Source organism: Coptis chinensis, chromosome 3, assembly GCF_015680905.1.
Source record: "Coptis chinensis isolate HL-2020 chromosome 3, ASM1568090v1, whole genome shotgun sequence".
NCBI lineage: Eukaryota > Viridiplantae > Streptophyta > Magnoliopsida > Ranunculales > Ranunculaceae > Coptis > Coptis chinensis.
In genome coordinates, this window is record NC_141458.1 from 118,432,071 (window position 1) to 118,493,018 (window position 60,948).

The following is a 60,948-nucleotide window of genomic DNA, read 5'->3' on the forward strand; positions in this document are numbered from 1 at the left end:
AATGCAGAAACTATGTCATTAGTAATGAACTTGCATGTGCTTGCAAAGGGCGATCCAAATTATGAATTTGTGGAGACGCTTCGTGAGTTCTTGCTACTTGACCAAAGCTAAGGTAATGCGGTCTCATAGTGATTCTGTACTACTTTGTCAATTTATGTAGTATGCAGCTAGTTGAATGCATTCATGTTTATATTTGTATTCACTAGAATTTCCTTCGTCTTGTAATATCATTGAGATTTTGTAACTTGAATGTGATTATGAAAGTTAAATTACTGTTTCCAATGTGGACGTGTGTTATTCGTCTTCTACTAATTATGCTTTTGTTGAGACAGTTCTTATATCAGTGTTCTTATTTCTCTTTCTTTTATGCTTTCTAATGATGTAATTTTCATTTTGTAGTCTCTTCTAAAATGTAAGGTCAGTTCTCAACCCGGCCTTGTTTTAAAACACACACACACATCCACCCCCGCTCTCAAAGTTGCCACTATAGTTATTGAAACCATCCCACCGCTATTCAGTTTTATAGTTTGTAAGTTGTAACCCAAAGTAATCTTTTTATATGGAAGATAGTTATTTATCGGAATAGAAATTTATATAAAAGCTTGTTTGATTTTGTTTTGGCAATGTTTGTTTTTGTAAGAAAAGAGTTTATTTGTTTTTCTTTTATTCCCCAAATATCTTAAGTTGAGATTTGAGAAGCATATCTGTCTCATCCATCAAGATTGATAAAAGAGGTAGTGGCTCCTCATTCAGGTATCGTAATCTGTACCAAAACAAACTACCCTCAAACTTTTTTCAATTACCTTGATTATTTTAGCTGTATGTCCTCTCATTTACAGATGAAAAAGCTAAAGTTGATCAAATAGTAGAAGCCACTCTTTCCGGAAATGTGCAAAAAGTCAAAAGTAAGCTTGTGTGAATTAGTATTTTAATGAAGGGATGTTAAGGCTCACGACAAAGTGTTTTATGGTCTTTCTGCGTTTTTGTTTTTTTTTTTTTTTTTTTTTTTTGGTAAGCCTGTTTTAAATGAGATCAATAACTCTTTGATGTTGGCGGGGTTCGAGCCCTAGACCTCTGGTATCATCACCCAAAGGTTTCTACGCTTTTATGTTCATCAGAATTAGGTAAGGAGTTGGACGATGGGAAAGGAATAGCAGAAACACTTGCAGATGTTAAAGATTCATGGGTCAAAGACTTGTTTTTCTTGTTGTTGCAAAAGGAAGAACCAATGTTGGCAAGTACTTGCGCGAGGAGTTGAAACTTAAGACTATTGAGAAGGACAATGAAAGTAATTTTCAATTTTGGAAATTGTAAAACAAACTACTTTCCAGTTATAATATGGAAGCACTTTGAGCTTAGAGCGTCATCAAAACATTTCTAAAACTCATTTCTAATGTGACAGATAGAAATATTTTCGGCAAAAACAGTCTCCAACAGGTTTGTATAATTGTGTCTGTATCGCAGCAATTACTAGAATCAAAACAAAATACGTGAGAACTATAGAAATGGATCAGACTGGATAAGTTTAGCCGTCCCATTTTTAGGAATGAGACAAAAAAGGAAATTATTTTATGTTTTTTTAAAAGGAAACAAAAATGGGACGGGCACAAGTTCTCCCGTCCAGAAAAAAAAAGTTAAAAATTTAGAAAAATGGTACTTTTTGGTTTCTATTTTTACTGATGTGTCGAAATGAAAATGGATATATTGCATTGATAATGCTCTTAGTGAGAACTGACCTGCAAACTATTATGGTCCGGCAATAGAGATAGTGGTTCAATTTTAATGTTTACTACCTCATACTGTAGGTTCACAATGTTGGTTGATATCTAATACCAAAACTGTCCTTGATTCTTAAGGGTTTAGGCAGCTATAATTGTAAATGATATTTTATTTTTGAGCTCTGCTAAAGAAATACAGTCTGGCCACAGTATTCTCTTTTCGATTGAGTAGTTCCTTCCCTCACTTGTATTGTGTCCTTACCCTTTTTAGCATCTTGCTAATGGAGTACGATTGGGGATTGATTTCCTTACCTTTTATATTTTGCATTGACATTAAGAATAAGAGTACGTGGTCATTGTGAAAGAGTGGATTTTTATTGAAGTGTACAGATTTGATTTGTTTTTGTTTTTGTTTTCGTTTTCGTTTTAAAAGTTTCATCTTCCATTGGTATTTGATATTCATTGTGCTTATTTTGTTCACTGTGATATGACATTGTCTATGTGGTGGAATGTAGGCCCTAGTAGTGCTGGACAAGTCTGATGCAGTTGTATTCTCAAACAGGAGTCATTGTTTTGCATGTACTGGAGATGGTGAAAGTGCTTGGTCTGATGCTAAAAGCTTGCATAAGGTTGAGGCCTAACTGGCCGGAGCCGCACTACAGAGCAGGGATTGCATTGAGTCTTCTTGTTCTGAGTATTTGATTCTGTATTTCCCGTTACTGCAGAAGTTCGACGTTGCAGCAGATGCATTCTTAATGGGTTTGAAGCTAAATCCTGAAAACAAAGAGCTCCAAGATGCTTTCGGGTTTAGTTTCCTGACTTCCTCTATTGAATTTCTTTCCTCTTTATCGTTTGCCGGAAGCTTATATGACACTTCCCTGTTCAGTCACAAAATGAAAGTTCATCGTAGGTAGTCTGGAAGAATGATAATTATCGCAATGGAGGGGTTCTTTTTTGTGGTAGCAGGATATTATATGAATTTTGGCTAGTAACTTCTACTTGAAGTGTTCTACTGTATTCACAGTTTTGTGAGAGTTAGCAATTGTAGTCTTGGTTTCAGTGCCTTAGGTATGGTGGCTCCAACATGGTGTGTTCTCTTGAATGCATATTGTGCCCTGGGTGCAGTACTTCTTCAGTTCTTCCATATAACTGGATTTTTGCAGTGTTTGGTACTTTGGTCTTGAATCTGAACAGTTATTTTAGTATCATTTTCTCACAGTAGTTATGTTAACGCTAATTGGTGCTTAAGGCCTCGTGGTTTTTTTGTGTATTTGGATGGTGAGGTGCAAATGTCATTTACTGACCTGCCTGCTTTTGTGCCTTCAACTGGTTTTCTCTTATATGAGGCAACTTCCAAGGGTTTTGTTGGTCGACAGCATGCAGAGGCAGTAGAACTTGGTGCAACCAAAAATTGTAGTTATATGGTACCTACATGTTATGTCTTAAAGTCCATTCCCGAAACCTGTACGCAATGGTGTAACACTTGGATCCACTGACCAGTTTCAATACCACTTCTCTTTAGGGCCTGCTTGATAAAAAATTCCCACTTGCTGGGTGAATACTACTGGCATTGCTAGGGAAATTTGGAGAGAGAAAATATCGGATGTTTTCTCTGGCAAAATTTATCCAAGGGGAAGGTGGATAAGTTTTTCCCGTTGGAAGTGAGAAAATCAGGCGCGTGAGGGAAAATCAGGCAAATGTCAAAAAAGTTTGACAGGTCCTAAATTGCTACCAAGGAGCGGCAAATACCCTTTTAACAGTTTTAAGTGGGAAGTTGCAGCAAATCTCACTAACTCCAGTTAAATATCTAGTTTGGAAGTTGCAGCAAAGTTTGGAAGTTGTGTTTGCATCAACCTTAATAGAGATTTTGGTTGCGATTTGTCACGAAGGCCTAAACGCATCATACTTAATTTGTGAATAAACTAAGTAGCAAACTTCGGTCAATTTGGTGGTAAGACCAAGCACAAGCAATATATAATTATACATTACACAGACTCAAACTCTCAATTTGAGTTACTCCGGAGGAAACTCTCAATTCGAGTTACTCTGGATGTTCGGATCTCGTCGATCTCAACATATAATTGATACTGCATATAATGGAAAGGTGAAAAGCATGGCAGACACTATATGCTACATTGCCACTAGCCCACTGCCCCACTACAAACATTCCAACATTATCTGCCTATGGTTCACATCATCGAACAGTAGTACAAGAGCCTCATATTAATTCTTAAAAGCCCCATTAGCTAAGACGATTGAGTCACAAAAAAAAATGCTTTGACGATTGAGTCACCGTGATTTTTATTAATATTTATAATTTTATTGTATATAAATTGAACATTAAAAAATAAATTAAATGTATCAACATTAATAAAATCAAAACTATTAAAAATAAATAGTCACAAAATTAAATTTAATATTTCCTACTCAAACTTTAAAGACATGTCATAAGTCTTAATAAAACAAAAAAATAACAAAATTGAGTATTATTTTGATTTATTTTTTTAGGTCAAAATCCGCGTCCTGGCCATATTGACCGCGTCCAATTTAGTTGACTGCGTATTGACCATGTTGACCGCATCCGACGCGCGTCCATGCCCATCCATGTCCACACGGACACCACCTATTTGTAGGTGCGTCCATGCTTTAGAGAGAGGGAGAGATTGAGAGTGCATGTTAAGGGAGAGGGAGAGGGATGAAGAGAAAAAATGAGGAATGAGGATAGACAGACTAAAACCAACCAAATGACTTTGAGTCCTGTTACTGCCCGACCCCCGATTTGTGTTGGGCAGACCCTGAGTTGGGCCGAGTTGAGCTGGAGTTTGCCCATTGTGTTGGGCACAACCTGAAACTGACAATCACCCTTCGTCTCCAATAAACTCAAAACTCAAGAACACCTAAGCTTAAACGACCCGGCTAGGTCATTTGTTGTGCACACTAAACGGTCTGGTCACACCGTCTGAATTGAGTCCAAAATGATGTGTCCATGTCGTTTGGGATTTGGACTTAGAAAAAAACTAACCGGTGTGGTCACACCGTTTGGACTAAGTCCTAAACGACTTAGCCACACCGGTCAAGAGGCCAAAAAACAGAACTTCATATTTTTTCAAAGTTCAAGTCCCAAACGATATGCCAAGTCTCAAACGGTGTGCCCAAGTCGTTTGAGACTTAGTCCAAATAGTGTGACCACATCGGTAAGTTTTTTTCTAAGTCCAAATCTCAAACGACATGTACATATCGTTTTGGAATCAGTCCAGATGGTGTAACCAGACTGTTTGGTGTGCACAACAAACGACCTAGCCGGGTCGTTTAAGCCTAGGGTGTTCAAATTACTTTTGGAGCCAATGACACATTTATAATAATTGTTTTTGTTTTTAGGGTCTGCCGAATACAATATAGAGTCCAACAGTAACGAATACCATGACTTTTTTTTGTCATAAGAGCATTTGCAATGCAGGTGATAGAGAGGGGGTAGTGATAATTATCACCTACTTGGGTCCAAAACTGGCAGGCAATGCAGGGGGTGATAATGAAGGTGATAATTATCCAAGTTCAAAACGAGGTGAAACCAACCACCGAAGAAATTTGTTAACCGGACGGGATGTTGGATTCCGTCTGGATTACAAAACTCACCAGACGGAATCCAACATCCCGTCCGGAGTCCTAACGGCTACCAACGGTCAAAAAGTCAGAACGGTCAAAAAACGGTCAAAATAAAAAACTTTGGTATATATACAACATTTGTTTCATTTCAACTCACACTTCCAACAATCATATATCATATTTCTTCTTCTTTAAAATTCAGTTCTTAAAAAAACCAAATATCAAATGGCATCAACTCAAGCATCTCAAGCAAGTGGTAGCACTCAAGCAAAAGCGAGAGCTCACTTTAGCATGTCCGATGATCAAGCTCTATGTCTTGCTTGGATAAAAATTAGTGAAGACTCTATTGTTGGTGCTTTCCAAAATGCAAAAGGATTTTGGAATCGTAACAAACGAAGTTCAATCAAGCAATGGGTCGGATAGGTCTCCCGATTCAATTAGCGGAAGGTGGAAATATATTTCAAAAAATGATGAACAAATTTGTTGCAATTGTGAATGCGTGGAGGCTCGACATGCAAGTGGTACAACAATACAAAGCCGGGTAATTACAACGTTGTCAATTTGGAATTTATTGATTATCTTAGTCTTAGTCTAATTATTTCCGCCTTCGCCTAATTATCTTAGTGTATTTATTATTTCCATTTTAGTCTTAGTCTAATTATTATCTTAGTCTAATTATTATTGCAGTTTAATTATCTTAGTCCTAGTGATTATTTTAGTCTAATTACCACCATTTTTTTTTTTTTAGTTGTCCGAGGCAAGGATGACGCATACCAACTACAAGAAAAATCGGCTTTTTCACTTGATCATTGTTACGTTATACTCAAGGATAATCCAAAGTGGAGTAACGTTTTTGAGGCAAGGTCAAGCCGCCCACAAAGGGAAAAGGTCGAAAAATGATGGTGAAGATTCAACTTCTAATTCACCAAGTGTTGGTGGAGTTGAATTGGAGGGTTCTCAAGAAATAGAGCGCCCAAAAGAAATGGAGCGCCCCTCTTGGATCGAAGAAAGCCAAGTCCAAAAGGAACCAAGAAAAATCATTTGGTATGTTGGAGGGTTACTTTTACGTTTAGAGGATACATTTGCACAGGATGCAAATGAAACACAAAAAAATGCTTAGAACTTAGGGAAAGGGAACTTGCATATGGTCAAAGAACCTGGATGGCAAGAGAAGAAAAAAAATCGGATTCAAGCAGAAAAAAAAATCAGGTTCAATTGGAAAAAAATCGGCTTCAAAAGATGCAATATGAAGCTAAGATTTTAGCGACCGATACAAGTGTCCTCCATCCCGATACCGCTTTTATAATCGAGCAACAACAAGCTGAAATACGTGCTGAATGGGGAAGGGCTAGAGGTGGTTCTAGCTCTAACTAAGCTTATGTATTTTAATTATCTAGTATTTTATTTTAATTAAAGCACTATGTATTTTAATTAATGCACTATGTATTTTAATTTCAATGTCTTTTTAATTAATGCACTATGTATTTTAATTTCATTGTATTTTTAATTAATGAACTATGTATTTTTATCTAACTGTTTTTTTTAATTAATGCACTATGTATGTTCTGTCCAATATAATTATTTTCATAGAAATACAATTACCAATCAAATTAAAATACATTGTAATATAGTTCATTAAAATACAACTGATTAAATACGTTGGAACTACATAGGAAATACATTAGGAAATACATAGGAAATACGTTGGAACTTAATAGTTCACGTTAGGAAATACATAGGAAATACATAGGAAATACGTTGGAACTTAATAGTTCACGTTAGGAAATACATAGGAAATACATTTTCATTTCCATTTTAATTTTCGCCTCCTTCTCCCTCATCTGGATCCGACCAATTTGGATCATAAATTGGTACCGGATCTGCTGTTTCTTCAATGCCAGTCCAATTAAAAACATGTTCAACTAAGTCCTTTTGAAGATTAGTATGTGTAACTTCATTTCTGATCTTATTTCTTGCTTCAATCATCTGATAGACAAAATGAAAACCATCATCTTCCTGAAAGAGCGCAGGTATTGTTTCTTTCCTCTGACCTTTCCAATTCCAAACTCCACTTTCACGTTCATTCTCAACAATCATATTATGCATTATAATGCATGCCTTCATTATATCTCCAAGAACAACAACACTATGACAACGCTGTAAGCCTTAACAATATGTCATCGTGCCTGCAAAACTCCAAACGTCCTTTCAACATCCTTTCTTGCAGCTTCTTGACGTTGAGTAAAGATCTTTTCATGCTTATTTCTTGGATAACGAATGGCTTGAACAAATGTGCCCCATTTTGGGTAAATACCATCAGCAAGATAATATCCCATATCATAGTCATTACCATTCACATTAAATGCAACAGCGAGAGCCTCACACCTTTGCTCTAATGATTCAAAACATGAGAACGATGAAGCCGTTAACGTCACGTCATTACGCGAACCCGGTAGCGGAAGAAGCAATGCCGGATCCAACAATGTTTAATGCAAGAACGGCTTCAAGTATCAAAGTTGGTTCCTTCTTGTACCCTACATGTGTTAAACCCATCCACTTGGGCAATTCTTCCACACCCAAAGGCATACGGTCCGATTGATCCAAGCATTCCCTGAAAACCCTTGCTTTGCATTTTCAGCTAATATCCTAGCGTTGTTCCGCCTCATTTGGTCGATCTCTCAAGTACTCTTCCTCAAACGCCCGTGATAATTGCCTTGCACCAACGCTTCATAGATACATTTGTCGTGGAATCTCCAATTTGTAAATACTCATCCGTTGAATCGAAGAAGAAACCAGGTTGCTAATTGTGCAAAGCTAGTCCCTTTTGTAACCCGGAAATTGCTTGCCGAATCCAATCCATCCACCTTGTCTTTAAAGTAATCGCCGAATGATGCAACAAGATGCAACATATACATAAAAAGCTCTCTTTGTCATCCCAGACCTTCGCCTAAACTTATGAGGAGGCCACCTACAAGGTGTTGTGAAGTAATCCCTCATTATCTTTTGTTTCTTGAAATCACCACCATCTCTAAACGGTGTACTCGGCCTCATCCGATCCACCGTTTGTATGTATCCACATCTTCAATTTCAATGGCTGCTTGAGTCATTAATGCCCCAAATAGTGGATAATAACTGCAACCTCCTCCTCCTCCTTCGGCCTCATCATATCATTATGCTCATCTCTTACTCTTTTTCCATGTAGTCATCTTCGGCGTAAGTACTAAGATCTAACGGGTGAAACCGTAGAAGACTAACTATTACTACTAGATCCTCCCCATAACCTTTGGTTATATGTAATTCTTTTCTTCTCTAGACATTTTTCCTATTTTTAGCTTGGTTGTGGGGAAGAAGATGGCTATGTTGTTTGTTTGATATAAAAGATAGAAGAGTAAAACGAAATATGAAAGGTAAGGTCACATATGATAAGGTCACATGTGATACTTTGATTTTGGTCCACTTACCAATTGACAACACATTTTATTAGATTTTTGTTCACTCTCCAAGTGACAACACATTGTATCCAAATGTCTATCCATGTACCCTCAATAATTCCAAATGGGCCACCATCCATAATTGCATTGTTTGGAATAGTAAAATGTGCAGGGAGGAGGGCTTAAAAACCAGACGGGATGTTACATTCCGTCTCGGTCTAAAAAACCAGACGGGATGTTACATTCCGTCTCGGTATCCCCATACACTATTCCTGTCAGAACCTGTCAGAACCAAACCACCTGCAAAATGAGTGATATTCCAAACTAAAAATTTGTTGTTTCAACAATGACAGGAAATGAGTGAAACAAATGTGAAACGAGCGAAACGAATGTTCCATTTTTGGAAACATACGAACTTATAAGTTTTTAATTTTTTTTGGCCATAACCTCATTTGTTTTATTGACATATTCATATAAAAAACCTGCTAATATACTTTGAAAATAATAAAGAAGACAAACAACAATCATGAACAACACCCAAGTCTAACACGTAAAACTCGGTAAAAAACTAACTTATAATTTCTTAAAAAATTGGACATAACCTCCTTTGTTTAATGACATATTCATATCCAAAACTCATCAAAGAAAAACCCGCTAATCAAAAAATTCATTACAAACAACAATCCCAAACGCCATAAGACAAGTAATGGCGCGCGGTTATTACAAACTACAAAAAATATCTCCATCGGAGACCTCCTCCCCTAACGAGAAGGATCGAAGAGCTCTCCCCCTACGCCGTTGTCGCCTCTGCGGTTGAGCTTGAGCTTGAGGTACTCCACTTCCAAAGATTCTCCAACTCTTGCACACGCCTCGAAGCTCCAAAGTTCGATTACGTTCTTCTTGTAAGTACTCAAACCGCTGACGGTAGAGGACTCCATGAAGGACTCACACGATGGCATAAGTGAGAGAGTCAGTAGTTAAGGAGCTCGACCTTACTTCATCCCGTTTAACAAAACAAATGCAAGTTAGGGGTTATAGTGAATACTAATAATAACAAATCATAAATAAATTCAAATCATACTAACCTCGCTAACCGCCGAATCAGATCGACAAATCTGCTACCATCTGCGGCATCTACCGGGTGGAATAGGTATTCTCATATCTTGCCCCCGGAGAAGTAATCATGCTCCAATGCCAAAGGTCATCATCATCAAATATCCGTGGAGTTGCGCATCCGAATATCATGAAACACCTCGGCCGTGGATCGCGGGTAACTCCACTCCTCCCGAAATGAATGTCGGGCCTCAATGCTCCGTATACCCCTTCAAAATTGGTGCCCGTGATAACGCACCTAGCAAGAGACCTCGACCAACCCTCTTCCAATATAAGTCATACCGTAAAACTGGAAGTGATCGTCGGCCACTCATTTGGGTTTGCTCTATAGTGTGAAAGAACAAGCAGGAAGAATATCGAGGTCAGTCATATCCATAGGTGGTGGGTAAGGTATAACAATCTCCGGATACTTGCCGCCAACATCGTCCCCAAAAGGTACCATGCAAATGATCGACCTTATAAGTATCATTCACCGTGAAAGAAACCTTGCTCTATGACACATATATGATAGTTAGTTCGGTACTCTCTTTTCTCGGAACATCGGAATATCGCGATAAGTGGGTCCGGAAGATGAAGGACTCGCCCGTGGTTGCCACTCAATTCGACTAGCTCTAAAAGCTCAATCTGGCGACGAAGTGTTATGAATATTATGTGATAGGTCCCCATACCCCCCCTCGCCACGATGAAGCCCCCATGCTTGAATACATGGAATCGGTCATGAGTCTCATCCTCTTCCAACCTCTTCAACACACGGGATGCATCACACGAAAATGCTCGTACCACCAATCGTCATCAATAGATAAAATACAATATCAATATATATATAAACATGTCAACATTAATAATTAGATAAATAAATGAAATGAAATAATAACTTAATAAATAAGACTTACCGGTATAATCCAAACAAAGCCGCACAAATTGCCTTTTTGCTTTTCGTCTCAATCATGGAGGTCTAGCCCGTAAAGGTATGCTAAGATGGATTGACCCCCGCCATAATCCCACATCCTCTCTACTGCCTGGAGACAGCGGCCATCCACCCGACACGTAAATAACTATCAAGATATCCAAATAATACCGCACCAACAAAGTAGAAGAGGAAGGCACGTACATACTCGTGGATCGACTCCTCACCAATATGATAGTCTTTTCGAACTTCTCCTTGAGTCTATTCAAATATCTCGCCGTAAACCAACTCATATTTATAGCTCCTCCCTTTAAACTGCTTTCAGCCGATAATCTCAAAACTCGTCTTGCTCATCATCTTCAACCAAATCAAAACATTCAAAGAAACTCATCAGCCGTAGTAAAACCTCTAAAGTTTCATCAAAAGGAACGGCATCTCCATAACCAATTGGGATACCCGTGAGCATTGTGAAATCAAAGGGGTAATCCCAAGCTCACCCCATGGGAAATGAAATGTGTGGGTAGTTGGCCACCACCGCCAACTATCCCAAACAACAACGCTCGATCATTTTGTCCCAAATTACAATTAAAAACTCCCAAATGGTGTGTATGGATATAATATCGAATTGTGACAAAATTAGGATCCGTTTTTGATTTCATACAACGCCACCACGACACAACATTTGAAAGTGCACAACGACTTTCCATAAGTGTACTTCCTACATTCAACAAACACTAATACGATAAAATTCAAACTAAAATAAACTAATATAAACTAATACAAATTCAAACTAAAATAATAACGACAAATTCAAACTAAAATAAACTAATATAAACTAATACAAATTCAAACTAAAAAATAATACGACAAATTCAAACTAAAATAAACTAATATAAACTAATACAAATTCAAACTAAAATAATAACGACAAATTCAAACTAAAATAAACTAATATAAACTAATACAAATTCAAACTAAAATAATACGACAAATTCAAACAACAACAAACTTGATATAAACTAACATAAATAATAATAATTAACTTAAAAAAAATCAAAAACTTATTTGAGATTTCGCCACTCGATTTGCTACGGTCGGACCGATGTTGACGCTTTAATGGTGGGTGGTCCTCGATTTCACAACGGTGGAAAATTAAACCCAAGTTCAATTTCGTCCTCCTGCGCCCACATTACGCGTTCTCGACGACGATCTTTTTTGCCCCTTTTTTGGAAATTTTGACATTTCAAACCATCGGGAATGCTCTTGATGTGGTGAGGTTGGTGGGGATGGGTTGGGGGATGGAGAAGTCATTATGAATGGAGATTTGTGTTCAAAGGTTAATGAATGGAGGCTACAAAATCGGAATTTTGGCTGGAAATGAAGTGAAAATGGAGCCTTTGATTCGTTGGTATTGAGCCATCGGGGCCGGGATGTTACATCCCGCCTCGTTATAAAATATCGACGGGATGTTACATTCCGCTCCTCGTATAAAAAACTCCAGCGGAATCTAACATCCCGTCCGAGATGTTTTTATCACCTTTGCATTGCAACACTTCACCTTGTTTATCACCGGGTTGGTGATAGAGGGGGTGAAAAGTGAGGAGGTGGCGGTGATAGAGGGGGTGAAAGTTATGACTTGCATTGCAAATGCTCTAATAGCCCCAAATGAATTTTTGTCAACATAGCTCCCTCTTGGCCCGATAACGTTCAATCCGCTCACTACATTATTTAGCGTTAACATTTTAGTCGGTGCGTATTTTGTACAAAACACTTCCTGGGCTTGGGCTAGAATTAGAGAATGAAGAAATAAAAGTGATTGATTGTTACTTGGATTCTCACTCCACTAGGTAAGCGTTCTTCACGAATACCTTATTTTACTACATTTTTCTTCTCATGTGAATTGCCATTGCTTCAAATTTAATTGTTTCCGCTTAAATTACTATTATTATTAGGAGTTGTGCGGAAGTGATTTGTGTTACTATTATTGATTTAAATTCTTTGTTTTTTTTAGTTAAACTTAATTACAATGCTCTTGCAGTTACGTTTCTGATGTATGGAAATTTCTTTCAAGGTTAATGGCTGTCGGAAGTAAGGGATCTAGAAAGGAGCAGGCTGCACTTAAGTTTAGTTGGATTCCACTTACTGGTCTTTCTGACGTTCGTAAGGAAGAAAACGACTCTAATAAGCAAACTGATAAACCACCTTCCCAACCTAAATCTCCTGAGTTTCTCACTACTACTCAGCTTGTTTCAGCAGTTGGCAAGGTATGGGATTGTGCAAATCGTCCGCTTCCTGTTTTTCAAGTTAAGTCAAGTGTCAAGCACAATGAAACAAGCTTTTGTCAGAATGAGAATGCACTGTTTTGCACTGGTTGGGAGAGAAACGGCGATGCATCTACTTCGTATTCTGACAACTTCCGTATTGATCCAAAGTGTGCCAAGCGTCACTATGACATGGTCAACTCAATTTTTGACATAGCCCAGAAGACCTCATCCATGGAACTGTGCAGTAGACTCAGTAGTCATTCTCTTTTCCGGAGATATGTACAGTTTGATGATTCCTATAGATTTGTGGAGTCATGGAAAGTAAATGGAATTAATAGTTTAAGTGTATCATTTGATATAGGAAAGTTCTATGAGAGGATACAACTAAAACCCTTATTTGGACCAAAATATCATGTACATATGTCCCAGATCGAGTGCAAGAAACCTAGTGAAATCAGAAATGAGACTACCCCTGACGACAATTTGGCCATTGGATGTACTGACTGTAGAACTAATGATGCTAAATTTGATGATACTCAATTAGTTAACAATGGAGAGTCGGTGCTAAGTTCAAAGCTATCTCTGACCTCTCTGTATTCTGATAAGTTCCTTGGATCAGTCACATATATGAAGGCAAAAAATGTTTTTTCAAGGATTCAAAGCTCTAAATACAATGCTGGTGTTTTAGATTTGGATGACTGTACAATTAGCGAGAGTAAAAGCACAGTGAAGAAAGAGAACATGCTTAGAACGAAAGAAAGTCTCATCGTGGATGTACCTGCTAAAGAACAATGCTTGGTGACGAGTTCCAAACCCAAATATGCTCTTGCAAACCAGAGACATGCTTTAGCTGGAGCATTTTCTGGGACATTTGTCAGCCTTTGTCTGCATCCAGTTGACACGATTAAAACTGTTATTCAATCCCATGGTGTGGCTGAAAAATCTATCTTTCAAGTAGTTAGATCAGTTGTGTCTGATAGAGGTATGACATTGAGCAGAGTAACTTGTTTCATTTTAGGTTTTGATTTCCAGCGAGAAGGATTTCTGCATGAGATTTGTGTTTAATATTACCTACATGGTTATTGATAAGGAATATTTTTTCAGGTGTAACTGGTCTCTACCGTGGAATCGCAAGTAATATTGCTTGTTCAGCACCAATTTCTGCAATTTACACGTACACTTATGAATCAGTCAAGGGAGCTCTGCTTCCAGTCTTGCCGAAGGTGATTTTTGTTTCCTTCAATGTATGCAACTTGTTTGTAACTGTCATAGCAACAAAACGCTTGAATGTTTTTCTGAATCTTAGTCATTTTCTCTATGCAGGAATATTATTCTGTTGCACATTGTGTAGCTGGTGGTTGTGCAAGCGTTGCCACTTCGTTTATTTTTACTCCTAGTGAGCGCATCAAGCAGCAGATGCAAGTTAGTTCACATTATCATAATTGCTGGTATGACTCTCCTACAATGTTTTGTTTGTTGGAACTTCATGGTTACATTCTCTTCTGTATGCAACGTAGTGCAGAACCCATTAACGCGGAATGTAGCTGAATAATTTTGTGATATTTTTTTGGGTTAAGGATTCATCAATTTTTTTCTCGTTGTGAGAGTGCATCCCTTCATTCTGTTTATGTCATCTAGACTTGCACTTTTTACTATTTCATCCTACAAAGTAGTCGCTTATGCATCTTGGTTAGTGTGAGTGGTGGTTCCGTATCAGTCATCTGAATATCTAGATTAGCACTTCGTCTTTTTATAAAAAAATTCAAAGTACAACATGATATATTGATACAATTTCGTAAGTTATAACGCAACTTAGAGTTTCAGCAAGAAGGAAAAGCAATATCCTATTACACCCAAATGGAACTCAAGCTCTCTAAACGCAGAAATAAGGAAAAGCAAGAAGGCAAAAAACTGTGCAAATCCTTAGAACCACCACCAAGCAGGAATCACACCGTCAAGGTGTCAACCAGCAGATCCTCCACTTCCTCCCATACCATGATACGTGATATAATACATACATCAGTCGTAATCCACCCAATTCTACTCTACCTCTTCCCCAGAATATTCCAAATCGTACTACAGTTTGAAAATCGTTGTGCTGTTCTAAATGATTTGTATTGTGTTTGTGTCACATCTAATTATGTCCCTGGTATCTAAGCATCATCATACGTTAACTTACAGTATATTCTTAAGCCAACTACGTTCGAATAAATTGAGTCTAATTAGTATTTTTTTTTTTTTTTTGTTATTTAGGCTATTTCTATTTTCAGGGTACTTTGATTGGAATCGTTTCTAGGTTGGGTGTATATTTTCAACGCTGTCTTAGGTTATAAATTGAGATGTAGGCCGTTGGCCATAGTTAGGGGTAATGAATATTAGACTTTTCAATTTTGTGTAAGGTGTAATCTGTAAATGCTTTGTGTGAGAATTGTGTTCATCGCGAGGAACAATAAAATCAACACAGGTTTTCGAATTAGGTTCCATAATCATTTCTTTGCTCATACGTGTGCCTCACAAAGTGTTTATGAACTTTTACACATCTTACAGCGAGCGAGTCTTTTTACAAGAGAAAAATAAATAACAAAAAATTTACAAGAAATGAATCAACTTAAATAAAAAATAAATAAATAAAAAAGAACCCAAGAAATGCACCATCACCCCATGTCTAAGAACTTACGATGATCCCACCTAGCTACAAAAGACTCAGAGAAACATCCTATTATTGTTTTATGCTCTACTCATGTAAAAGTTGCACAAATATTGCTTTTGCAGGGCAGCCATGGTTGGAATCCTTGGAAAGGGTGGTTTGACCTCACTGTATGCTGGGTGGGGTGCTGTTCTTTGCAGAAATATTCCACACTCTATCATTAAGGTACATATTTTTTAAATATTAAATATACAATAAATGAAGGGGAGGATAAGGTACGAAGAGTGAAGCAAAAAACTTCATGACAATCTTGAACATATCAAGTTCTTAACTTTTTATTTACTGATGAGAAGAGGGTAAAGGAAAAAGTTGTCCAGTAGGTCCGTACTCCCAAGCTTGCCATTCTTTAGCTAGTTCACTTAACAGTCTTTTGCAAGAAGTAAGAAATGGTTTTTTGAGAGAAAACAAAAATGAAAATCTCCCCATCAAATTTAAATGAAGTTGAAATCTGCAATAGGTTTTCCACCCCTGCCACCGATCACATATAGCAAGGACTACTTCTAGTTCTAGCCATACAACTTAACAATAAATTTGAAATAGGTACTATCTTGAATTTCAATGACATAAGAATTTTGAGGGTTGTATTTTTGTGTTTATCTCCTGCAAGCAGGACGAAAGCAATTTAAATGAATCCTTTACATGTTTCCTAATTAACTTGATGCATCTTCCCAGTGGCTTACTACTGCTATTATCCTTTTCTTCCAAGCCTTCGATAGCTGAACAGACCTGATATCGACCAGACATTTGAAAATTCTGGAACCTCTTCGCATAACTTGCCAGGGTCAAGTTTTGTGTCAAGTTGGATTTACTATAAGATACAGATACTTTTCTCCAAAATTAATTTATACATTTTGTTTGGGTGCCACACTGCGTATTGACTAATTTTCTTGGACCTGCCATTTCATAATGATAAGAAACTCTTGGTTCTTCGCTGCTTGCAGTTCTACACATATGAAACCTTGAAGCAACTGCTATTTTCATCAGAACAATCTACTGCTCGTCCTAGCACATACCAAACGGTACGTTACATAAGTGCACTGGCACCCTTCTTCAAATATTAGCTTTGTAAGAAACATGATAGTTATACATGTTTTTATATAATCTGTATTAATTGTCATTATTATTCAGCAAAGGCACCACCTGAGGTGCTTATTATGAAAAGTTCTCTAAATTACCTTCACGTTGAACAATCTGCTACATAATGTTTTGTATCCTTGCAGCTTCTATGTGGGGGGATAGCTGGATCTACGGCAGCATTGTTTACAACTCCTTTTGATGTGGTGAAGACAAGATTGCAGACTCAGGTATTTTCACATATGTGCATGCCTTTTAGTTTATCTTTTCATTTTAGCTACCATTCCAAATGGCCTCACTTCCAGGTTTTAATAGAAAACTTTTGCTGTTATTCTGATAAACTGGCTACCAAACAGATTCCAGGATCTCTTCGTAGTTATGACGGTGTTCTTCACGCACTCAAAGAAATATATAAGAATGAAGGCCTAAAAGGGCTCTACAGGTATCAACTCACATTATTGGACATTCTGTCTTTTTCAATTGACAAGGTTGCATAGGTATTTTTGCTTGGCAGAAATAATAGAACGAAATGGTCTCTGTAACACTTGTATGCAAGGCTTATCATCTTGTAATGCTTTTGCACTAAAGAATGTAAAAAGATATCCTCATAATAAGATTATAAAAGATCAAAGTATACAACCTCAAAGTATTGTTTCATAATTTGCAAACCTTATCTAAAGTTCCATAGTCCAAAGCTTGCTATAGAGAAACATGACATTATGTCATCTCGATGAGAATTTTAATTTCTGAAATTAATTTCCTACCAATAATTTATTTAAAGTAGTTTTAGTTGTCCATGTGAACTGTCTGTCACTCCAGTGTGGTCAGGATGTCTTATTTTTTTGCGAGATCCGTGACCACTTTGATATACATTTTTGTAACTTTCTCTAACAGCTGGGTGTTTAGTATATAAGTGGTCGTTGAAATGCTATATGAGCTTGCAGGGTTTGAGCCTCAAGTCCTCACTGCTGTTATGTGTGTGTGTGTGTGTGTCTGGGGAAGAGAGGGAGTGGGGGGGGAGGCCTTACCTAATTAAGTTAACTGACCAGAATGAACTAATTGATTGTTGGAAAGCTACTCATAGGAGTTTAGGCAAAAAGTGTTGGAAGACAAGAACATGATAAATCTTTTCTACTGGTGATACAAATTTTATTTTTTGAGAGGTCCCTTACCCCTATTTTATTAAAATGAAAGCACTAACTTGGATTAGAGTCTTACATATATTTTGCCCGAGGCATCCTCATACACAATTTTCCGTACACCCTCAGAAAAAGAGCTAGGTATAATTACCACGTAACTTATGGATGGTATATTTTCTGCCAAAATGTCGGCGAACTTGTTCGCTTCTCGGAATAGATGTTTGAGAGTAAACATTTGTAATTGTGTTGTTAAGCTATTAATCTCCCCCATCAGATGGTTGGCGCGCCATGGGTGTTTGTCCTTGTCTTTCAAATACGAGACAATTGTAGCAGAGTATGTCTGAGTGTCTGGGCTTGAATTTTGAGATACCTGTGATCCACAACAAGTTTGAGGCCTTGTGTGAGGCCTTGTAGCTCAATAAATCGATTGTCGTGTACTCCGATCTTCCCTGTGCAGCCACAATCACTTCCCCTTGACAATTCCAAATCGCTGATGCCCACCCACCTAGTGTACCTTGTAGAGACCCATATGTGTTGAGTGAACACATTCCTGTAGATGGTGCCAAGAGTTTGAAGCTTTGGTGGTTCTTACGCTGTCATAGGTCTCTCTGAGATTATAATCACCTCGCTTTGTAGCTGTCCATATCACCTTGTCAGTCCCATGTCCCACTTTTAGGTCTTCTTCAATGGCTAGAGCAATATCAGGTATGTGAGCTCTGACACGTGCGGGTATACTCCACTGTCCATCCACTATTATATTACTCACACGTGCATTCAATCAACACGTTGAGTTATATGTGAGAGATAGGGGAAACTTGTCTTTCAAAATACCTTCGGGGTGCCATGGATCCAGCCAGAACTGAGTACCTCTACCATCACCAATTTGGTGTTGAACTATATCTTGAGCTTCTTTTTGATTCTTCAGTATATTGTGCCATACCCAAGAGCAGTCATTAGGGATCTTGAGCTGCCAAATATTTTTATCTCGGATCAAATTCTTTGTAACCCATTTGGTCCATAAGGTATTACTCGAGCTGACAAGGTTCCAGAGATGCTTGAGGTATGTGAGGTTTGTGCCATAAGGTATCACATAGCACTTTCGGTATCAAGGTTATGCATGTGGCATTCACCTCTTGTAGAATCCTGCCTGATCTGAAGAAATTCCCAACTGCCTTTACAAAGTCATCTCCCACTATTCTCCAAGCCGCTTTTAAAAATAGTGCAGAAAACCCATCATTGCTGGAGCCTTGTCTCTATGTTGGCAAGACACTCAATGATCTCATCTCGCGTTACCTCCTGAACCAGCAGATTCTTAGTATTCTTATCCAGCTGGGTGACCTGAATGTCCCCTATTTCTGTGAAATCCAGTTCCTCTAACACCTCAGGTAGGGGGTGCAGATGGATAGTTCGGATGTGGATATGCCTGTATCCGAATCCAAACGTTTGTACTTACATCCGAATCCGACAGATGTATGATAATGGTATCCGAATCCGAATAATCTTTTGACATTTGGAATTTTTGAAGAAATAACAATATCATATATCCAAACAAATCATACAACCTAACAAGTAACAACCATATATTGTCAAACCAATTTGTTAAAAAGACTTGTAAATTAAGAAAACACTTCAACCTGTTAACATTAAGGAAATAGATTAACCATCCAAATCAACTTATCAACCGAAACAAAAGAAGTAAAGAACACAAGATGTTTCGACCAAATATGATCAAAACACTAAGTGGTGAAGTAAGAGATGAAGAACGTAGAAAAGTAGTTTGAAAAGTGATGGTGATCGGGAGAATGATGAGACTGTTTTTTTCGGTTGCCTATGTACCCAAATTATCGATGGGATCAAGTCTCAAGAACGTAGTTCTGTATGAAAAATAGTTTGGTATTTATATAGGTAGAGTAGAGACTCCTTGTAGCTTAAGTAATTGTAATTGTAATTGAATATAACTCTCAACTGATAATTATCTTTTTGATAAGAAACAAATCTGGACATAAATTAATGTACATTAGTGGCAAACCATGTGGCTAAGGTTCAACCTTAGACACATAAGTTAATGGGTTTGTACATTGATCCATGGTATTGTAAATTGGGTTTTAGCCCTGTCGATTAAACGAATAAAATAGAGACCCCTACTAATGGACGTTTGCCACGTAGGTGGGGGTGGAAACATAATTGGGCGCCGTCTGTGGAGATATATTTCGACCAAATATAATCAAAACACTAAGTGGTGACGAAAGAGATGAAGAACGTAGAAAAATAGTTAGAAAAGTAATGGTGATCGGGAGAATGATAAGACTGTGCCTTTCGGTTATCTACGTACCCAAATTATCGATGAGATCAAGTCTCAAGAACGTAGTTCTGTATAAAAAACAGTTTGGTATTTATATAAGTAGAGTAAAGACTCCTTATAGCTCAAGTATTCTTGTAGCTTAAGTAATTGTAATTGAATATAACTCTCAACTGATAATTATTATTATTATTTTTTTTTGGTAGGTAAGCGGGGTTTTTATTTAAGAGGTCCCCTACCCGTTCCTCATTGAGGAAAATAAATAAACCAAAGCTCTTACAGTCTTAAGTACTCAACTAATAATTATCTCTTTGATAAGAAACGAATCAGGACATAAATTAATGTACATTAGTGGCAAGCCATATAAATTAATGTACATTAGTGGCAAGCCATGTGGCTAAGGTTCAGCCTTAGACACATGAGTTAATGGGTTTGTATATTGATCCATGGTATTGTAAATTGGGCTTTAGCCCTGTCGACTAAACGAATAAAATAGAGACCCCTACTAATGGACGTTTGCCACGTAGGTGGGGGTGGAAACAACTAACTCACACACACTCACATAAAAAGACCACATAACAATCTTACAAAAGTCTCAAAGCTACAAATTAGAGATCAACTCTGAAAATAAACATAGGGTTTACAAGATGACATGACTCAGTAAAGTTCTTGCCCATGCCCACATGACACTTTTCACATCCATATCGATTCCAACCTGCAACATCCTTTTGAGTACTTTAATCAAAGCAAGTAACACCTGCATAAAGGAGAGATAAAGACACATAATCACTATTTAGATATTCTATCTTAAAAAAGAATTGAATGCTTCAAAGAAGATGAAAATTTTAGTACATAAGCATACATACTTGTGGCAAAGGAATTCAATAATGAGATGAAATGCACTAATCGTTCAATAACAAAAAAAAAGGTGATTATTCAAACAGAAACAAGTTAATGGGGTCAACATTTGAGTACTTGTAAAGTCGGATACTACTCCAGTTATGAAAAAAAAACAAAGAAATAGACATCAACAGAAACTTGTCATGAAATTTAACGTAGAGATTATATTTAAATAATTAAATACTTCACGAAAACATAAAGAAACATATGTATCACTAATTACTTAAAAAGGTAGACAAGATATAAATTAACCTTACTAGTCCAATTCTTACCTCGTTTCATAGTGTTAAGACTAAAAGTTCTATCACAAGTCAAGCATCCAAGCCAACAACAATCGGTACTAATGCATAAATGAATTAAGATATAAAGAAAGTTAAACACGATGTAATTCTTGAATATATACATACATTAAATAAAGTTCAAGAGAAGGAAGTTACCATTAAGTTTAGGCAACCAATCCTTCAAACATGCCAACGCCTCCATAGAATCAACATCCAATGATGAACGAGAGTTGGTAATTATTCTACCATCAGAACTAAATGCAGATTCTGAAGCAACACTCGACACAGGAACTGCTAGAATGTCACGTGCCATCCTTGCTAATATAGAAAGCTTCGGACCATTGTTTTTCCACCAAACCAATGTCACAACCTTTCCCATTAGCATCAAATGGGAACAAATCTTCTTCTAGATATTTCTCCAACTCTGTTTTTGGAACTTTTGAACTTTCCGAGTGTTGTTTCATGAAATTTTGGAAACCTTCATCTATCTTAAAACTCCCTTGGTCACCAAAAGATGAATTCAACCGACTAGAAGATGATTTGACATCAACCATAGAAGAATCGGACATTGTATACATGGTGTACAACTCATTCAAAGATTTTTTCACATCTTATTGTTTAGACTCTTTACCATAAATCATAGTAAAAGCATACTCAATAAACTGCATCTTATAGCAAGGATTAAGCACAACACCAAAACTCATCAATAAATTACATTCGCTCCAATATTTATCAAAATTTTCTTTCATAGCTTTTGCCATATCACGGATATAATAAAAATCAGAGTCTAACCACTCAAGAATATCATGATGAATATCACAAATAGATTTAAAATGCAAATTTGCAGTTGGGTATTGGACACCGGAGAAATGAAGTGTAGCATCATTGAAAACTTTCAAACACTCACAAATGTTAGTTCCCATTTCCCACTCTTCTAGAGAAGGTAAATGCTTATAGTTGGAAGCTAACTCTGCCAAGCGCTCAAAGGCTCAAAGGCTTTACGCATTTGGATGGCACTACAGAGCATGTCATAAGTAGAGTTCCATCTTGTAGGAACATCCATAGAAACCCCTTTCCCAGTTAACCTTGTCTGAGCTAATGCATTCAAAAACTTTTCATACCTACTCTGAGAATTCTTGCCATATCTAGCACTCTCTCGAATCTTAACAATAAAAGGAGCAATCACATCCAATCCATCTTACACAATAAGATTTAAAATATGGGCACTATATCTGATATGAAACAAACTACCATCAAGACATAAAACCCCTTTCCTCTTAAGCCTATCCTTGAGCTCCACTACCACAGTATTATTGTTAGAAGCATTATCAACGGTTATGGCAAATAACTTTCTATCAACATTCCATGCCAACGCTTGAACCTTGATAACCTCACTAAGAACAATACCACTATGTGGTGTAGGGACAGTAAGATAAGCGATCACTTTTTTTCGCAACACCCACTCATCATCAATATAATGACAAGTAACACAACAATAACCAAGATTTTGATAGTTAGGGGTCCACATATCGGTTGTAAAACTAACTTTTGATGGCAACTTATCAAAAAAATCTTGTAACTCAGTTCTTGACTCATATTAAAGTTGCATGACATCTTCTCGAAAGTGGTTCTTGAGACCCATTTGAACATAGGACAAATACCATTTATAAAAACTCTAAAATATTCATGTTCAGCCATAAGAAAAGGGTAATCATGCTTAGCAACCATGCGTGCAAAGTCAAGTCTACTTGTACGTGGGTCATATTTCCAACTTGCTAATTTTGGAGCTTCATTTGAGCTAAATGAATTACACAAAAGTTTTTTACCCGAAGTAGAATGTTTCTTTATCTTGCAAGATTTCAAATGATTTCTCAAATGTGTAGTACCCAACTTACTACTAGGATCAAAACTCTTTTTGCAATGTTTACAATAAGCTTTAGAGGTTCCATTTCCTAATTTTTTAATATCATTGTCTAGTCACACTTTTGAACATTTACCTTTCAATGGATCATCAGGAGTTATTTCTTCATCCGACGATATACTAGCAGTAGCAGTATCGGCATCAATATTAGGCGTAGGCTCATCAATAGGTGTATGGCTCACACTACCACTAGGTGAAGGAGCTGATGCAGCACTGCTTGGGGTTGGGGTAGCCATTTCCACCTACATAATACAATAAATAGAGTCAATAAGGACAATAATAAGTGGCTATTGAAAATTTGTTCATAGAACTCAAAAAAGTGAACCTAGACATAGGCAACATGTTTGGAGTTTGAACATATTGAGTTTTCAGTAGACAACCAAGTGACTCGGGTCAGACAAAGACACAGACAACACCTCTAGCATGAGATACAAACATGGATGTATCTCTGACAAGTATTTCTATAGAGGAGACCGTACAAGAAACAACTTTTATAATTATTACAAGAGGCCATTTAGAAAAGCGGGTAAAACTATTTTAAATTTCATGACAAGTTATTACAAGAAGCCATTCACGTATACTAAAAACTGTCACAAGTGTTACAATACTTGGTTTTTGTATTTTTGTTTTCTGCTCAAAAACAATACTTGGTAATCAGTAATTATAATGGCTGGCCTTCACATACCCTTGCTTGGAATCCTTGGATATAATTGCAAAAGGTGCAAACACATGCTAAGCTCTAATTTAAGTTGCTAGCGTAGAATATTAGAGACGAGTGGGTGGATCTTGATGTAAATATTTAATGGTGAGATTACGTGGTGGTGAGATTGCGTGGTGGTGGTGCTTTGAGGAAGAAGAAGAGGAGCGGTGGTGGTGCGTTGAGATTTGAGAACTTGAGGAAGAAGAGGAGTGGTGGCGGCGTTGAGATTAGATTTGAGGAACAAAAGAAGCCCTAAACTAAATTTGCATTTATAGTTCTAATATAATAATATATTTATATTAATTAAATGGGATTCGGATAGTACCAGCATCCGTATCCGAAACCTGTTCGGATGTGAAAATTTATCCGAATCCGATATCCGATATCCAAATTTTTTGGATAATATCATATTTTTCGAATACGAATCGGATTTGGATATTCGGCTATCTGTCTGCACCCCTAACCTCAGGGCTGTACATCTCTTGGTAGTACTTGACGCATTCATTTCCGATGTCAGCTAAGTCTTCATACACTGTACCTTGCTCATCTTTAAGACAGTTGATCTTGTTAGTCATCCTTCTAACCTTGATAGAGTTGAAGAAATATATTGTATTGTTGTCCCCTAGAGTCACCACCTGATCTCTCGACTTTTGTTTGCATTCTGACTCCTCGGCCACCGCTGCTTTAACATACCTAGCTGTTAGCACTTTCTCCTGTATGTTGTACTCATGGCTGACGGGCTGAGTCTGTAGTCTCCCCTGGATTTCAGCTAGTGCCTTCTCTGCTTCCTCTTTCTCAGATGTTATCCTTCCTCTCTCCCTATTCCATTTGATCAGTGTATCTTTCGCATGTTTCAATTTCTTCATAAATGTGAACATCGGGTTGCCTACAACAGGAATGTCCCATGCCCCCTGAATAACTTCTCTGAATCCCTCTTGTTGAAGAAAAGATTTTGTATACCTCCCTGTGCTTCTGGTTGACGCGACCACTATGGACAAGTGATGAGAAATTTCCCCGGGGCTCTTGTAATGTGCCTCTGTATCAGTAAACTCACTCACCCACTCAGCATTCACCATAACTCTGTCAAGCTTTCTCCATGCTCTCTGTTCCTGCTTATTGTTCCATGTTAAGAAGTTTCCTGTCTGTTTCAGATCCATCAGTCCACTCATAGTGACACATTGCAACAGATCCGAGTGGTGGTGTGGTCTTGTTTCTGTTCCCCCGACCCTCTCTTGTGGGCTCAATACTGAATTAAAATCCCCGAGTATCATCCATGGTTTATGAATAGTGTAAGAGCGCTGAATCAGGTTCCTCCATAGTGCAGTCCTTCTTTCTCGGTTATTCGATCCATATACTACTGAGATGACGAAATTCTTCCTACTCATCAGTGAGACATCCATCGTTATGCTTTGCTCATCTTTCTCTATGAGACTTATTCTACATGCCTGTGGATTTCAACAGCACCAGATTCTGCCAAAGTCACTGTGTTCATAGTTATGCTTGACTAGCCAGCCCGACAACATACATTACTCACTGCTTGCACATTCTGTTTGAACAATACCCATAATGCTCAACTTTGATCTTCTAATCATATCCTTTACTTCATACTGCTTGAACCTTTTATTAAGTCCCCATATATTCCAACAGCCCACACTAATCATAAAAAATTAATTTTGAGTGGACAGTGGGCCAAACCGAGACCCACTCTGTGGATTGCCCTTCTTACTTGTGCCTGATGCCTCTGGCCTTCTGAGGATGTGTAAAGACTTCCCTTGTTTGTGAATGTCTTTGATTTCAGTTGGACCTTTCTGTTTTTGCCCGATGCATATCAGTCCCTCCTCCGCTCGATGGCCCTTTTTCAGTTGCATCCTCTGTTGTTTCTGTTTCTACCCCTTTGTTCCTTCCATGTTTCTCACCTTCTTTGTTCCTTCCATGTTTCTCACCTTGAGTGTCCCGTGTCTCCTTAGTCACTGGGTTCTCAGAACATGGTGCTTCAATACCTTGGGTGCCTTCCCTCTCTGGTAACTGCTGGCTTTTCTGCTTGGTGGTATGCTTCCTGGTCGGAGTCTCCCACTCCCCCTGATCAGTTATAGTGAGTGCTTCATCCACTTTTGTATTGCCCTGTCCCTCTCCTTCTGTCTCAGTTCCTTTGGGTTGGGTTTCTCCAGCTGGGGCAGGACCCTTCTGGGCTGCTTTTGTCCTGTCTTTCTTTAGCCAGACCTCCTTCTTTTGCCTCATGTTGCCTTTCTTTGCTAGCTGTTTGGCACAGTGGGTATCCAGGTGACCAAATACCTTACATTCTGAGCATAGAGGAGGTTTCCAATTGTACTCGAAAGCTACATCAAAAACCTTTTTCTGATCCACCACTACCGTTGTACCTTCAGGATATGGACAATCAATATCTACCTCAATACATACTCTTGCATATGAGGTCCTCCTCTTATCTTCCGTAAGTTTGTCTGCAAATAGTGGCACCCCAATGGCACTCCCAACCAAACTAAAACCCTCCTTATCCCACAACTCCATCGGCAGCCGTTTCATGATCACCCAAATCGGTAAGGTCTTCAGTTCAGACACTTCTGATTCTATGAAGAGTTTCCATGGCCTTATTACAAGCAGTTTACTTGCAACATGAAATGAGCCTATATCCAGCACCTTTCTTCTGTCATCCTCACTCTCAAATTTAAATGTAAACATAGTCTCCCCCTGTGTTTGCATCGTGAATTTGTGCTGAATCCTCCACGTCTTGCTAACAACATCTTTCACATACCCATAGCTGGGGTGTCTGCCAATGAAATACCCCACCACCAATTTCTCATATTTGTCATTAACCAGCGAAAATTTCGAGCTTTGGACATGGATGACTGGTTTTCCATTCACCATTGTAGGCAGAATGTATCTTAGTGTTTCTTTCCCAACAGCTTCTCAGCCCAAAACATCTACCCAGGAGCTAGTTTTTGCTGCTGAAACAACGGCAGCAACGCTTTGAGTACTGCTGCTACTCTGTGGCCCATCATTGGTTTGCTCTGAAACAACTTCTTGTAGCAGAGCTGGAACTATTGCTTTGGTTACCACTGGTTTTACCGGCCATCTGGGTCAATTCGTCGAGCTGACTCATCCTCATTCTCTTCTTGTTCCTCCTGTTGGGTCAACACGTCTCTGTGGATTTTCATCAAGCGTTTTTGCATGAATTTCTCTAATGATCCTTGGCCAAAGATCGTTTCGAACTTGCCCGCTGTGAACTCTCCATATTCATCGTCACTCTCCTCATGATTTGGTGTGCTTGGTTTAACGATACCTACGTCTCTCATCTCTTGTGTTTTTTTCATGCTTTTCCTAATTTTTTTTTGTAAAAAGACTCAATTAACCCTAAAGTATAAAATCACCCCCTGGCCCCTTGGAGTTCCCCATGGAGTTCCCCATTAACAACTAACCAAGTTCCATAGCACAAGCAACGTTGGTGATACAGAATTAGTATGACTGGACATACTTTTCTTCATTATTATAAATTGTGCTTATCGTAAACAAAGTGGTGGAATCCATCTACAATATGTTTTAGACATGTGGAACCAAGTCTAAAATGGAACTTCTTGATATGCCTCTGCACATCTGCCTAACCCTTAGACACTTGGGTTAATGATTATTGTTGCTTTTGTGGGCAGGGGACTAAGTCCAAGATTGGTAATGTACATTTCTCAAGGAGCTCTCTTCTTTGCATCATATGAATTTTTCAGAAGTATCTTTACTCTGGAACTACCACAAATGTGTAGTCATTACATCCAGGGAAAACAGAATGTAGAGGAGAAGTCGCCATTGTCAACAGCTTCACAATCGACATCATCGTCACCCAGGTTGCTGACTTTGCAACAAAAACTTGAACCTGAATGAAGGTGTCCATAGTTGTATTCCGTGCAACAAGAAAATTGGGAAATCAAGATGCTCTTACTTCGAGATCTTGTAGGACGTGCTGCTCAAGGATCAGTGAAGAATTGGTTTAGAGACCTCTGCAACTGAATTCCTGGATTCTCTGCCATGCAGTGTGGTTAATTTCAAGCCAATGTTTGCTAAGCTCTCAAAACACAGACATGCTTGTTTCAGAATGCACTGGTGGTCCTTCTGCTCGCCGCTTTGATTAAGGTTATCCTCTTAAACCCAATTGCCCTTCCTTACCTGCCTAAGCAATACAGTAATACACCTTCAGCTTTCCTTCTATTTGGGGAGCACTTGTAGTCTGCTCTGGTGAATATAAGTTCCCCCTCGGCGGAGTCACCATTGACTATATATTATCATGGTAATTTAGTGTATCAAGAGTGCCCCATGGCATTTTAATGAATGCTTCCCTTTGTTTTTGAATGGAGCTACATTGTAAGCAATCGACAGTAATGCTTTATGGGGCTTTTTCATTGCAATGGTCTTAAAAAGTAATAACTATTTCATTAAAAGTTTGTTCTTTAACAACTGATGGACCTATTGTTTCATATTTCAACGGCTAATGTTCTGAAATTCCTTCCTTTGTTTTCAGTTCTCCCATTTAAATCTTGGCTAAGCTCGTTGAAATGATTTCATGGTTTCAGAAAGTAGGAAGCAGCTATGTGGAGATGATGCTCATGGATGTTCGGGACCTCCTTCACTCTCACACTTCATTTAAACTCCAATGGGTTTACAGAGAAGGATATTATGTGGCTGATGGTCTCGCAAAACGTGGCTCTGCTCAAATACTAATGAATGGTGGTTACAACCAGCCGTAGTTCAAACAAATTTACCGAAACCTTAACAACTTATGTCTCAGGGTCATACTTCTGTATGGTGTAATACCCCCTAGTATTGCTAGTTTAGTTTACCATGATATAACTGCTGTTTGTACTTTCCACAATGTTAGATAAATAAAGGAAATGCAGTTACTAAAAAAAAAGCTATGTGGGGATGATGCTGAATGTTCTCTCCATGCCTGCGAATCGATTTTTTTTTTCTTTCTTGCATAATCTATTTTATGTAAACAATTTGGAAATCATTTTTGGTTCAAGTCTTTCACTTGAAAACTTATGACCCAGATTATGATCAAGAAAATGTTGTAGAGCTTGTTTTTGGTAAATTATCTATGGGTACAGAATGGTCTTGACTCTGATGTTGCTGCTATGATTATGCTCGTATTTTGTAACCAACACCAATCGCAGCTGGTTTCGATTAGCCACCACTCCTAAAGGAGGTATGAGATTCAAGCCTCCTTGGGAACCCCAGGTCATTCGGAATTGCTGGCGCAACTATTCGAGTGTGGGTAGGGACTCCAAACTATGAGCCTGTTCCAGGGTTCCTGTCACCGCTCAGTGTTGCGCCAGTTGCTAACATATATTCATATCCATGGTCTAAAAGAAAAATTACACTTGTTAATGTTCAAAAAGTTTCATTTTTCTTCTTTAGCTTCAAGAGAGGAACGCCGAACATGTCTATGCTCTGTCAACTCGGGCGGATCCAACGTGATTGGCTGTTGCTTACATTAGTTAATTTGTGTTCCATAGGATCGTATTCCACATTTCTCCTTCGAAGTAAAAAAAACGGCTGCTCAGTGCTCACCGCCACTGCCTATGACTGCTAGAGGTTTGATCGTGACTCTGGGTCTGTACGGCACGCAACCATCACTTGAACATGCGTCCGGTATTTACACCCCACTGAGGCAGTTTAGCTTTTCTGGGCCAAAATAGTGATTTTGTACCCCAAATTACATTACTGACGGTCTCCTTGTTATCCCAACATCCAGCTTCCCAAGCACCAGGATGTCTTTAAGCACCAGCAACATACAAGATGAAGAGTAGAGAGTTCATCAAACGATATAACTTGCATATGGACAATGAGAGTAACGCCGGAAACTTTAGCCACAACATTCTCGTTAGCTAGCAATAGGAAATGAGGGTAAATAAAGTACAGATGTACCTCTTTTATATAGTTGGCTAAAAATATGACACAACTTCAATAAGATCCTCTATTAAGCTTTCTTGGCTACTTTGTACTCAGAAATATATATGAAAGTAAAAATTATGACACAATTATACAGTGTTTCAAACTACAACAACATAAATCCAGTAAGAAGAATGTCACTCTGCGTCTCTGCATTTCAATCAGGACGAATGTTCCCTCGTGTCTGTTTAACAAGATGTACTTCTTCACAAGCACAGAAAAAAATGACACTACCACCCACATGGACACATCAAGCACAAATAATGTTCAGCGTGTCCTTTTCCTTTTAAAAGCAGGATGTATGTTTACATTGTAAGTGTCAAGCTTTTCCATCATGGAATTACAATCATTCATCCTTTTCAAGGCACTAGGCATTGCAGATATATTACTGGAGATCTTGTGATTAAGCAATGTTACTTTTGCAGCAATCTCGTGATCTTCTTCTGCTAATGGACCTTTACTTGATTCTGCACTATACCCTGCATCTGTAGATACAAAAAAATAAGTGTAAGTAGTCGACAAATGTTGACAGTCAAAGTGGACAAACCAACTAATCCAAAGTTCTAGACGAGAACTCAAGTTACCAAGACACCAAAATAGAGTAAATCAGAAGAATTCCAAACGAAACTACATGCCAGTGGGCAGTTCTCTAGTGGCTAACTAGCTGCATGTATAGTACGTGACAAGTGTCCAAGTGTGATTAATTAAACGTCTTTGTTTTCCTTGCAATTCTTTATAACAGTCAAAACGCCATGTTTTAGTTCAGCTTAATTAATTAAGTATTATCAGGAAGCAAATATCTCCATTGTTCAGAAAATGATGAAGTAACTAGAATTTCTAGCGCTAAATAACAAGAACATCACAAATGAACACTGAAGTTTGTTTCCGGGAGTACCAAAGACGTGGTCTGACTTAAGAATGGCATTAGTTTGGAGTCTCACTCTCACCATGTCATCCTATCATTCCCGTATTAACTTTGCATGGAAAACCATCGCTGGTATTATCCCCAGGTGTTCTCCAATTCTGGTTTATTTCAAGGATAAAATGATCCTCTATGACCAAAAAATCCATCCTCTTATTTGACTGAATATACACCCAGTAGTTTCCTATGAGGTATTTCACATTGTTGAAGCTGAAGAACTCCAAATTTTTCACTCGGGTGTAGACAAACACAGTTTTAACTTTTAAGCTTAGGATTCAGGTTTAGTTTCTAAGTGAATTCATGGATTAAATTTCATATAAAATGCATAGAAGCATATACTAACACTATCACACCCATCTTCACTCTAAAATGGTCTAAATTGCATGCAAAACAGTGATCAAAATTCAAATTGAAACAACTCAATCCCAGTTAACTATAATTATGTCACCACTGCTTGGTTTATTATAAACTTCATACAGTTACATGAATAAAACCTTCTACTGATCAAGGTAGGTAAAGTGGTTCAAGACTCCAAGTGATAAGAACAGTGGATTGCAGAAGATCATAAGCTACATAAACTTGTTCCTTGGTGTCATTTCACATAAACTAGTTGTAAGCCACAAGCTTTTCGACACAACCAAACAACCACCAGAGGAGATCACCAAAATTTTCAATCAGTTAACCCCGTTTGGGGAGATGTATTTTCAACACAGTTTCTGGCCTCACCCAAATCATCTTCCTAGATCACAAACACCCAAAAGTTCTCCCAGTGTGCCGAATTGGCCACATTTACGCATTTCCACACACACAATCTATCTCCAGACACTGTGTCAATTTCCCACTCTATTAGCTCTAATGACCAAACCCAGTTTCCCCAACTTACCCAATTCTACAAATTATAATAAAATCCACAATAAACCCTAGAATAGAATAGCTAGAATAGAATTTAGAAAAAACGGACCTGGGATTCCAGGTTGAGACGTTGAAGGAGGAAAAAGAATGGGTCTTTGAGCAGTGAGAAGTGAAGAGAGAGTATTCTTGAACAAATCCGGAATGGTGGATCTATAACTCCGAATTGTTTGTGCCATTTGCTTCAGTTTAAGAAGCTCTTCTTCTTCTTCTTCTTCTTCTTCTTCAGTGGTTTCTAAGTTTTGAGGAGGAAGCTCGTTCGCCATATTTCGAATTTTGAATCTCCCTCTCTCTCTCAAGAAACAAATTGGCCGGAGTTCTTAGAGCCTGTTTTGGTCATTTTATTTTTACACCTAGTACTGACACGTGTCGAGATACCTTTATAAAAAAAAATAAAAAATACATGAGATACTAATATTATAAAAATATTGGGCATCAAAATTAATTTTTTCCAAACACTAGTTGTTGAAGGCAATAAAAAAGAGTCATATAGTATCTGATTTACATGAAACATATTTGTAGCAATAATGTATACCAAATTCTTCTCATAAGATAAAGGGATGTTGTTGCTTTATTTATTTTATATGTGAGAGTATGAAAGAGCATGAAGAGCCAACATAAATGAATTGATAATAGAGGTGTGTAGGTTGGTTGATATACAGTTGCGTAATTTCTTGATCTAGAAACTCATCATATCTTGTGTTACCACTAGCACTCGTAAGTATTTGCAAAAGTAACACTCTTATAATTTGAATTGTCACTTGGAGAGTGAACTATCCCCACAAATTTGAGAATGGTGCTCCGGTCAAATCATTCCGATCTTGTCTCATGTTTTCCTTAAGCATTTTATTGACATATTTTTGGTAACTAAAAAGTTATATTTTCTCTCCTGCTACTCATAACTAACTTTCAATATCCTCCAATATATCAGTATGTATGGAAAAGATTTGAGTGAAAATATTGTACATCATTAATTAGATACTAGTATAACTCTCAACGTTTATTTATCGGGACTAAATAAACAAACTACACAATGAGACTCATATTTCCCCAGAAAAGCAACTACAAATTTTGAGTTAAATCAACATTGAAATTATGAAATTATAAGTAGATAATGAACAGAATGTGGTTAGGAATGTATGATTTAGTGAAATGGGTAGGATGTGATTAGTCATGCAAATGATTTCTTCGTTGATAATAAAGATATTGTGATATGTGTAAAATGTAAAAAGGTGCACAAATTTAAAGTGTGCATTCAAATTATTCATCACCAAATTTCACCTAGGTGTTTTAGACTAAGTCCAATGGTTTGGTGCGTCCAAACCACAATAGTATAGTGTATAGAGTTAGCGGGTTAGCGTTTCCAAAGGTAATGGCTTTTATCACAGCCCCAGTACCTAGGGTGTACAAGGATTTTTTTTTTTTTTGACTCTCCAGCCGCCATTGTCAAAGGCGTGTGGGAAAAATAATAATAATAGATCTAGCCGCCACACAGTGTGCACACGTGTAGCTTAGATTTATTCTATCCGCCACTCAAACTGGCGTGTAGACTTGACACTATCTCGTTAAAACTGGTGCTATAGATACTGGCGTGTAGACTTTACGCTATCTCGTTAAAACAGGTGCTATAGATAGGTAAACTTATACCAATAGCATTAGCGGGTTAGCATTTTGACTCACCATTGGATAAGAATTTCCGTGATATTTGGTGTTTTGCCGCACTATTGGACTTAGCCTTATAGGTGAGCAGTAAGTACGTTGAATTGGACCTGGGCCCGTTAGAGTGGGGAGCCCATGGTCCCAACTTGAGCTTAGTAGTAGCAGAATGTAGTAGCAGAATAACTAGCTTACCTAACCGCCAAACGCCCAAAAACAAGCGGGAACTTTAAAAGAGTGCAACAGAGACAGAATCTATCACTGTCTTAGCTGGAATTCAAACCCCAATCCTCAAACTCTCTTTCCTTAAAATTTTAAACTAATAAATTAAATTATTTTTATTAAACCCTTAAACCCTACTCTCATTTGCTGATACAGGCGAAGTTTGCAAAGGTTTCAAAAAAAAAAAAAAAAAATCATTGAAAACTCCGTAAACCTTAACTCGATGAAAACATTATTTTTAACTATATCTTCATTATTCTCTCTCTTTCAAAACTTGGTTCCATTTCCAAAACTTGTAGTGATTCTTTTCAGATCATCATCGGGCTCCATCACTCTTTTTGATCAATGGAAGAAAAAGGATGTAGAACTCCATCATCAAAGGTAATCTCTCTCTCTTTCTTATTCCTTTTTATCACTATTGTTCTTTAAAAATTATTGATGTATAGGCTTGGCGTAAATTAGGAGCGGATGCAGCAGCAAATGATTGATTTGGAAGGGCCATATAGGCTGCTGTATTGTTCGAGTAAGGGAGATAAAGACGGTGTTATTCAGGAGATAGAGAAAGGTGTATCACCAAACTTGGCAGATTATGATAAAAGAACGGCCCTTCATTTGGCTTCTTGTGAAGGTTGTACTGAAGTTGTTGATTTACTTCTTGAACAAGGAGCTGATGTCAATTCAATTGATCGTTGGGGTCGCACTGTAAATTCTCTATCCCCGATTTGCATATTGGTTGCTACCCTTCTTTGAAATACTTGTGGAAAATTGACAGAAAGTGTATGCGTTATTGATTGACAGCCACTTTCAGATGCTCGTATTTTTGGCCATGAGGAGATATGCAAGATACTGGAGGGGAGAGGTGGAACAGATCCGGTATTTGACTCCTTGATTGTACTAATATGTGATTTCTATTTGAAAAGGAGAAAATAGTCTGGTAACGATTCTTTTGACCAATGTGAAATTACCCTGGTTTTTGCACTAGGCTTATTGACGATAACCTCTTTTTTACCAATTAATGCTCTTTGCATGTGTGTTTATGTGGATTTTGAGATTGAATCCAATACATCATTATCATAATCCCAAATGCAATTGTCCGGAGTTATGACATGGTAGGACCGTAGGACAAATTCTTAAGAATATAGAAGCTCTTTAGGATTTAGGAAGACTATTTAAATGCTAGAGAGAAAAATAATTCATTTCTTGTTGGTGTCTAGATCTTTGCATGTATGCAAAAATGTTACGGTCTTACTTTCTGTCAACTTCCTTATTGTTAGCATTTGGATGTCATTTGAGTTTTTTGTCAACAGTTTAAATGCATATTTGGATAATGTAATTTGGCTGAAGTTTGTTCTTGGTCCCGCATTGATTTGCACTGGTAACATGAGATTTATAATTTATATAACGTTCATTGTGTAGTTCACTTATTTGTTCCTAAGTTTCCAGGGTCGCAGCGGTGCTTTGACATACTATTTATTTGGTGGCGCTGATTTGTTCAGTATTTAATTTTTTGGAAACTCATAACGCAACTGTAAAACTAAGTACATATACTCAGGATTTTGGAAAGATTTTTGAGATAAAAATGTTTATGGCTTGGATCCCAGTTCCCAGACCAGAACTTCTTCATACTATGCACTAAAATTGGGATATATCATATATGGATATAATTAAATTGGCTGTGAAACTCTACAAGTCTCTTCTTCATTTAGTAATTACTTTTTTTTTTGCTTGGAATAGGTAGGGCTTGACTCCCAAAGTCCATGTTATGAAATTGATCATACTGAGGTAGAAATGGATGGTGCAACTCTCATTGGAGAAGTAATTATTCGCTCTTTCAATTTATAATGCATATAAACAGAAGGAATCCCTTTGAAATGTCGATTTTTTTTTATGGTGCATTACTATGGTTTTCCCTGCTTTGGAAATACTTGTGTTTAAAATTCTTGATGAAATTTAGCAGGGCGCATATGGTGAAGTTTATCTAGTGAAATGGCGTGGAACAGAAGTTGCTGCAAAAACAATACGTTCTTCCATTGCATCAAACTTCAGGGTGAAGTGAGTTCAGTCTCTATGAATAGTTTCTAGTAAACTCAATTGAATCTTTCATCTTGTTTCCACCAACATGACTCGTTCCAGTTCCCAACTAAATGAAACTTCGCTTCACATACACTTACAGTTATTTTATTCAGTAGGATCTATTATGTATATCTAACATTTTGTCACCTACATACAGAGCTACCTTTATGAAAGAACTGGCACTATGGCAAAGATTGCGCCACCCTAATATAGTGCAATTTCTTGGTGTTTTGAAGCACTCAGAACGTTTAATATTTCTCACGGAGTATCTACGCAATGTGAGTTTCTGTACAAGCGAGCTTGTAACTTTTGGAAATGAGTCTCTGAGATTTTCTTTCAATTGTATGCTAGGGAAGTTTGTATGACATCTTAAAAAAGAAAGGGAGATTTGACCCCCCAACAACTGTAGCTTATGCTTTGGATATTGCAAGGTATGCAATTGGTTTGAGGAATATTTCCCATTATTATATATAAATTGTGAGTCTCCCTTTCTTATTGTTGTAAGAACTTACTCAAGTGTTCTTGAAAGTAGTGAAGTTTATTCTTCTTGGATTAATGATTGTGAACTTGTGCCTTGAGGATCATGCAAAATGACTAATTAAATTCATTTATGATATATCTATTTTTAACAAGCCCATATGCAAATTTCTGTTTGGACTTTCTCTTATTTGGGACTGGTAGAGAACTGCTAATAATGGCACATATATATATTTTTTATAATTTCCTTTTGGTTCGCAAAGGTTTTCTTGTTAACCTTCACCTGATATTATATAAAATCAGCACTCTTGGACAATTTCCATCTGGTTGATTGGGTGAACCCTGTTTTTACACACAATGCTTATTTGTATAATTTTTTTACATATATAGAATTGTAATGCAAGATCGAAAGCTCTGAATGATTTCTATTATGCAGCATTAACTATTTGAGTTTTAGTAGGACACCATGAAATTGTATGTTTATGGAAAGTTTTGCAGAGGCATGAACTATCTTCACGAGCATAAGCCACATGCAATAATACACAGGGATTTGACACCAAGGTACTGGAAGTGGGGAACTATGATACCATTGAATGCAACTGTCTTCATGTCTTCTTCTCCTTATTTCCTTGACTTATTAATCTCTATACAATCTGCATTCTTTTTGGATCTCAAACAGAAATGTCCTACAAGATGAAGCAGGACACCTTAAGGTTACAGATTTCGGATTAAGCAAGATTGCACAGGAAAAAGGCGCATATGGTTACAAGATGACAGGAGGAACTGGATCTTGTGAGATCTTCCATCTCTCCGACCCTTAATTTTAGACTAAGAACTTTGAAATGGGACTGCAGTCTGATATTTTTCATTTGGCAGTCCGTTACATGGCACCTGAGGTTTATCGGCGAGAAGCATATGGAAAGAGTGTTGATGTCTTCTCATTTGCCTTAATTGTCCATGAGGTGAAGAAAATGCTACAAAGTATTTTTACTGTTATATACTATTAAGTAAAAATACAGAACACTGAACACCTAAGATTTCTTACTACATTTTTAACTACAACAATATTTCATCTTACAGTTCCCTAACTTTTTCACATTTCTTTGACATACATCTGGTGATTGATGATAATTGTGAGTCCAGTTTTCTAACACTGAATATGCAGTTGTACAGTAGCAAGTTTGTAAGCACCTGATTGTTGAGCAAATGCTATTTCTTGTCCTTTTTTCTCGTGTCATCTTGGACAGTCCCAATAGACTTATCTGTGATTTGTGAACACTGTTCTTTAACTAAAATATTTGATATGCAAACACGGCTTCTTTTAGTTCTGCTAGTGTTAGAATACATAGGGTAGTATTTAGATTCTTCAATTATAATGCAAAAATTCATTAAGTTTTAAATCATGACAAATGTGTACAAGTATTTTGCAACGTACATGAAGCCCTTAATATCTTTCATAAAATTTCAGTTGCGCAGTTGCAACAATCTATCTATTTGCTTCCCTCGTTACATTTGATTTGTGTCTGTTGTAAGTGTTTTTCTATTTAATCAAATGGCTGTTTGACCTATTGTAACAGATGTTTCAAGGGGGGCCTTCAAACAAAGCAGAACCACCAGAAGAGGTAGCAGACAGGAGAGCATATGAGGATTCCCGGCCCTCTCTCTCTTCTTTCATATACCCAGAAGATTTCAAGACGTAAGTAGCTTAAATCAATCACATTAGTTGCTAAAAGTAAGGTTAAGGTTCCGTTGGCACAAGAAATACTAGTAGATGAATTCTCAAGTGTCATACTATGGATCTTATCACGGCTTTTAATGGTGTTGGGCAACAAAGATAAAATAAATGCTCGGAACCTTGTTGTGAAACAATATAAATATAAAAATATAAAAATGGAATTTGTACAATTTGTGTAAATTTAAAAAAAAAATAAAAAAATAAAAAAATCTTTTGCAGTTAACTTCAGCTGGTTTTAATCACAGTATCTTCCACAAAACCAACTTTTTCTTTAGTGTCAACTTGTGGTTTTAGTTTTAAAGAAATTACTTGCAGCCTTTGCTTAGTGTTGGTATTTTAAGCCTAATCTTGCTGGTTTCTTCTTCACACAGACTCCTCCGTCGATGCTGGCACAAGAATGCAGAGTCTAGACCATCATTTGAAGAAATTATTACAGAGCTGGAAACCATACAAGAGAGTTTTCAAAATAAGAAACTTGATGAGGATTGTTGTAACTGTGTCATCTTATAATTGAATATAGAGTTAGTTAGGGATACCTCCATTTTCAAAATATTAGGGATTAGGGATACCCCAGGTCCTAGTTTCAAGATCCAACAACAATGTTTTTTCAAGTGAAAAAAAAAAAACAAAACAAAACAAAAAACAAAACAAAAAACAAAAAACACAAAAACAAAACTTCATCTCATAGCCGTTGGATCTTGCAACTAGGGTATCCCTAATATTTTTGAAAATAGGGGTATCCCTAACTAACCCTTGAAAATAATAGTTGCATATAAATTTTTAGGCCAGTCTCCCTATGTCAGATGTATTTGCAAACAGCCTCATATGTCCAGTTTTTGTAAAGGTCTGCTGCACCAAACTCAAAATATTTTACATTGGTACTACATTTTAACTATATTTCATGAACGTCATTATGGTTTCCCCTTTATGGAGTTGAAAGAAAACATTACATGTCATGTAATACATCTGTTTGTCAAATGAAAATGACTACAAGTATGTAAAATGTCAAGGAATCTCGTGGCCATCTGAATGAGACGAGATTAGAGACTAGAGACGTAGTACCTACACTTGAAGAGGATTCAACTTGATGTATAGACGATGAGATTGTCCCAAACACCTCATTAGGCCTAACAAAGAGTAAATGACATACTGATGTACATTTTAAATCTTTATTTAGTATGATTCAAGTGTATTGGTCGACCTTCTGTATACAATTCAAATGTAGATCAGTGCAGAAAACTTTATTCCGGCTAAAATAAATTAACAGACAATAAAACAGAACAAGAATATTCTGAACTCACAAGTCACAAAGTTGTTAAACTAATCAGGCTCTCTCCAGTACTCTGAAGTTTGTCCAAGTCTGACGGTAGCCTGAGAACCTGTATTGTGTTGAACACCTCATTATAACAGCCTAAGTGGTAACCTTGACAGTCTGCTATCAAAATTCCACCGTTACTAATGGCTAGTGCAATCCAACACCGTATGTCTTTATCAAATGGTTTAAGGATGCAATGACTGATCCACAAATGGTTTTCGACCTTACTGGTTCTACTACATACGTACATGTCACCTCCAAACTCGCGTAGGTAGCAACTACCAAGGTTAAGTTGGAAGTGAAATTGAATACATCCCAAATGATCTAATTTCTCGTTGGAAGTGAAAGTGAGTGAAGGTTTTCTCTTTGATCAGAGAATACCAATGCTTAGAGCATCTTTCGGCAGAGCAACCAAAAAAACACCAAAATTTTGAACCAAACCAAACACCAAACCAAAAAAACACCAAGCAACTTTAGGAGCAACATAAAAAAAACACTAAGCAACTACGCGCCAAAACCGTGCCATATAGCCCGGTTTTGCCAAAACAGCCACTAAAGCCCAACCGACAGCCCAAGCCCACGCATGTTACTTCTATATAAAACTACTTCTATATATAAACAAACTCCAAAGCCGCGCGGTTCAGTCACTTTCACCTCTTCTCACAATTATAAAACCCTCTCTTTAGTTAAAAAAAAACAAAAACCTACCTAAACTCTTAAAATTTGATATGGATCATTTTGAACCTTTCAACGGTGATGATTGGCAGTACACAGACGATATTGGCGATGAGGGAGAAGAACATGAGGAAGTAGAATACGGTGGGGGAGAAGACAGTGGGGAAGAAGAACCCCGAGGATGTTGCGCCGGCTGATAGACATCCCTATGTACTGGAGTATCAGATGAACGACTTTGATTGACAATTTGCACGGGAGAAGCACTTGATATGGAAGTTGTGTCTTCTACACGTGATACAAAACACGGTCGAAAGTCGCGATGGCTTAATACTCGATAATTAATTAGTTTTGATTAAATATTTTGAATATTAATTAGTTGAGTTGGACCAATTAATTATTTATTTTATGCATTATTTTTTTTTTATAATATCAAAGATGTTGTTGACTACCGAAGTTAGATCGGCTTTACTTGGTGTTAGAGAGTGATGGAAGGTTATTAGGAGTTTGGATGAGTTTGTACATATTAGAGATAGTATTTTGTATACACCTTTGGGTATTTTGATTGATACGGATTATAAGAAGGTGATTAGGCAAATGGTCATAGCTTTAGTAGAAAGATGATGGAGTAGAACTTATATATTTCATTTTCCTCAGGCGGAGTTAGGCTTCACACCACTAGACTTCACTATGATTTTTGGGTTGAGTATTGGTATAGGCCAACCGATACATTTTCATACAAATTATGAGAATATGGATAGTATGCTTATGAGTTTTCCTCGTTTGGGTGTGGATGCTTATGATTCTTCTGGGATTAGGCTATCTCATATTAAGATTGCATATATGGAACCCCTCTTGCATCCTGATACACGATTGGGCGGAGTTAGCTTTGATCGATTTCTACCGGGTAGTGAGGGGTCTTGTCAAGATGTTAGGGCTTTTTTATGTTTTTATTGGGCATATTTTGTTTCCCAATGGTCATTTCTATGACGATCGCGGATATTATGCTTATATATCCGATTTGCATACTATGAGAGATTATGACTGGTAGCTCGGTATATGCCACATTGATATCGGCGTTAGATAAAGCTTCACGACATATTCGAAGTAGAAGTCCTCGATTGTTAGGATTCACGCGGGGACTTTTAGAGATTTGGTTTTATGAGTACTTTCGATGTCTTTGTCCTAACATAGACATGATTCCCGATACTCCCTAGATTTGCTAGTTGGTCAAGGCCTAAACTTGACTCGTGAATGCAGGGCGATTAGGAATAATATCGTATGGCTCGTGCTTCGATTGATATTAGATCATTGTCATCTATTGAGTGGAGACCTTGGCATTTGTCTACTACCTTTGGCCCGATCGGTTATGTACAAAGATGCTTGTGTGTTGTCATCGTCCACGAGTTGTTTTTGCCGCATGATCCTCGGGTTTGGTACCGTGGCGACGGATTTTTGGAGGAGATGACCATATTGGACGTTATGGAGTTCCATGTGCTCCCATGCGGATGTTAATGATGCAAAGTCGTGGGGTAGAATTCAAGTTCATGAAGTTCATGCCGAATTGGTGGTCCTTGCCGATCGTCTTCTTTTGTTGTTGAAAGGGATAATGTGCCGATCGCTAAATATTATAGATGGTGGAACCGTGTCTCCATGGGTTTGTTGTTGCCTCCTGTTGGTCGGGCTAGCAATTTCGAGTTTGTGGGCTGGAAGGGATGAGACGTGAGCTAATTTGGTGTTTGAAAATTTGATAACTTGATGTGATCAATTTCCATCATCCCCAAAACGCTTTACAACCCACAACCTCCTCGAATGCATATCGGCCGACTAATGGTTCCGCCAAGTAATCCTCTATGTGGATGTTTGGGTGTGTGGACTGATGGGGAGCCTACTTATATTTCCATTCCCGAGGTGCCTCATGCTCGTTTCTCGAAGTTAGAGCGCGATATTGATCAAGATACCATGGTGAGTTTAAATGTTTTATTTATCTTCTTCATTATATATATAATATGTACTAACGGCAAAATAATAATGACAAATATTTTCTTGGATTTTCAGCCGAGGTTTGGTAAAGATATGAGAACCGGGTTCTTATGTTTGATGGGATGAGGACCGCCTGTATCATTATAGCCAAGAAAAAGAGGAGACATATTCTCGGATATATCAAATGGATGCAATCATTGAACTAACCTCTAAGCGTATATAAATTGAGACTTCGAAATCTTAAAGAATATGAGGATATGCGAACAAGTGTACACGCAAAGAACATCAAGGATATGAGGAACTTCAGTCAAAGTTAACCTCCATGCAGACGGAGAAGATCATACCTCGGATTAGGAACTTAGAGGCGAAAACTTGAGCGCCCAAATAGAGAGAGGAGAGGGATCGAGTGGTAAGGGGCGTAAGAAGAGAGCTAAATAAATTTGATGTAATATGATAGGTTTTGGATTATTTGGATATTATATGATTATATCATAATCATAGATTTTCAAACTTCTATTATTGCATAATCATAATCATAGGTTTTAATTTCTTTGATTTTTTCGATTTTGAATTACAATTCTTAATTTCTTCAATTGCACAATTGTTAATTTCTTAACTTCTATGCACAACTCATAATTTTTCAAGTTCTATGCACCACAATTCTAATTTTCGAAAAAACGACGCGTTTTGGCAAAAAAACCACGCCGAAAATTTTATTGAAAGCTCAAGCCCACGCGGTTTTGCCAAAACCTTGCCATAGAAGCCCATTTAGCAGCCCAAGCCCACACGGTGTTGGAAAAAACCGCAATTTTGGCAAAACCGCGTGAGTGATTTGATACAGCACCAAACTTGGAACCAAATATTGGTCGATTTGGTGTTTGGTTTGCAAATGCATTGAACTTATCTCAAAGAACAATTAACATGAAATTGAAAATTGGATGTGAATGAACTAACCACAAATAATAATTAATCTTTTCATCAACATGTAGTTCTCCTGAAGTTGAAAAAACACCAAATTCTTACTGCTAAGAATTTGGTGTTTGAGAATTTGGTGTTTGATGCTAGGTTGATATCACTGCTAAAGATGCTCTTAGCTACACAGTTAAATCTCAATACGACTTGCAAAGGAGTCTACTCAGTATGTCAAACAAGCTATCAGAAAGCAACTGAGGAATGATCCCATTCTTACTCCACTTCTCTTACTCTCCCAACGTACATTTTTATGCTTTCCATCTTATAGAATAGAACTAATAATTAAACTCGCTGACTTACGTATAAGGAGAAGAGGGCTTCCCTATAAACTCACTGCCCAGTTCTATTACGAATAAATTACAAAGTCTTAAAAGCCCAGCTGTCCGTCCAGCTTGCTTTGCACCCAAGTTTCTATAACAAAAATTAGAAAGAGTTACTACAATTCGAGATAGAACTGGTTTCCTTTCTAAATTAGAACTTGTTTACTTTCCTTATATATAAGAATACCAGCGCTGTGAATTTTATTTCTCTCACACTTGCTTCTATTTGTCTCCGTTTTTTCTTCAGTTCTCGAGTTTTTGTGACTTGGTCTCTGTTCTCTCTGTTTTTGTTCATCTCTCCTAGGGTTTGTGACTTTGTTTAGTTTTCTTTGTTATTATCTATTATTATAATTATGATCACATCTCGTTTTCGTTCCCAAACACCATATTCATCAACAGTAACCCAAGAGTTTTTCAGTTCTTGTAATGGGTCAAATATTCTACCACATTCAATCGAGAAAGAAGAAGAAGTGACTGGTTCTATTGGTCCAAAGGGTTTCTTCTTGTTTGGGGCTTTTATAAGCGCAGAAGACAACAACAACAACACTGAAAAGACAACTGATTGGTGCTTGTCTCTCGTTGCTGAAAGAAAAGAATCCTTCAATGGCAATGAAAATAAACATGTGAAACGGAAAGGAATTCAAGAAGTAGTACAAGAACTTGAAGGCAGTGAAAGGAAAAGGCAGAAAACTGTGGTTACTAATGCAGGGGAAGAACAGAGAAACCAAAGTGAAATAGGTGATGTTGCAAATAACCAAATTGTTGTAGTTGATGCAGTAGACGATCCACTAGATGTAGCAACTGTTGGCTCAATTTTGTTCACTATCAAGAAGACTCTAACACAGAGTGATACCGACAGTCTGTGTCGACTTCTACTGAAGAAGTATGTAGTTTTGGATCATATTCTGCCTTACTTGAATGAAGAACAGAAGAGAGACGTTGACAATGGGGAAGGAACAGCTATTGTCATTAAAGATGTTGATGAATATCATCAGTCTGCACACCATTTGATTTTCAAGAAAAGTCAGAAGAGTGGTAGCTATATCCTGAAAAGTAATTGGAAGGTGAGCTTTGTGAGTAGGAGGTGCTTGCGAAAAGGAGACGAAATCGGACTGGTCTGGGATCCCAATCAAGCGTGCTTACTATTCTCGGTCCTCAGACTAGCCAACTGATCTGATTAAACTTGACATTCGATAAACAATTGATCCGGATTCTTGTAATGTATAGCAAAAAATCTTTGAAACAGTGGAATGTACTGCAACAATTTTAGTATCTTTGTTGTTCTAGTTAGTTTTTATTTTTATTCATAGCCATTTGATGTTATCTATATTTTCGTTTGTAGGATCATTATCATAATTTATAAAATTCACGCTTCAATTGTTCTTTTGAAAGACTCTGTCTCAGAACCTTACTAGAGATGATGAAATTGATACAAATTAGAAAGGTGAGCGTGTGTTTCATCATTGGTACCAGATTGCTCTGTTTCCCACAACTGTACGCGAGGTTAACAAAATTTTGTGAGAAGAGATGCCCAAGAGCAAAGATTCGTTAGCTGTTTTCTTACTTTGCGACGTAACTAATAGACAGACGCTTAGATTCACCTTGAACATAATTGGCATGGACAAAAACGTGTGAAGGGCAAATAATATATGGAACTAAGGAAGTATATATGACACCAGATAGGATGTGCACATTTGCTAACTAGTTCGTAGTTACTTGTGCAAAGAGCGACGAGAGCTGCAAATAGTATCTGCAGTGGATTCAGTTGTAAATAATAAGGTGAAATGCAAATCCAAAACTGTAAATAGGATTTTGATGTTTGCATTCAAATGTTTGTTTGTTCTCAGAACTACAATATGGAACTGAGGAGAAGGATCAACATATATAATTAGGCTTTAGCTATAAATCCAGCAATCAATTTGATACAGGAAGCGTAAACAACCATGTGGAGGCAGACCACGTAGAGGATCTATAAAAGTACAAAGTAATGAGGATCAAAATAACTCAACTTCAATTCAGAATCTTCATTTGGAGTTGTCACTCTTTCTACCAGATAAAAAAACTCATTTGTATACAAGACTAAGTTAATCAGATGGTCATAGAACAACTTCTGAAATTCATAAACTGCACTATTAAGTATTAACATCTAAAGTCTTAAAACTTGTGCACCACTTTTAAGCATCGCCATGCTAGATCATATATCTATGAAGATTACCACCAGGCTAAAACTGTTGGGTTTGTGGAACCGTCGAGCTTTGCTCCGGTGATGGCAGCGAGGAACTAATATTGTGAAACATGGTTGGCTAGATTAAGCTGGTTTTTTCACTCTTGGACAGCCCGTCAGCACTGTCCCACCTTTGTGTAGTTTTTTTTTTCCTGCATAGAAGTCAGCCTGATCTGACCAACTTCAAGAAGTTTGGATGGCCCAAGAGAACCAACCGAGATCCATGCACATTTCTTCCTTCCTGTTTCGAAGTCGGTCTTATGTGACCAACCTTAAGAAGTTTATATGCCCAGGTGAACCAACCGAATTTCGTCTTAACGAAATATTATGAAATTTTGACAGTTTGTCAAAATTTCAATAACCAAATTCATTTTCTCACGAAATTTTCTCCCCACATATATAAAGAAACTTATGGTTAGGGTTGAGACAACTTTGAGAGATTCATTTTCATGGGAATTGTGGGAGCTCTATTGAGCTAGGATTTGAGTGAGGTTGCTTGTTCTTGATTCTAGTTAACTCTTGTAAACTCTCTAATCTTTACTATAAAGAAAACTTGGCTCTTATGTGGATGTATGTAACATTTATCGAACCACCTTAAATCTTTGTGTCTCTTTGCATTTACTTTCATACTTATTGTTTGCTATATATTGATTGCTTGTGAATTGAGTAGTAGCTTTTATTGCTCTATTGAAATTTGTTGTGATAACTACCAAAGTCTTGGATATGTGACTTCCTTGGTGTGATCTCTAAGAGAAGTTATTTGGGATAGAGAGTAACTAGGTTGAGGTGTGACTTCCTAGTGAAATCTCCCAACACAAACAAGGGCAAACAATTGTATGGCGTGACTAGGAAGTTGAAGTTCAATCTATGTTACCTGCAAAAAGACCAAAACAAGCCAAAGAAAGAAAAATAAGAACAAATTGATAGAACTGAATAATGGATGATTGAATAATTGTAAAAGCAAAAACACAAAAATCAAGTTAATAAATGAATTGTTTTAATTTCAAAATTGAATACTGAAAGAAAGGAAAACGTAATCAATCACTAGTTAACCCAGCAAAGATCAATAATCAAACCTACAAAGTCTAACTGATACCGGTAGAGATGCTTCAATTCTTAAAACTATACTAGGACATGGAGATAAGAGTATCCTGACAAATATGTTCACGCCATGCCTTAATGTATTACTTGGCACCAATGGTTTTCTATGGGGTTTAACCAAATAAAACTAGAAAATTTACTCCTTGCTTGGATGACATCATGCATGCCAATAAAGGGTGGACTAGCCTCCTTTTTGTTTACTACTAGAAATGACTATCAAACAATTTACCTCTCCGATTAACTTATAAAGTGATAAGCACCCAAAGCTGTAATATTAAACCTCGTAGAGACATAGCATAATTTGGTTAATTATGTGTTTAATAATCATGAAATAATTATATTTTCGTATTTTTGCAGGTTTTCGCAGTTAACATGAAAATAATGGTTAAACCTGCATTAAAGCACGGGAATAGTGTATTATCGGGCTTCTGTTGTCGAGTAGTTGGTGTTTCGACCAAATATGATCAAAACACTAAGTGGTGACGAAAGAGATGAAGAACGTATAAAAGTAGTTAGAAAAGTGATGGTGATCGTGAGAATGATGATATTGTACATTGTGGTTGCCTACGTACCCAAATTATCGATGTGATTTATGTATGAAAAATAATTTGGTATTTATATGTGTAAAATAGAGACTCCTTGTAGTTCAAGTCATTGTAATTTAATATAACTCTCAACTGATAATTATCTCTTTGATAAGAAACGAATCTGAACATAAATTAATGTACGTTAGTGGTAAGCCATGTGGCTAAGGTTCAGCCTTAGACACATGAGTTAATGGGTCTGTACATCAATCCATGATATTGCAAATTGGGTTTTAGCCCTGTCGATTAAACGAATAAAATTGGAGACCCCTACTAATGGACGTTTGCTACATAGGTGGGGGTCGAAATAGTTGACTTGTTCGGATTGTCATTATTCTTCCTCACTGGTCCCTTATCAGCCCATGACTCTATTCTTTTACCAGATGGTCTCCCTCTACGCCTACTAACTGGAGGATCAAGCAATGACTTCTGAATACCTAAAGGAGCACATGTTGCACTTGTTTCACCCTTACGTTCACTTCCACTTCTTTCGCCATGCACCTGATCAGAATTTAATGCCATGTTTTTCAAAGCATCTTCCACTTCTCTTAAATTTCTTTCCATACCTTTGATTGCCATATTGTATACTTCACCACAAGGAGAAGCCTTCGAAGCAATATTTACCCCCTCTCGACATATTGTACAATATCGACTTGTAGAGTTATCTTCAAAGTCATGTTGAATACTTTCATCTTCACTATAAACCACAGAACCAAACTTTGCTTCTTTCATCCATCTCTTTAGTACATACTGTTCTTGAAGGCTCTAAACATCTTCAACCACAAATATCTTCAAAATGTGCCTACACAAAAAACCTACAAAATTAAACAATCGACAGCTACACTTGGCAATTTGGGTAGAAGGTTCAAATGTGACGATGTGCACTACATGCTCATGTCCTTCCATCCACACATTGTATACAGATCTAATTTCATTCTCCTCGACTTTTCTATGGCGGTAGGATAGGTCTTCAAATAACTGTTCTTGAATTTTTAAAAACTGATCTTGTGTAAAGTATAGCTCCTTGTTTCTCAATTTTCATAAAAACTCTCAAAACAGGCTTTTGATAATTGGTTTTATAATCTTCTCTCTTTTCATCCTCTCGTCTATCGACCACAGCTCTTTGATATTGTTTTACAAACTCACAGAGGGACATACCTTTCTTAAGATACTTATCAAAGTAAGAATTTATACTTTCACTTCGTTGGGTGGTTAACATTCCTCCATAAAAAGTGTCTCTAATATAAACCGACGCCATTTTTCTCGTTTCTCATACAATTTGTTTAGCCACTTGTTCTCTTTCAAATTGTAATTTACAAGCATCTCATTTCATGTACACTACTACAGAATGACACATATACCACGGTCAATAAGAACGTTTATACCACGGTTGTTCCAAAAACAGTGGGAAATACTTATATACCACGGCGGAAATTTCTTTGGTCATTGGTTTACTAGTATATGCCACAGTTACATGAAAACCGTGGGATAAGTTGGGCCATATACCATGGTTAGTTTTTTTTTTCAGCATGAGAGTACTTCACATCCCCACTACCTTAAACATAAACAGTGTTATATAAATTTTTCACTTTCTACCGTGGTTTATGACTTTATTCCAAATAGTCAAATATGTGGAAAAAAAATACACAGTACGAAACTCATTCAAATTGGATTCCCCACTACACCAAAAGGGTAATTTTGTAACGTTTTCATTTTTCACTTGTAACGTTTTTTTAACTGTGACACAATTATTAACGTTTATAAAGCGTTAGCATGTACTTTATATGTTACTTAAATTTTAGATAATTATCGAAATTAATTTGTCACGGTTGACTAACACATGGATACCGTCAGAAATAAAATAAAAAAGAAAAAAAACTGAAAAATAAGAAACAGTATAAAACCAATCCCGCACTCCTCTCTCTCACTTTCAAAGGAGGGAAGTGGTTGGCTCAAACCAGTACTTCTTCATCTAAAACGAAGGTAAGTTTTTTTCTTTCTTCTTTTGTTAGTTCTTACTTTCCTTCTTCTTCTTCAATTCTTCTTCTCTTTTTAGGGTTTGGAAAATTAAGGTTTTTATTTTCGTGCCTTCCTCTTCAATTCTCTTCTTTAATTGGATTTCAGATTTCGGTTTGAGAACGAGTTAGCTAGGTTTCTCAATGCGACGCTCTACCTTTCTGATTTGGAAAATTAATTTTGGTAAAAGATTTATGAACATAGGTTCGTTGTTTGTTGATTCGCTCTTAATGTTCGCTAAAATTTTAAATTGTTTGATGAAAGTTTGAACTTTGTTTTCTTCTATTTTTCACTCTTCGCAGATCTTGTTTCGATCTAATGGTTGGACGAAAAAAGGTATGAAAACGGTGGAATTTGGCATTTATGTTGTTATCTTTATTGTTTATTCTCCTTAAAGATTTTTTTCCTGTTGAAATGTAGGTCTCTGATATGTTTTTAGTAGAAGTACTTGTGATTAGTGAATGCTCTCTGTAAATATTTCTGTGTTTGTATTCTGGCACTTGTATCTGGATGGGTATGGTTTAACTCCAACCTCAATTTTGATTGCTTAAAATAAGTTGTTTTACTTATAAGAAACAAGTTTTATTGGGTTTTAAAAGCAACTGTGGTTTTCTTAGTGGTTACTATTTAAATAGGTCTGCATTTTTAAGACTCGGCCATTCCCAAATGTGCCAAAAATCAGATCTTTGGTCTGATTAACATATGGTTGCATTGGAGTTCGTGGGGTTTTTTTTTAAGTGCCAAAAAATATGTGATTTGATTGTGTTCATCACACTGCTAGGGGACTGTTGATGCATGCGATGATCATGATTTGTTGATTAAAAATAGTGTAGTTTTCATAGAAAGTAACACATGCGTGTTTACACATCATTCTTGTTGATGTCGGTATATACTATATAGTATAAACAAGCTCCACTCCTATCACTTACAAGTTGGATGGTTCTAGATAATGCATAAGAGTTCTATACCAGATAAATATATTGACCATATGTATATATAGTATATCTCAAATTGAATATACACTTCCATTTCTATATTAAGAAAAGTTGACACGAGTCTTGGAAGTTGAACGTGACTCCCCTAGAGAATTTCAGCCACTACCGTTTTATTACATTCAAATATGAAAGCTTCTATTTGATCAGTATGTAGTTCAAGCTGAACCTCATATGTTTGCAGTATTGCTTCTCTGATGCATTTATCCTTCTTCTTTTTTTGGACAACAGTGCTTTTGATAACATCCCAGATGTATATATATATGGTGAGTCACATGACTGTTTATGCCCAGTTTCTTTATGCATTTGGATTTTTCCGACTGTTCTCTTTAATGTTCAGTTTTCTTAAAGGTAAGATCTCTGATCGAGGACATAAGGGATGTGAGGTTTCATAAAGTTGAGACTGGCTTCCAGAAAATCTCTGCTCGAACGTATGCAGTCAAGGTATATTCATTTTTTTACCTGTGTGAATTCAATGCTTTCAATGACTGCGAAGTGGGTAGAGTTGGTACTTACCTTGTAGGGTTTATGTTGGTTGCCTGACACTTAAATGTTGTAATCTATATATACTGAAAACATTGCTTCTAGTCATTTGATTAAAACAAAGAAGGCCCCGGTTATACTTTTGAACATATATTCCACTTTTAGTAGCCAGTTTGCACATGTTAGAAATTGGAAGGGAATAAGGTCATAGGATTCAACTGTTCCCACCTTGGTATATTTGGTCAAAGCTAAAATAAGTTTGATTAAATTACGATGATCACAGAAAATCAGAAATATAGAAATTATTATTTGATGGGATGGTTACATAGCCTTTAAGATTACCATAAAAGTGATCCACTAATTGGACTCATTAGATATAGGAGTTTTCCTCCTACCTAAACGGTGCATGCATGCATGCTCCTAATATCTTTGTGGTGGTAAGGGATCTATCTGAATGAAACCGACCAATAGTATTGTAGGTTTGCTGAATTTCGGCATTAAGTCATGGCCAAAGTAAGTGTTTTCATATTTTTTTTCTTTCACTTCGTCAAGTATTGACTCATGGCTGGTGTAGTTATTTTTTATTTTTATTTTTTAAATTTTTTTTCCAATAGGTGGTGTAGTTGTAGTTAAGTTTTGCTGTCATTCATTGAGAATTACTCAAGTTCGATTGCTCTAAACGCAATAAATGATAAAAGTTTACCTACGAAATGAACGATAAAACTCAAAACGTAAGTAAACTAAAACTTATTACAAGCCTAATTTATCAAAGATTTCTACTCTCAATCCTATGAGATATAGTGGAGTAGATGATTCGTTCCACTCCTAGTTCTTTCGCATGGTAATGTTCTCTACGTATAAACAATCTTAACTAAAGTCTAATGAGAGATTTACGAAATGATAACTAGATTACGATGCAACTACCCACAAGATGCAACTAGTCGACTATTTAAACAACTATGAGAATACTACGTCGATTCTATAATAAGGAGTTAGAGGGGGATTGATTCCACCTTAGCTCAATTTAATCCACTAACGACGAATCGTCGTAATCCGAATTTAATCGCTTCGCGCAGAAAATGCCTGGTTACTAATCCCTAATTACACATGACATTTCTACCAATTCATAACTAGCATGTGAACGATTACACCCATTCTCATGGTGAACTAATAATTTCTAGAGTGGAAAGGAAATTCGACGATTTCTACGATAATCGAATCAAGCTTTCATCAAGGCTTCTCAACCCCCTCTAATGAAGGTTTAGCCGAGAATCATCACGCTATCATTCCCAATCAAATTCGAACAAGACATGATATAAAGATTTGAACTTTATTTGTTTAAACTCAATTCAAAACTACTCATGCAAAAATCTATTCAATCTAATAAAGACAAATAATTGAATCTAAGAATTGAACTACATAAGTAAATGGAAATGAAACTAGATTATGGAGAACTAATTAACTTTATTTATCTAATGAATAGCAATAACAATAGTTTAATACTGAATTTAAGGCAAGAATAAAAACTAATTAATTAATCTAAAACTAGATCTAGAACTAAGGTTTAATGGCTACTTTTCTTATCCTAACCTAATTTATTTTCTAACCTAACTATCTACCATTAACAAAGAGTCAAGCTCTTGTTTTTATATGTCCAGATCCAAAAATCGTGCATGGGCTTGGAGCCATGTTTTGGGCGCAGAATCGCCAAAACCCATTCTTTCAAATTCAAAAGGTCTCTTCAGCTATAGTTGGCTTCAATAGACTTTTCGTCCACTTCTGCTCCTCTGATTGGATCAAGGCTTAGACCATTGGAAAGCTCTTTCCGAGCCGGTCGTTTTGACATAAGGTAGGCCCAATTCCGAGGTCTGAGTCCAAAAATACGGCCTTCTCGGAAGTTCTAATCGACTTTGTGTCTTTATTTTACGCGTCGACTTTTCAGCTTTTGACCGGGCTTTAGAAAGGCTTTGTCTTCTTGAATCTTGGCCTTTAATTACAGAACTCCTTAGCAACCGACCTTTGCTCCTTTATCTCGCTAAAGTGGCACATTTCTGCACATAATGGACTTTGAAATGCATAAAAACACGTGAATCAAGATTAACTCTTAATTATTACTCACATAATTGGTCTAAAGGTATGACTATTCACGAGGGGTTAAAACTACAGTTTTGGGCTCTTATCAAACCACCCCAAATAGCATTTTGCTTGTCCTCAAGCAAAGATGAGAAATTAGAATAAGTGACCAAAATGGAGTTCTATCTACTGCGTTTACTGAGCGACAGATTGACCATATACGCAACAAGGCCTTTAAACCACTAGGAATTCCCTAGTGGGACGAAGTTATAGCCTCGCGGAGAGTTTTCTAGTGAAGGTACTCACAAACTTCATCTATACTACAACGACTAAGAAATAAAACTATTGTTTCCTTTATTCATGCTCTAAATTAATAACCACTCCTTTTGACCGCATGGGTACAAAAAGACAATGCCAACTCGTGGAAATGGGCGCGAACAGGTTTCAAGTGCTTTCCGATGACTCACGAACCGGTGCTTGTTGACAAAGATCAAGAAAGAGTTCTTGGAGCCAAGATAATAGAGATAGTCGATGTAGCCCCAACACAAAAGGAAGCTAATTTGGGATCAATTGAAGTTGTCATTTCTTTGAAACAATTGAGAAAATTGTGGAATCTATTGCCATAGATGAACCATATGAGGTCATTGTTAATAACAACTCGGTTGCCCATAGTCTTGCCTTGCCCACTCATGTCGAGAAAAATGCTTTAGGATTCCGACAAGTTGAAGGACTTTCTACACCGCGAATGGAGAAGCTTTTTCGATGTCTTTGCCGAGGAACCGATAGAAACAGGGGTTAGCAAGGGTTACAACCATGCAACCGTGGAGGAGAAAAATGTTGCTAGTTCTCTTATGGCTGCCCATGACACTCCAGTGGCAATTTTGTTAGGTAGCCCATCAAGAGTTATCAGATTTGGTAACCATGCGGAGAACGACATTGCTATTTCATCTACCTCTCTTTCTGAGCAGGAAGGGGATGCAAATACACCAAGTTTTCCTACAAAAAATATTGCTCTCCTCGAAGCTGAATGCTTGCTGAACTCCCCGATTTGGGCTGATCAAACTGAAGAGGAAAAATGGCAGGAGGGTGGTCAGAAGAAAAGAAGAGGTAAGCCCAACAGGGAAGAGATGGCTCCCATCCCTCTTCCACCCAGGGCTAGAAACACTCCAGCAAGATTTAAATGAATTTCTCAATGAGAGTTATCTTTTGGAATATTAGGGGTGCTAGGAAGGAAAAAGCAGTAGAAAGACTAAGAGATTTTGTCAAATCTCATAGACCAGATATGTTGTGTCTTGCTGAGCCTTTGATCAAGCCCGACACTTTTGCTCTCAAACAAAATGGTTTGGAATATTTTGAAGAAGCCATTACTCATAATGACTCTGACATAAGACTTGGTAACATATGGATTCTCTCTCGAAGGGGTATCATCGTCGTAAGTTCGCACTCATCCGAACAACAGTCACATTCTAGTTAATAACTCTGTCATTATTGTCATTCATGCTAGTAGTCTTATTAGCATTAGAAGAAGACTATGGAGGAACTCAAGACTACAACCACCGCTCACCGGCTTGCAATTGGAGATTTCAATCTTTTGTGTTAAGATGCAGAAAAAAAAAGGTGGTAGAAGGCCTAACAACACATCAATGGAAGACTTTTTTTTGTGTTAACCAATGCAGTCTCATGGAGAAAGCGGTTTGAAGGGAATGAGTTTACTTGGAGCAATAATCAGTCCGAAGAAAAAAATGTGTAGCGGGATTGATAGAGCCTTCTATAATCATGCTTGGATTCACAAGTATGATGGTTGGAAGTATAGGGTCCTTTGTAGAGTTGGATCTGACCATTCACCCTTATGTGGAACATACTCCTTAACTCCAAATTTAAAACCCAAAAACATTCCTTTCAGATTTAACAAGTGTTGGATTGAGCATCAATCCTTCATGGACCTTGTAAGGAATAGTTGGCAGCAGCCAATGGTAGGAGCTCCTCTTTTCAAAGTTATCAAGAAACTACAGAATCTTAAGAAGGAACTCAAGAGATGGAATTATGAAGTCTATGGCCATGTTGAAGTTAATGTGAAGAAAGCAGAATTAGATTTGCTTAATGCAATGCATTAACTCTCGATTTGAACATGAGGATGACTCTTTGGTGAATGAAGTGATGAATAAGGAATTGGAGTTGGAGATAGCTCTTCAAAACAAGGCTTCCTTTTGGAGGCGAAAAAAAGCGGAGACTCAATTTTGATGAAAAGACGATCGAACACTACGTATTTTCATACCATCCACAAGATGCGAGTGGGAGCTGCACTTATTTCTGAACTCACTAATGACAATGGGGACCTCCTTACCACACAAGATAGCATCAAAGAACATATATGTGGTGGATCACTACCGGCACAAGTTCCAAGCCGTACAATTACACAAAGATGAGCAACTCCTGGATTTGATTCCTCAAGTGCTCACTACCGATGACAACTTGATGCTGACAAGGATTCCTGACTTCTTGGAGATAGAAAGGGCAGTTTTCCTCATGAAATCGGATAGTGCTCCTGGGCCCGATGGCTTCCAGGGCCATTTCTATCATCATTGCTGGAGCATTATTAGGTACGATGTATGTTTTGTTGTACAATCGTTCTTTAAAGATGTTACTATTCCAGGGGGACTCAATGCAAACTTTATCACTCTTATCCCTAAGAGCAAGGATGCTAAGCAATTAAAGCACTATAGACCAATTTGCATGAGTAATTTCCTTATGAAAATCATTTCAAAGGTGTTGCAGCTTAGACTCAATGAACACATGCACAAGCCGGTCTCCAAGGAACAATACGGTTTCATTAAAGACAAATGTGTGCACTCTAGCATCGGTCTTGCATCTGAGCTCATGAATGAACTAAATAGAAAAAGTTTTTGGGGAAGTGCAGCAATCAAAGTGGATATTTCACGGGCTTTTCGATACTATGAGTTGGGAATTTGTTTGTCAAGCCATGTCAAGGATGGGGTTTTCACTCACTTGGATCGCATGGATAAAAAAAATCATGGAATCAGCTCGCATGTCTATTCTTCTTAATGGGGGACCTGTTGGGTACTTTTCGGTTGGAAGGGGATTGAAACAAGGGGACCCACTGTCACCGCTCCTATTTGCTCTTGCAGAGGATTGTCTGAGTAGAGGTATCAATGATTTGATGCTCAGGAACAAGATAAAACCAATGCTCTTTGTCAAGGATATACCAGCTCCAAGTCACTTGCTTTTCGCGGATGACATTATTATCTTCACCAATGGAAATCTCAGGTATCTTTAAGCAATTTCAAAGTTACTTTCTAGATATGAGAAAGCCTCAGGCCAAACTATGAACAGAGACAAGTGTAAACTTTTTTTGGGGAGTTTTACACATGATAGGAGGGCAAGAGCAGTTCAAAAGTTATGCAAGATAGCGGTGGGCACTCTCGAGAGAAAAATATTTAGAAAGGCCCCACTCATCCAAGGCAGAGTCACAAGAGATGCAAATTTAGTCAATGAAAAAATTAAACTCAAGTTGTCCAGTTGAAAAGGACGCATGCTTTCACTTCAAGGCAGATGCACACTGATCAAATCTGTGATTAGTAGCATGCCTATATACAATATGTCGATTTACAAGTGGCCTCAGAGTGCGATTAAAGATGCCGAAAAAGCGATGAGAAATTTCTTATGGAGTGGTGACCCATCCATAAAAAAGGGAGTAACGGTTGCGTGGGACAAAGTATGCAAACCTTATAGAGAAGGAGGGCTCGGTATTAGAAAACTTGGAGAAGTTAATCGAGCAATGCTCATGAAGTTAGCCTAGAGGTTTCTAGAATGGACAGATGATTTTGCAATCTTTATGCAAAACAAATATCTTACAAGAGATGGTGATGTGATAGGCTATTATAGGCCAACCTCTATATGGCATGACATCAAAGAAGCAATGCGAGAAGTCAGACCAAGAACTCAATGGGCTATTGGTAGTGGCAATCTTGTGGATATCTGGAGAGACAATTACTGGTTTCGATCACTCAAAGATGCACTGAATCTCACCAACCATGAACTCAAAGATTGTAACTCCAAAGTAAGTACACTTATTGTAAATGGATCTCGTCCAAATACCAAGTAACTTTCAGGCCTTGATAACCCTTCTTTGGACTCACAACCGATGGCATTCTAAAGTGGAACGATGGTGATAGAGACACACTTATTTGGTGCCCCGACCTCAAAGGGAAATTCAGTGTTGCCTCGGCATTTCAAGAAACCGCTAGAAAAGAAATGTGAATAGTTGGCACAAGCATATTTGGAACTCACACACTCATCCTAGAACCGCAGCTATAGCATGGAGAATTTGTCAAAGGGGCATATCAACCGATGAAGCAAATCAAAGAAGCGGGCGTCAAGCTAGTTTCTTCCCCGACTTTGTGGAAATAATGAAGAAACAAATTCTCACCTTATATGGGAATGCTCCTTCTCATTACAAATATGGAGTCGGGCTCGCACAAAAGTTTAAGATGAGAGGAAATTTCAACAAGTTAAATGATGCCATCAAACTCTCTCGGTTAAGTCCACTAATCAAACAACTATGGACCTTGGCGGTGGTGGGCACTATGACCATCATTTGGAAACATAGGAACATGGTTGTGTTTGAAGACAAGAAGCCGGACATCTTAAAATGCCTTAGACAAGTCGGGAAGACAAATTCATTGTTCTTCTCACTTATCCAAGGTTGTCATGTACTCGAGAAGACACTCAAATTCTCAGTGATTGGGGCATTCAAGCGGAAACTAAGAACCGCCTCGAAAGTAGAGAGTGTTAACGGGTTGCACCAAATGCTCCAACCATCAAAGTCAACACCGATGGGGCATCTAGGGGTAATCGGGACTTGCCGGGATTGGATCTACTTTCAGAGATTAGAAGCGAGATTTTCTCTTAACTTACTGCAGGCGTTGGGAGTGACTACGAAGTTCCGGGCCGAGTGTTTGGCAATCATTGAAGCCCTTGAACTGGCGACCACTAAGGGATGGTCCGACATTTGGGTTGAAACGGACTCAAGCAAACAAATCCGGTGCTTTTGGATCGCCATAGCTGCCATGGGCCTTGATGCACAGATGGAAACATGTCCAAAATATGCTACAAAAGTTTGTCATCACTTCAATTTGGAGAGAAGCAAACTTCTCTCGCTAATAATGCCGCGCCGTAAAGGGAGTCACACTTACGCACAACATGGGCGTAACATATCTTGGTAGACCTTCATGGATTACAAGATGGGAGCATCCTGTGAGTACCTACTATAGATTTAGATAGTGTTTTGCACTTTTTTTGAATCTTTGTAAAGACCTAGTCGATTCGAGTGAGATGTGAACTTGTCACAATCCACTCACACCATTCTTTTGTTCTTTTTTCCTTTTAATACAATCGAACGAGCTTACCCAGCAAAAAAAAAAGTTCGATTGCTCTACCTCATTGTAAGCTTGTAGCACTTTACACTACCATTTGACATGTGCTATCTTTAAACATGTATACATCACATTAGGTCTCAAGCCAATAATCTTAAATGTTGTTGGTAATCTACTGAAGATTTTAAAAAAAAGCGCATTCAATCACTTATATTCCTAAACTAGCTTTTTGGTCTATGTCAGGCGAAAGTACATGTTCTTTATTTTATGTTCTATTAAGGTTGATAGTTGATATTCATCAGTCAAGAATGTGGAAGTTCTTATCGGTTTCTCTCTTGCAGGTGATTCAAGATAAGGGATATGTCAGCCATGTAACTTAACTAGAACTAAAGGAGACATACACGCAAGATGAACTTGATGGTGTTCGACTCGATATTATGAGAAAATGAGGTGTTTCAGTCGGAAGTGAATGAGGATGAGTTTTAGCTATGTTCGGACCCCTCCAGTTTAATTTATGAGTCTTACCTTTTTAATTTATGAAAAGGAATTTGAAGTTTGTTTTCTTAGTACACTCAAAAAATTAATGGAAGTTTTTTTTTATTATTATTATCTTTTTTTGCAATGTTTGATAGTTTATTAATTGTACATTTTGGAATTTGTTGGGAAGATGAAAATGTTGTATGTAGGCAGGTTGTGTAAATTTTGTTATGCAGGTTCGGTTTTTAAGTGGAAGACTGTTACTAGTATTATTATTAAAATATATATATATACCACAGTTTGGCATAAACCGTAGTGTTTAGTATAACTATATACCACAGTATTATAACACATACACTAATATAAACCACGGTTTCAATAGCTTATATGCCACGGTTCTGTTGACAACCGTGGTATATAATGGGCATACAAACCACGGTTCTTTGAAAAACTGTGGTATCCGTTAAACATATATACCACAGTTTTGCTATTATTATATACCACACCACCTATTGTCACGGTTGTATAACAGTGGTAAATATATTTATACCACACTTAAAAACAGTGGTATAAATATCCGTACATATCCGTAGTAGTGGTAGCTTCAAAATTTTCAACTGTCTCATATCCGTACATACATTTTTGAAAGTCATGAGCAAAATTTTCATGTGCATTTATTTCATTACCCAAGTGTGACATGACATTTTTCCATATATGCCACAAACAAAACCTATGTGCATTTCTTTTTGGATCTCAAACAGAAATGTCCTACAAGATGAAGCAGGACACCTCAAGGTTACAGATTTCGGATTAAGCAAGATTGCACAGGAAAAAGGCGCATATGGTTACAAGATGACAGGAGGAACTGGATCTTGTGAGATCTTCCATCTCTCAGACCCTTAATTTTAGACTAAGAACTTTGAAATGGGACTGCAGTCTGATATTTTTCATTTGGCAGTCCGTTACATGGCACCTGAGGTTTATCGGCGAGAAGCATATGGAAAGAGTGTTGATGTCTTCTCATTTGCCTTAATTGTCCATGAGGTGAAGAAAATGCAGCAAAGTATTTTTACTGTTATATACTATTAAGTAAAAATGCAGAACACTGAACACCTAAGATTTCTTACTACATTTTTAACTACAACAATATTTCATCTTACAGTTCCGTAACTTTTTCACATTTCTTTGACATACATCTGGTGATTGATGATAATTGTGAGTCCAGTTTTCTAACACTGAATATGCAGTTGTACAGTAGCAAGTTTGTAAGCACCTGATTGTTGAGCAAATGCTATTTCTTGTCCTTTTTTCTCGTGTCATCTTGGACAGTTCCTATAGACTTATCTGTGATTTGTGAACACTGTTCTTTAACTAAAATATTTGATATGCAAACACGGCTTCTTTTAGTTCTGCTAGTGTTAGAATATATAGGGTAGTATTTAGATTCTTCAATTGTAATGCAAAAATTCATTAAGTTTTAAATCATGACAAATGTGTACAAGTATTTTGCAACGTACATGAAGCCCTTAATATCTTTCATAAAATTTCAGTTGCGCAGTTGCAACAATCTATCTATTTGCTTCCCTCGTTACATTTGATTTGTGTCTGTTGTAAGTGTTTTTCTATTTAATCAAATGGCTGTTTGACCTATTGTAACAGATGTTTCAAGGGGGGCCTTCAAACAAAGCAGAACCACCAGAAGAGGTAGCAGACAGGAGAGCATATGAGGATTCCCGGCCCTCTCTCTCTTCTTTCATATACCCAGAAGATGTCAAGACGTAAGTAGCTTAAATCAATCACATTAGTTGCTAAAAGTAAGGTTAAGGTTCCGTTGGCACAATACTAGTAGATGAATTCTCAAGTGTCATACTATGGATCTTATCACTGCTTTTAATGGTGTTGGGCAACAAAGATAAAATGAACTAGTGTTACCCCCCTACTAGATGAGCCAATTAGGATTTCCCCCCACTAGATGGGAAATTAGGGTCTCCCCCCTAAACACACGGTCAACTTGGTTTGACCGTTAACTTTCAAGTAAAACAACTGAAAATGACATAAATGCCCCCACCTAATTAAAATTGAATATTTTCTTTTTGAAAACAATGAGGGCATTTGTGTAATTTTCAATTATTTGACTTAAAAGTTAACGGTCAAACCAAGTTGACCGTGTGCTTAGGGGGGAGACCCTAATTTCCCATCTAGTGGGGGGGCAATCCTAATTGGCTCATCTAGTGGGGGGGGTAATACTAGTTAACCCTAAAATAAATGCTCGGAACCTTGTTGTGAAACAATATAAATATGAAAAATATAAAAATGGAATTTGTACTATTTGTGTAAATT

The 60,948-nt window shown here is 37.4% G+C and overlaps 4 protein-coding genes, 1 long non-coding RNA gene and 1 pseudogene across 13 annotated transcripts in view; 4 read left to right on the top strand and 2 right to left on the bottom strand.

The window, feature by feature from the left end:
- LOC147513591 (uncharacterized) overlaps nucleotides 1-284 on the top strand; it is a 2,421-nt pseudogene extending 2,137 nt beyond the window's left edge. Inside the window, exon 2 of the transcript XR_015215545.1 lies at nucleotides 1-284. This exon is cut by the window's left edge and continues 962 nt beyond it. The product of XR_015215545.1 is annotated as an uncharacterized LOC147513591 (transcript).
- A 12,190-nt stretch (nucleotides 285-12,474) lies between these two features.
- Nucleotides 12,475-29,176, top strand: LOC147513592 (Mitochondrial substrate carrier family protein). 5 transcript variants are annotated; one of them, XM_086596725.1, is made up of 10 exons: nucleotides 12,475-12,619; nucleotides 12,844-14,018; nucleotides 14,141-14,259; nucleotides 14,360-14,484; nucleotides 15,809-15,908; nucleotides 16,685-16,762; nucleotides 16,964-17,047; nucleotides 17,174-17,259; nucleotides 27,720-28,194; nucleotides 28,632-29,176. In XM_086596725.1, exons 2-9 carry the CDS (start codon nucleotides 12,848-12,850, stop codon nucleotides 27,943-27,945), a joined length of 1,989 nt encoding a protein of 662 aa, XP_086452851.1. In that variant the 5' UTR covers nucleotides 12,475-12,619; nucleotides 12,844-12,847; the 3' UTR covers nucleotides 27,946-28,194; nucleotides 28,632-29,176. The 5 variants fall into 5 exon arrangements, with proteins under 5 accessions (XP_086452851.1, XP_086452853.1, XP_086452849.1 ...); XM_086596727.1 differs by having other exon boundaries at nucleotides 12,486-12,619; nucleotides 28,580-28,969; XM_086596723.1 differs by having other exon boundaries at nucleotides 12,501-12,619; nucleotides 12,811-14,018.
- LOC147513593 (uncharacterized) lies at nucleotides 19,043-25,607 on the bottom strand. The gene is made up of 2 exons (XM_086596729.1): nucleotides 24,522-25,607; nucleotides 19,043-19,336 (listed from the first exon to the last, which is right to left on the bottom strand). The coding sequence occupies exons 1-2, from the start codon at nucleotides 25,455-25,457 to the stop codon at nucleotides 19,190-19,192; spliced, it is 1,083 nt and encodes a 360-aa protein (XP_086452855.1). The 5' UTR covers nucleotides 25,458-25,607; the 3' UTR covers nucleotides 19,043-19,189.
- An 835-nt stretch (nucleotides 29,177-30,011) lies between the features above and the next one.
- LOC147513594 (uncharacterized) lies at nucleotides 30,012-32,190 on the bottom strand. The gene is made up of 2 exons (XM_086596730.1): nucleotides 31,893-32,190; nucleotides 30,012-30,494 (listed from the first exon to the last, which is right to left on the bottom strand). The coding sequence occupies exons 1-2, from the start codon at nucleotides 32,104-32,106 to the stop codon at nucleotides 30,277-30,279; spliced, it is 432 nt and encodes a 143-aa protein (XP_086452856.1). The 5' UTR covers nucleotides 32,107-32,190; the 3' UTR covers nucleotides 30,012-30,276.
- Nucleotides 32,191-33,945: 1,755 nt separating this feature from the next.
- Nucleotides 33,946-38,914, top strand: LOC147513595 (serine/threonine-protein kinase 12-like). Of its 4 annotated transcripts, none has more exons than XM_086596731.1 (12): nucleotides 33,946-34,099; nucleotides 34,181-34,420; nucleotides 34,517-34,591; nucleotides 35,453-35,533; nucleotides 35,673-35,770; nucleotides 35,949-36,069; nucleotides 36,143-36,222; nucleotides 36,767-36,829; nucleotides 36,948-37,060; nucleotides 37,145-37,230; nucleotides 37,846-37,964; nucleotides 38,375-38,914. In XM_086596731.1, the coding sequence occupies exons 1-12, from the start codon at nucleotides 34,064-34,066 to the stop codon at nucleotides 38,511-38,513; spliced, it is 1,251 nt and encodes a 416-aa protein (XP_086452857.1). In that variant the 5' UTR covers nucleotides 33,946-34,063; the 3' UTR covers nucleotides 38,514-38,914. The 4 variants fall into 4 exon arrangements, with proteins under 4 accessions (XP_086452857.1, XP_086452859.1, XP_086452861.1 ...); XM_086596733.1 differs by having other exon boundaries at nucleotides 35,676-35,770; XM_086596734.1 differs by having other exon boundaries at nucleotides 33,961-34,099; nucleotides 34,165-34,420.
- Nucleotides 38,915-59,367: 20,453 nt separating this feature from the next.
- On the top strand, nucleotides 59,368-60,386 carry LOC147513596 (uncharacterized). The gene is made up of 3 exons (XR_015217394.1): nucleotides 59,368-59,482; nucleotides 59,567-59,652; nucleotides 60,268-60,386. It is a non-coding gene; the product is annotated as an uncharacterized LOC147513596 (long non-coding RNA).
- The last annotated feature ends 562 nt before the right edge of the window (nucleotides 60,387-60,948 follow it).

Bases quoted from the DNA above. Each gene is read 5' to 3' on its own strand.
- LOC147513592 (XM_086596725.1), top strand. From the start codon at position 12,848: ATGGCTGTCGGAAGTAAGGGATCTAGAAAGGAGCAGGCTGCACTTAAG. The intron at 15,909-16,684 runs GTACATATTTTT...CGCTGCTTGCAG, and splicing joins TTCCACACTCTATCATTAAG to TTCTACACATATGAAACCTT. The intron at 17,048-17,173 runs GTATTTTCACAT...GCTACCAAACAG, and splicing joins AGACAAGATTGCAGACTCAG to ATTCCAGGATCTCTTCGTAG.
- LOC147513593 (XM_086596729.1), bottom strand. From the start codon at position 25,457: ATGGATGTCTCACTGATGAGTAGGAAGAATTTCGTCATCTCAGTAGTA. The intron at 19,337-24,521 runs GTTAGGGGTGCA...CCCCTACCTGAG, and splicing joins AAGAGATGTACAGCCCTGAG to GTGTTAGAGGAACTGGATTT.
- LOC147513594 (XM_086596730.1), bottom strand. From the start codon at position 32,106: ATGGCGAACGAGCTTCCTCCTCAAAACTTAGAAACCACTGAAGAAGAA. The intron at 30,495-31,892 runs GTCCGTTTTTTC...TTGTATCTACAG, and splicing joins GTCTCAACCTGGAATCCCAG to ATGCAGGGTATAGTGCAGAA.
- LOC147513595 (XM_086596731.1), top strand. From the start codon at position 34,064: ATGGAAGAAAAAGGATGTAGAACTCCATCATCAAAG. The intron at 34,421-34,516 runs GTAAATTCTCTA...ATTGATTGACAG, and splicing joins TTGATCGTTGGGGTCGCACT to CCACTTTCAGATGCTCGTAT. The intron at 37,231-37,845 runs GTGAAGAAAATG...CTATTGTAACAG, and splicing joins TTGCCTTAATTGTCCATGAG to ATGTTTCAAGGGGGGCCTTC.